The sequence below is a fragment of the Ursus americanus genome, chromosome 21, assembly GCF_024610735.1.
Source record: "Ursus americanus isolate L20-20 chromosome 21, mUrsAme1.1.p, whole genome shotgun sequence".
Classification (NCBI taxonomy): Eukaryota; Metazoa; Chordata; class Mammalia; order Carnivora; family Ursidae; genus Ursus; species Ursus americanus.
In genome coordinates, this window is record NC_142147.1 from 40,687,190 (window position 1) to 40,750,473 (window position 63,284).

The following is a 63,284-nucleotide window of genomic DNA, read 5'->3' on the forward strand; positions in this document are numbered from 1 at the left end:
CTGTGGACACGATGTTAATAAACCACATGGAGGGAAAGCGTTAACCAGAAACAAAGCACGCATCCCTGCCTTCCTCCCCAACCTGCAGCCGTTCCCAGGTTTTTCTGACTCTGGTTGAGGAACTGAGGGTTTTCAGGGGTGGCCCTGGGTCTACCTGCCCCTCCCTGCAGGTGTAGCATGTCCAGCCAACAGCTACTATGGCTTCTGGGCCCCCCCTGCCCCGACCCCTGTGCCCGAACTCCTCGCACCGTGCACCTGCCAGCGTGCAGCGGGGCTGCTTCTGCTCGGAGGGCTTCGCCTTGGAGGCGGGCACCTGAGTGCCACCTGCTGGCCGTGCCACCTGCAACCAGAAGGGTCTGCGCCACAGGCCTGGAGACCCGTTCGAGGGCCATCCTCATGCCTGCCGGCTCTGAGAGCTATGCTGGCTGTGCAGGGGTGTCTGGGGCTGCCACGTGGATCTCTGGAGGCCCCCACCAGCACAACTTCCGGGGGGACCCATCGGCAGTTCCAAGGCCCAGCCAGGAGGACGCCAGGACGCCCCCCCCTTCACCGCCTGGGTGGAGGTCAGGCAGCGGGAGCCCTGGGGGGCCACATGGGTCCACAGATGGACGTGGACATGGACATGGCAGGATGGCAGCTGTCACTGCTGGAGGGACAGTTTGGGGTGATCAGATAGGCATGACCTCACTCTAGTCCGGGATCTCAGAGACCCCTGACGACTAATGAACATAAGTGACAACAGGCTGCTGGAGTCCAGAGGCCTTCACTTTGGAGAGGGAGGTACTTAGAACTGGGCAGGGGGCCCCCACCCCAGCCTTGCACTGCAGAGTCTGCCCAACTCTGTGCTGCCACCCACAAGGGTACCCGTGGAGCCTGCTCTGGGAGCCCGAAATCCCTGCATAAAAGGCTCTGAGCTCAACCCAAGGCCCTCAGTGACCTCGTCCCTGCTTCGTCCTCGGAGGAGCAGACCTTGCAGCCGATGTGCACACACTGAGCCCCAGAGCCGGCTGTGGGGGACCAAAGTCGGCTGAGGAGTGCAGGGGGTGTCGTTTGAGTATGTGAGGCCTCCTGCAGGGCCGGGAAGGCAGGAGGTGGGCCTGGGCAGCCTCTCCTGGGCATCATGTCCTGCCCAGAAACTCTGAGGTATCAACAGTTCTAAATTCACACCTGGCCTCCAGGGCATTAGAAAGGTCTGTGTGTCCAGGCCGGAGGATAGAACCCAGCTCATTGAACACTTTGGCAGCTGGAAGACATGGCGTGTGGGCCTCCATTTATACTCTTGTTCTGGGCCCCACAAGTGTGGGGGGGTATGGATGTTGGGCCCCCACCACACAGGCTGTCAGTCGATGTTCTAACAAACAATGTGGGGAAGGAATGAAGCGGGTGGCTCCGGGCCTGGAGGCCTGGGTTCGAATCCCACTGTGCCATCTGCTAGCTAGTGACCTTGGCCAAGTGGCCTTGGTTTCCCCATCTGGGGCGTGGGAGGTAATGGTACTATGACTTCCCCGGGCACGATTCTCTGCTCACACAGAGCACACCAAGCAATTCTCCAATTCCCTGTGGACACCAGCCGGGCATCCTATCATTTGATTTAATTCTGACACTACCTACCTGAAGAGAGCATTAGACCACACAGGTGAAGGGCTGTCCCACAAGACTGCCCCCCCCCACTTCAGATGCCAACCGCAAGTGATAGTCACTAGGTTGCCCACAACTTCTGTCTGACTTGGCTATGAATTGGGGGTTCCCACAACCCCCTCCTTGGGTTTGATAATTTGCTCTAATGGCTCACAGAACTCAGGGAAACACTTCATTTTACTAGTTTATTATAAAGTCTATCACAAAGGGTACAGGTGAATGGCCAGATGGAGAAGTACACAGGGCCAGGGCCAGAGGGGTCCTGAACACTGGAGCTTCGGTCCCCGGGGAGTTGGGGTGGGTCACCCTCCTGGCACGTGGACGTGTTCACCAACCTGGAGACTCTGGGAACCCCATACTTTAGGGATTTCTATGGAGGCTTCCGCATGTAGGCATGATCGATCATTAACTCGCTTTCCGGCCCCTCTCCTTCTGCAGAGATGGGGGTGGGACTGAAAGGTCCAAGCTTCTGATCGTAATTTGGTCTTTCTGGTGACCAGAGCCATCCAGGCACCCACGAGCGTTGACTCATTAGAACAAAAAACACTCCTACCCTCCGCAGGAAATCCCAAGAGGTTTAGGAGCTCTGTGCCCAGGAACTGGGGTCAGGGACCAAACATCAGAAGAAAAGATAATCCCTAGCACACCCATCACTCAGGAAATGACAAGGGTTTTTAGGACCTGTGTGCCAGGAACAGGGCAGAGACAAAATATATATTTCTTAATATGTCACAGGTGCCAACCTGTATCTGAGGACTAAGAGATGCAAATTGCCTAGGACAAGGCATTTAGTCGGGGCATAAAAGGGCATGATAAGTAAATAATACATATAACTTCAAGGTCAAACCAGCCTTCTAGCAGTGCTCTGCTGTCCCACGGCAGGCAAAGATGCAATCTTTAAAAACCTGAAGTCAGGTCACATAGGTCCTATTTTAAAGCTCTCTCATGGCTCCATCTTACTCAGATTAAAACTGTGGCCTGTGTGACCCCACGAAACTGGCTTCTCTGCCCTCATGTCTCTTCCGTATCCCCTCCCTTGCTCTGTTCCAGCCACACTGACCTCTCTGTTGTTCCCCCAACACCCCAGGCAAGCTCCTACCTCAGGGCCTTTGCACTGGCTATACCCTCTGCCTGAAACAGTCTTCCTGGAGATGCTCACATAGCTGATGCTGACTCATCCTTCGTGTGTCAGCTCAAATGTCACTTCCTCTGGGAAGCCCTCCCTGACGACCCCCATGAAAGGAGTCCCCCTCAGTCTCTTTCTATTACAATCTCCTTTTTTTCCCCCTTCAAAGTATTTCTCAGTATCTTAAATCATCCTTTCTATTAATCGCTTCTTTGTTTCCTGTCTGTCTTCCTCTTGACAGCATAGGAGCTCTCCAAGGGTGGGGACTTTGTTTATTTCGGCAAAAAAAAAAAAAAAAAAAAGACAAAAATCCCTGGGAGAAAGACAATAAACCAATACCCAAGGCAGCCTTGAGTATGTCAGAGCTAATGCATGCAGTTCGTTCTGGAGAAAAATAAGGCAGGGAAGGAGGTTAGAGAGGGCAGTGGAGGCAGGGAGGCAAGTAAGCATTGAGACAGAGGACCGAAGGAAGTGAGAGAGGGAGTCGTGTAGACACATGAGGGAAGAGTGTCCAGGCAGAGGGAACAGCCACTGTAGAGGTCCAGAGGTTAGATCGGGGCCTGGTGTGTGGCTGGAGCAGAGTGAGCAAGGGGCTGAGTGGGTGAAAATGAGGACAGAGAGGTGACAGAGGCCAGTCTCCAAGGGCTGCCCAGGCCACAGTGAGGACTTTGGATGGTATCTGAGTGTACCGGGGAGCCATGGAAGGGTTTGAGCTAGGGAGGGACGAGATCTCATGGAGACTAGATCACGGGGGCAGAAGCCAGGGCCCCCAAGGGACTAGTGTCTGGGCACAGCAACCTGACGCACCTGGATGTCCGTTCTGTTCTGTTCCGGGTGAGCTGGTCCCAGATCGGCTTGCCCCTGCCTCTGGCTGGGATCATGCTCTGGGCCTTCACATCCTCAACCATCAAGGTCCAGGTGATATCATCTGGCCTCTCCGTGGCCTTTCACAAATCCTGCACCCTCTGTGTGACAGAGTCTGAGATCCACACTAGCTCCTCTGGGGCCTTGGTGGGGATTTTGGCATGGATATCTTGGATGATTTCACTGGCTCCAATGGCATACCCTTCTCTGATGCCCACGGCTCAATCCAGACTTGGCACCCACACCCTCCATGCCCACTGGACAAGGCAGCCCTATATTGGACCTTCTGGAGACCACTAGGCATCCACAACTGACCTTACAGGGCCTGCAGTGAGAACACGGAGCTCTCGTCCACACGGAGAACTGTCCATGACCTCTGTGCTTGCAAGAGCCTTTGTGTGCTATGCTGAGGAGCTGTGCCCACGAATGCCAGGGACGTGGCCTCCCTGCACAGCCCTGGTGGCATGCAGCGAGTGGTGTCCTTTATCAGCCCAATCGCACTGGCTGGCCCACTACCACCTCCAGGATGTCCTCCTAGGTCAGTGCCACCCAAGTTGAGTCACCGCATGCCCTGCTGGATAATGGTCCCCCTTAGGACTCTCCCTGCTTAAAATGCTTCAGTAATAATGACAGCCGGCACTGAGTACTACAAATCAGCCAGGATAGTCCAGGTCATGCTGCGGTAACAAACCAGCCTGACTTCTCCAATGGCCCAACATGGCCAAAGAAGATTCTCTCTTCTACAGATTCCACAGTACTCAGGGCATCGTTCAAGTTCATTTCCATCCTGTGATGCCACCCCCTGGTAACATGTGCACCCCACTCTTCAGTCCTTCACCGCAGAAGTCACACTCATGGCTCCTAGTTCTTTGGCCAGAACTTGTCACAGTCCCACCTATTTGCAAGGGGGGCTGGAACAAGGAAGCCCGTGGGCATTTAGTGGCTGTAAGTCACTCCCCCATAGGTGTTAGCTCATTCAAGCCCATAACCAGCTGCCAAGGGAAGTACTATTATGACTTTAATTTATGGGCGAGGAGACTGAAGCACAGGGACGTTAGGGAACTCCTCGTGCAAGGTCAGCCAGAGACTCGTGCAAGGTCAGCCAGAAGGCCAGCAGGATGTGTCCTGCTTCGATTCTTGCTGCCTTTAGGATGAAACGCAAGCCCCTGGCTGAGCACTCAGTGCTCGTGTGACCGGTGCCCACGCCTGGCCCCTGTCTGCTGCCCTGCATCTCTTTTTACACTGAAGGGTATGCAATTCCCACACTCTCCAGCCAGTTTCCTGCTGCTTGCCGCTCCTTCAAGGCTCAGAAACTCACGTGCCAGTGGGCCAGGTATGCAAATGGCTGATGTGGGCTGCGGGAGGCCAACGTGTGTCCTGCCTGCGGGGCGTGGCACTGCTCTCCAGGTAATTCTTGCCAAGTGGGAATGGGGACTTACTGGGGTCAAATAACTTTATTCCAAATCCCAACTCTGTCACTCAGTAGTTGTGTGACTTTGGGCAAGTTGCTGAATGTCTCTGGGCCTCAGTTTCCTTATCTGTAAAAGGAGTGATGAAAGCCTCTATCTCATGAGATCGTTGCAAGGTACAAACACGATGACGTGTGAATAGCACGCTCCTGGGAACTGCTCAATTATCAGTCGTTCTTTTCACTGATGAATGATAATGACCTTGCACAGTTTCTGGCTAACTCAGGTGTCTTCAGTGAATTCAAGAAGAAAATATTAAGTATTATAAGAAATAACACCAAGAAGGAGCATAGAGCAGGGCCTAGCATATAGTGAGCACTCAGGAAATGTTATCTAAGACAATCCTTATCACCATCATCACCACCATCACCTTGCCATCACCACTACCATCTCCACCATCATCACCATCACCATCATCACCACCATCATCACATCATCACCCTTACCACCACCACCATCACCACCACCACCACCATCACCACCACCATCATGACCACCATCATGACCACCATCACCACCATCATCACATCATTACCCTTACCACCATTACCACCACCACCATCATCACCATCACTGACATCACCACCATCATCACCATCACCATCATGACCACCATCACCACCATCACCACCACCATCATTGCCATTATCATCATAAGCATCACCACCATCATCATCACCACCATCACAATACCCCCTGATGATACCTCCACATTCCCTGCTTTGCCATTATGACCCGTCCTTGGCCTTCAGCCTGCCCTCTGTTAGCTCAGTCCTCTTCTGGTTGGAAACATTCCAGAATGGTAATGCTCGGCTAATTATTAATCCTCATCTGTGTTCCTCTAGAGCTGGCCTGCACTCCCTACAGCCGTTATGAGCTCTGCGGCTCCTCAAATGTCTGGGCTCCTGCCCTGAGACTGCCCTGCCTGACAGCTGTCTGACACCATGCCAGGAGAGCTGCCAGTGTGACAGGGACACTGACTGCTTGGCCCCTTATCTAGTGTGGCTGTTCCTTGGGTGTCAGGTACCACCTGGCCAGGGAGGCTTTTTGGGCTGGGGAGCACCGGGAGCAATTCTGCCACTGCCCAACCACACTGTGTGCTTGCTGCTTCCCCTCCTCCCGCAGGCCTAGGAAGAAGTGTGAGACCTTGAGAGGCAACTTCGGGTGTCACCACTCTCCCTTGGCACCTGCCAGGTATCTGGGCACTCATACTCACCACCTTCGATGGGAGAGCTGTTGAGCTCCCAGGTGCCTCTGCTTCTGTCTTTGCCAAGTCCTGTGGCTCCTCTGGCTCACTGCCCTTTTTCTAGGTGGAACTTGTGAAGGAGAACAGGTCCTTCTCAAAGATGTCTATCCAAGTGAACAGTCTGAGATTTGTCCACAGAGAAAGACTTGACCTGGCCAAGGTAAGCACTTACTGGCTTCTAGAGATACTTGGACAGATTAAAGCTAAGAGAAATGCTTTGGCTCAAACTAAGTCAAAATCATATGATATATCTCAGTGAAAGTGCAGTGATTCTGGGTCCACAGACTTTCTCTGTGTACTAGTTTGGCTGCTATGGTGTATAAATTACAGGAAACCTCATTAAAATTAACCTGAACAAGTCAAATTTTTAGATTCATAACTGAAAATTCCAGAGGGAGTTCAGGCACGATTTGATCAGGGCACAGCTTCTGTTTCTCAGCATTTCTCTTGGTTTGTGGTCCTGTATAGCGTTAACTTGGTCCTCAGGTTGGCTCTTCCTGCTGTGGCAAAATGACTGCAATTTCCAGGTCACAAATATGCATTTCCCACTATTCAAAGCAAAACCCAAATCTTTTCTTCCCTCAATTAACTAAGCAAAATTCTATGCCTCACTTTGATTGGACCTCAATGGACCAGTCGTTGTGGCCCAAAGATCATCTTAGCCTATTTGGTCCTACCCTCAGGAGCTGTAGGTGGAAGAGACCCCCCCCCCAAACCCTCTTGGATGCTCATTGCAGGGAGAAGGGTAAAATGGGAGCCCACCCCGGTGGACTCCCATTCCCAAACCAGTATTTCTTGTTGCAACAATCTTCAAAAAATGTAAGTGCCCTAGAAAACCTCCCTTCTGAGGCCTGAAAATTTTATCTGGAACCCATAGGGGTGGCTGTGTTTTCCATGCTTGAGGGCCCCTGCCTACAAGAGTTCCATTGTTGGCTGTTGGAAAACACACAGCCCTGCCCCTTCCACCCCACCCCCTTCCAGGAAGGGAACCAGCTTTCAGAGCTAGTCACGGGCCGCCAGCATCCCACACAACAACCCCATTGAATCGAAAGGGCAGCCCGGCAGGGTGAGTGCTATTCTTAGCCTAATTTATAGATGGGGAAACTGAGGCCTAGAGAGGGAGACTGGCTTGCCTGAAGTCACATAGTTAGAAGGGGTGGAGCTAAGATGTGAACTGAGGCCCTCTGGCTCCCAAGTTCCTTCCCTCTCCACCTGTGGGCCTACTGTGTGCCTCCAAAGTGTGATTTACTTAAGGAGAGTAGGATACTTGATTTATCTGTGATGAGGCCTGGGATATAGTAACTCTCAAGAATGGTTTTTTATTCAGTCACTCAACAAATATTTCTTGGGCACCTACTATGTGCCGGATCCTTGTGCTTGGCGCTGGGGACACCAAAGGAATGGAACAGCTAAGGTCCCTCCCTCCCGGAGCTGACATTCCAGAGGCGAAAGAGATAGTTAATATAACCAGTAAGTGTGTGATCATACAGCCTGTCAGGAGGTGGTAGGTGCTAACGCTGTGGGAAAGAGAGGGAGAAAATCAGGTGGGGTGGGGTTTCTAGGTGGAAGATGGAGTTTTGAATCCAATGGGCAAGGAAAGCCTCATCAGGAAGGTGATGTTGAGCAAGCCCTGAAGAAAGGGCGTGAGGGAGGGACCCATGTGCGCACCTGCGAGGAGAGCGGATCCGCTAGGGGGAACGGAAAGAGCCAATGTCTGGAGGCTGGAAAGCTGGAAGACCACAGGGAGGCCAGTGTGGCTGGAGTGAATGAGAGGCTTAGAGGGAGGAGAGGACAACATCAGAGAGGTGACAGGGGACCAGCCAGAGGAGTGACTTATGGGTCGTGGGTCATGGTGAGGACTTTGCTTCTGCCAGGACGGAGGTGCAGCCAGGGGAGGTTCTGAGCCAGCAGGGCCCTGCCCCGACTCCGGGGTTCATGGTCTCCCTCTGGCTGCAGGTGGGTAGGGAGCAGACCGAGGGCAGGCAGGGGAGCCAGGAGCCTGGCGATCGGCTGCTATGGGCTCCAGGATGGGGAAGACAGAGGCCGGGCCAGACTGGGAGCAGTGGGGGGAGAAGTGGTTAGTTCTGGAAATTTTCTTTGTGGTCTAATTCTCTTTTCCAGCCTGCTGTCTGTTCTCGGGACCCTCCGATTTATGTGCGGTCCTGTTGTCCTTTTGTCACCCCCCCCCCCACGCACGTATACATGGGTGTGCAGCCAGATGACCTAGCATGGCATCCCAACCTTGACCCTTACTTAACTGTGCGCTTTGAGACGAAGTGACAGCCCCTCTCTGCCACACTTGTCCCCGCTGGGCGAGTAATGCCTGCCTAGCAGGCACTGAGTCCTGCAGCCCACTAGAGGGTCAGTCACTGAAAACAGTGAGACAGTTCTCAGGAGTTGGTGAATGACTCAGGGACGCCCAGGGATGCGGAGCTGGTTCTGCCGGGCGTGTCACCGCCTTCTTAGACACCAAGGTGCAGGGGGAAGCAGAGTGGGAATGCTGGGATGTCGGGGGCCCCTGCTGCCAGCAGCCTGCTGGGTCAGTGCCTCCCCAGAGCCAGAGGCGCCAGCCAAGCTCTTGGAATTGCAGACTCATGTCTCTGCCTCTATAGCCAGGCTCCCGGGAGCCTGCCAGCTCCAGAGCCAGCCCCAGAGCCCCAGGACCCCCCAGCAGGCGGGGCTGGGCCACCAGGAGCGGGTGAGGCACCCACAGCTGGAAGGGGGCAGAGCTGGGCACCCAGGGGTCAGGGACGCCGCAAGCCATCCAAGCGAAGGAGGAGGGACACATTGTGGGAGGGAAAAAAAAAAAAAAGCACAAGCTTTTACCCATGAAGAAATAAATATATATAATATTTCGTATATCCCATGTGCCATAAACATAAATAGATAATTTTCTACATCCAATTAAATTCTGTTTACTTAACAATTTATCCAACTCTGAATGTACCTTTCCTCCATCCTTTTGCTATTTTTTAAAAAACCTTGCAGTGGATTATTTTGTGTTAACTTTAATTTGAAATTTTTTATTCCTTTCCTGCAACCTTTAGTTTAATTTTTTGGCACCACAGGAAAGTTAGGTAAAGAGTAACAAGGAACCTAAACACCCTTCACGGAGATCCACGGAGTCTTACTGTTCCGCCTCTCGTCTGCTTTGGCTCCATACGTCTGTAGCCTAGTTACTCTCTTCTTTTGCGTGTCTTGCCTCGCGGGCATCGTCTGCTGCCTGTCTCTGAGCAGGCGGGCCCCATGAAAGACTTGGTCTTCTCCACAGGTAGTTGCCCATCAACGCCTTTTTGAGAGGGAGTCACAACACACAACCACGCCTTTCCTTAATTGTGCCTTTTCCCCAGTCGTGGGCAGACTCGGGAGGACGGGCCTGGGGTCTTTACTGCATAAACCATGCCCGATCCGTCACGGGCTGCGGGCGTCCAGGGTCTGCGCTGTCACGGAGGGCACAAAGGCAGAAGCAGGTGTGAGACCCAAAGTGGGTCTCCCTGTCCCAGGTTCTCTCCCGTGACGCCTCAAACCAGGGGGAGATGGCCTTGCCCCTCTGGCCACTGCTGTCAAGTGGGAACGTGGGCCCAGTTAGGCCGTGTCGTCCTAATAAACTAGAAATGCTGCTTCGTATGTTGGAAACACCCCGATGCTTAAACGCTGGCCACTACTACTTTTTGTAACACACTGTGAACCCAAGGAAACCCATACGATAGCTGGGTTTGGGCCCTCCTGCACATCAGAAGCACATGGCAAACCCCAAATTAACAAGTCCGAGTCGGTGACTACATAACACCCTATGGCTTTGATTTCATACTTGAATTCGGCATTCCTGAGAACTTTGTGACGTTCAAGGGCTATCTGTAGGTTTGGTTTTTCTCATCTTGCAGGAATTCCTAGGATACTGAGACATCACAGCTAATCACAACGTCAGCCGATTCTTTAGGGCCAAATGATGTCAAAAGCAAAATGAAGGGCAAATATTTCAAATGACTTTATTACTTTATAATATAATATAATATAATATAATATAATATAATATAATATATATAACATATCACATACAATAGATTATGTATACATACATATAGATAGAGAAGGAGATTTCAGATATGATTGAAGTCAAATTGGCCTAGAAGACACCCCAAAAGAGATCTGACCCCCAACTGAATGCAAGCAGCTGCACCCACAACTCCCTGAAAACCTCCCCCAAGTGTCAGTGTGCACACCTTCTCCCATCCACGTGGGGGTCTCAAGTCCTGCCTCTCCGGGTCTGAAGTCCCATCCCCAGGGCAACACACTTGTGGATGACATTCTGGTCCAGCCCCAGGGGGAAGTTATGGTGGGCCTGGGTTGGGTAAAAGCCCCATAAATGTCTGTATATCTGAATGAAAAGCCACCGTAATTAAATAGTCAGGAAATGAAGTTGGTACAAGTTGGTCCCCCAGGCTGAAACCAGCCCTTAGATGTATTTTGTTGGATTGCATAATTTTTTAAACCTGCATATTTAAAAAAAAATCTAGCCAACTTTTTAAAAAAGTAATCTCTGCATCCAATGTGGGGCTCAAACCCACGACCCTGAGACCAAGAGTTGCACGCCCCACTGGCTCAGCCAGCCAGGCGCCCCTGAACCAGCTTTTAATATTGGGAATTCTGCATAAAGATTCAGGTTTCTGACATTGAAAATGTAGCAGCAATTGGCTGGGATGGTGTAGAGACTCTCCTTTAATTCTTTTAATTACACTTTTTTCAAAGTAGGACATCTTCAGAATATAAAATTCAAAAGATACAAGAGAGAGTCTGCCTTCACCCCGTCCCCCAGCCTCTCACCCCTCCTCCCCAGAAGCAGAGTATCCAAAGATACTTCATTCATGAACGAGTGTATGCTATACCTTCTCTCCCCCCCACCCCAGATGTGCTTCTATGCATCTTGCTTTTTCCCCCCGCAGCAAGACATCTGGGAGACACTTCTGTCTCTGTCCAGAGACACGAGCTTGCTACAGTCGTTTTGGTGGCTGCCTTTTAAACAGGACAATAGTTCTCCCATTTGCCCAGCTGCCAGCGAGCCTTAGGGTCTCATGCCTGTCCTGCTTCACTCATTCACAGTTCTTGCCTGGCCCCTTTGGCATTTCAGTTTGCAGACTGTGGCACAGGTGAAGGACCTCCTAGCCCCCTCTCGCTCTCTGAAGCCTGTAGTTCCTGAACTTCCCAGCAGAGGGAGACACCACTCAGCTTCCAAGAACACCAGAGGGGTCTTCCTAGGGACACTGTAATCTTGAAAATGTCTGGGCAAGAGATGCATGCTATCTTCCCAGAGACAAAGACCCCCCTTAGCTGGACTGGGACCCTCCCCTCCAGGCCTCCCTTAGCTCTGTCTCTGTCTCCCCTTCAACCTCCCACTGAGCCCCACCCTAAGTGACCCCTCCACTCCTTGTAGGGATTGGCCCCTTCCTAATGGGAGCAGGGTGGAGGGGAGGCCTTGTCCTAGTCTAGGGCCTGGGACTGAAAAATTGCCTGAGGGAGCCACATAAAGAAAGCATGTATTTGGGCGTGACTTCCTTGCTTCCCCATCCCTTCCTGCTAGGAAGTGGGGGGTCCTTTCTCCCTGTCCCCAGCAGGCAACCCCCAGCAGAGTCTTGACCTCAGAAACCCCCTTTCCCCATCCTGCACTCCACACTCTCCCTGGCCTGGCTCCCGCAGCCCTCCGCCCCACCCCCGAGATGGTGCTGGGGGTCGCCTGGAGTCCAGCTGGTGGCCAGTGCAGAGCCACCCCTTTCCTGGCCCTGCCCCTCCCCATGACCCCAATCCTCCGCCAGCCACTCAAAGGCGCCTTGTTCTCCATCCAGCCCCCAGACAAAAGTCCCTCTGTCTAAAACAGCAGAATTGGGGGGAGGGGGCACCCCAACGAGGACCATGTGGGGGCCTACACAGACCCCAGCCAGAAGGAATGCCATGAGGAGGAGGGGCAGGAGAGGGGGAGGGAGGGGAAGGGAGCTTCGCACAGTGCAATGGCCTTATCCGGAGTGGGAGGCGGCCTCCACCCCAACGCCCACTGCATAGACCCGGGCATCTGGCTCCCAGCACCCTTGGGAAGAGCCTGAGCTAGGAAGGTCTGCTTGATGTTCAGAAACCAGTTCCCAGTCTCTCCAGGGCAGGATGGGCACGTGGGAGAGAGGTCATGGTCTAAAGCCCAACAGCCCCCACCCCTCCACTCCTACCCCTTGTGCACCCCCACTCCCACCTCATGACCTTGGTCATATCAGCCTCTTCCGCTGACTCTCAAACTGTGAAAGGCAACAAGTGGTCTGGAAGGGGATCTTCGGTGTCTCACAATTGCCACCAAGCCCTCCTCCAAGCATAACGCACAATCTAAGTGGAAGAAATTAGATTATTACACCAATGCTTCACTTTCCCCCCACCATCCTGCCAGGCAGAAGGTTTGCTGTTAAAGACCCCAAACTTCTTCCATCCAGGTCCTTTTCACGGGGGCAAGAGATTGAAGAAAGCCCTCTCCCCTGATGTGAGGGGCAGAATTCCAGCCCATCCCATGCTCCCTCTGCCTACCTGAGGCTGCTGTGACCTTGGGGACCTCAGGGAGCTCCCTCCCATTAGTGGCTGGGAAGAAGGGGTGGTAGCTGTCTCTTTAAGAGCAGGAATGGGGTGAGAGAGCCCCTGAGCTTTAGGGAGTCTGACTTGTTCTCTACCTGCCCAGGTTTGCCTAGGGCGTGGCAACTGCGGATAAAGGCAGACTCAAGCTTAGCAGCGGCATTCTCTCCCCTCTCTCCCGGAACTTTCCAAAGAGCCTGGGGAGCCACACAGGTGAGCAGCTGGGGTCCCCTCCCTCCAACACCCTCTTGGCTCTGCCCCCAAACTATCACTGCCCCTCTCTCCACTGATCTCTGTTAAAGACACTAGAATTTCCTCTCTTCAAGGATTTTTTCTGGGGGGCAGGGGGCAGGAGATTAGAGAAAGCACCTTCCATTAACGTGATCATCCCCCCAATATTCTCCCTTCAGGGGGTTGGGTGAGCTAGTTGGGATGAGCCCAGAAGTGGGATCGGGGTGACTGGGTAGATCGGGGGTGACTGAGTGGACCAGAAACATCGGAATTGGGGGTATCTGGGTGGGTAGGGTTGGAGATGGGTGCCTGGGTGGATGGGGGTATCTAGGTGGATCAGGGCTGGATTGAGGGTATCAGAGTGGATGGGTGGGTGACTGGGTGGACTTGAGGTGTCTAGGGATTGAGGATGTGTGGGTCCTGGAGACCTCCTGGAAAAGGGGATGGTGGCTTCCTGAGGAAGCTGTAAAATGGGGAGTTGGGTAGGAAATTTCAGGGACATGGGCTTGATGGCTCTGGCCATTCCGCACAGGCTTGATGGGCCTGGCCACCATCATGGGGGAACAGAGGGGACATCAGAGGGCGGGCAGTGGAAACGGCCATCGCACTGGTGTCGGGACCTGCAGGGTGGGGAAGGAGCCCAGAGGGGTGGGCAGAGCCTCCATCTGCAGGCTGTCCTCCTCTCCAAGCCTTCACACCAACTGTGGTCAGTTTGGAAGCAGCTCAGGAGCCCCTTCCAACAACAGCCTGGGCAGGGAAGGTGAGGGCAGATGCCCAAACGCCAGCTGCCAGCGGCCTGCACTGCCGGAGAGCCTGGCCGGAACTGTTGCCCCGGGGCTGGGGCGCAGCTCAGATCACTCTTAGGTCTCCCCTGGGCCAGGGATGCTGGGAGATGCCCTGGGGATGGGGAGGAACAGAGCCCTCCTTGCAGCCAGGGGGGACTCCGTGAACTCCATGGAAAGAGGCTTCAGAGCTGGGCCTCTGGGTCCCCAGTGACCTTAAGCTGAGTTAGCAGGGGTTACGGGGCTGTGACAGCAATGTGGGGTGGCCACAGAGCCAGCTTCTTCAAGCTACGGGGATTCTATGAGTGACGAGTGCAAAGAGCTGAGGCCAGTGCCTGGCAGGCGGTAAATACTCATTGGATACCCACTCTTGTAACTGGGGTGTCATCTGGGGGTGACAAAGCCTCACGAGGTAGCTTTAGACAATAGGTGGTCCTTCCCTAGACCTGCGCCTGCAACCGCCAGGCTGTCCCGCCCACACACCCACTCCAGCTCTTCTCCCCAAATCTGTGCAGTCCTGAATGCCTTAATAATGCCCCCCAAAGCTCCAGGCCCCCTTCCTGCAAGACATGGGTGCATCTGAGCCTGCCGTAGGGGAGTAACGGCTGAGAGGACGCCCAGGACCTGAGCGGGCCCAGGAGAGGGAGCAGTGCGTGAGAATGTGCAAGAAACAGAAAGGAACACGGCGGGGTGTGTGTATGTGTGTGTGTGGGGTGACATGGAGGGTGTGGAGAGAGACAGGGTCACTCTCTTCAGCAGTGGAGAGGAGTCCGGGGACAGAGCAGGGAATGCCAAATGGCTTAGTGAGGGCATGTGCTGTGAGGGCTAGAACAGATCACCTCCAGGGTGGCTGGGGGGGGGGGAGGGGTGTGAAATGGGAGAGACACAGCAAAGTCATTGGGCAGCGCCCAGCAGGGGGTGGGGAGGAGGGCGTGCTCCTCGTGCTAGCAATGTTTCGATGGTGTGTGCTGGAGGCGGTGGGGCAGGTACTGGGGGAGGACTGCGGGCGGGGGGGGGGGGGACACAGAGACGGGGGCTTACAGACCAGGAAGGGGATGGAGGGGGTTTTTCTTGCTGGACAGGCCTATCTGGGGAAAGAGGAAATAATGGCTGCCAGGAGGAGCTTGGCAGGAGCCGGGGCAGGCGCAGGGGCTGGGGCAGGGGCAGGGGTAGGGGTAGGGGCCGGGGTAGGAGCAGGGGCAGGGGCTGGGCCTGGGGCACAGGTAGGGGTAGGGGCTGGGGTAGGAGCAGGGGCAGGGGCAGAGGCAGGGCAGAAAAGAGGGGTTGTGGGGACAGAAGACGGGCCTGGGGCTGCAGCCGGTGACTCCTCTTGCTCTGGCCCCCACCCCTGCCCCAGCCTCTAGTTCTCTCCTCCCCATACCCTGCTCCAAGCAGCCTGAGGAGCCAGCTGGGTCACTACCCTGGCCCAGCCTGAGGTCTGCAGAGTCTGGGCAGGGCGGGCAGGCTCTGAGCTGCCTTTGAGAGACACACCTGGGAACCCGGGCCTCCTGCCACCTGGCTCCCTACATCTCGTTTCCGCAAACACCCCCAGGCCCTGCGAGTCCTGAGTGATAGCCATTGCAGAGCCGGGCTGCTTTAAATCTCACTCCCTGGTCAGGTGACACTACGCACCGGTTTTCAGCTTTCGGAGCCTCAGTTTCCCCATCTGTAAGATGGTGATGACAGCAGGCAGCGCCTCCCTCATTTAGTCACCAGGGCCATTCATGTCAAGTCCAAGTCTGTGTCGAGTGAGTGATTCCTGAGGCTCCTGGCCAGATCTGCGTTGTCACCCACTCCCCTGCACTTGGCGGCTCCTTCTCTTCTCCCAGCCGGGTGGGGGCGGGGCTCGATGCCAGCCTCTCTGCCCCAGGGTGAGCTGTGTACCCTGGGCAGAAGCGGAGTCGGAGAGGATGGGGGCCAGGGGCACCAGTCTGGCACCGGCCGGCCCCGCTAAAGCTGGACCCTCCCCCCCACCCCTCCCCCTTCAGGCAGCTGGCTGACATGTGGGAGGTGACCCTGAGCCTGCTCATCCTCCTGGCAGGTGAGTGCCCCCCTGGACCCTCCACTGAGCGGTGGCCCAGCCCCACATGTGTGTGTCTTTCCCGTGCTTCCCCTCTGGGGCGGTGACCACCCAGACGCCATCTCCTTGAGGGTCAGAAGTGGCGCACTGGTGGTTTCAAGGTGCACGCAGAACGGGACCCCTTGCGGCAGCGGCTCGCACAGCTAGTCACCCCCTTGAGGTCTTCTTGGTGAGAAGGCTCAGCCCCGGGTGCTGTGTCTTCAACACCTCCCTAGCACTTTATTATGAGACGTAACTGGGAGCTTTGCCGATGCAGCAGTTACGTAAGTCCTTTGGGCCTCAGTTTCCCCAGCTGTAAAAATACGGACAGTACTGGTAAGTGCTTAGTAGTCACTGTGAGGATTACACAAGTTAGTATTTGAAAAGCGGTGAGAATGGGGCCTGGTACAGAGTAAGCACTCTGTGTTTGTGCTTTAAATATGATTAAAACTTATGAATCGCCCTTTAACCAACAACAGAGCTTAGGCCCAGAGCTCAGGTGGCCCACTGCTTCTGACCAGAATGTAATCCTAGTCCTTTGCTTTTATTGTATTTTTTGATCCCTTACATCAGGCAAGCCTGGCATTCCATTCAGGGTAGTGAGACAGAGCTGCGTTTTCAAAGAAAGTGTATTAAGTTTATAATTAGTAATTTGCTCTAAAAGGAAGCGGCGAGCAAACACCAGAACGGGTGGGGTGTGGACGGGGCTCTGCGAATGACTGGGAACTGGACCATCTGTCATCTTGACGAGAATGTTGCTTGGTTTCTGCAGGAGGGAGGATTAGCTTGGTGTCTGGAAACATCAGGCCAAAGGGTGGCCCCCAGCCACCCAGATTAAAACCTGTTCCGGGAGGCAAAATGAGGGCCTATGGGGCTCACAGGTGTGGGGCGGCGGGGGTGGGGGGGAGTCCACACCTCCAGGCTTGGCACCGGACGGATCCCTGTGCCCTCAGGAGGCGGGGACCTGTCCATCGGGGCCCCTAAGGGTCTGTGGCCCTGTCCGCCAGCTTTGCCGAGGCCAGCACGCCAACCCCTCTCCTTCTCGCTTCTCCCAGCAGGCCTGCCTGCCTTGGACGCCAACGACCCAGAAGGTGAGTCAGTCTCCTCCACCAGGCTCACCCCCAAATTCTCCCCCAGAACCCTTGCCTCCTGGCTGTTGTCCTGGATTCACGTTCTTTTTTTTCTTTCCTTGCAGATAAAAACAGCCCTTTCTACTATGGTGAGAGCTTGTGCCCCTCTCATGGCCGTCCCCCACCTACACCCCCTCCCACCATTTTGTGTCAGGGGTCCCACACAGCTTGGGTGGGGGTCCGATGTGCGCGAAACAGGGGCCAGGATAGGAAGGGGCAAGGAGGGGGAGACACTGAACAGTCATCACAGCCGAATGAAGGAACGAGCCACGCCGGTCTGGTTCCTGGGAAGGTTCTCTTCCGGCAGGACAGGCGCACACGGGAAGCCAGGACAGTTCACAAAAAGCCGTTGTTACGGTTCAAATCAACTGCTGGGAGGAGGCTCACTTTGCAAAAACTGCTTGGAGGAGGGGAGCTATTGGGTGGCCTCCCTGCTGTTGCTCACACACAGCAGACACACTCCAACCCCCGGACCTTTGTACCTTCCGATCCCTCTGCCACGGCCCTTGCACCCACTCGGGGCTCTGCTCAGAGAGGCCCTCCCTGACCAGTCTCCCTAAAAGAGCTGCCCTCTGACTTTTTGTTCCCTGGCTCTGCTTATTTGTCTTGCATGCTTATCTCCACCTGACCTTTCATTAAATCTCTTATCGCTTGTGTGTGAAGGAGAATGTGAGCACAGGAGGCCTGGGGGCTGTCTGTTCTCTCCGTTCTGTAGCCCCAGCTCCCCGCCCGTCGTAAGGTGCCCCGGTACCTACCTGTTGAATAGATGGGGGTTTGGACGGGGAGGACGCAGGCAGGCATTGATGGCCTTGTCTGGCTTTCTCCTAGACTGGCACAGACTCCGGATCGGCGGGCTCATCTGCGCCGCCGTTCTGTGCACCGTCGGCATCATCGTCCTCATGAGTGAGTGGGGATACTGGTGGCTGAGCTGGCAGCGCAGGGCTGTGGGTCCCTCCCCCAACCATCCTTTCTCCCCCAACAGGTGGGAAATGCAAATGCAAGTTCAGCCAGAAGCCCAGGTAAGATGGGTTCCGAGTGTGCTCCACACTGAGCAGACACCTTCCACGGTGAAAGAGCTAAATCTCGCAGAAAGAGGCCTCCCCGCTCTGCCCTGGAGAATTCCTGCCACTGAGATTTCCCAGGTTTCTTCTTTAGAGCCGATAATCTTCAGAGGGCCTCAAATCCTGAAGAGCTTTGGTCCCATTCCAGGAAAAATGGCCGGGAAGCTATGTCAGGGCAAGCTGAGAATCTCCTAGCCTTGAGGGAGAGGACAAGGAGGTTGGATACACAACTCACCACTTTTCTTTCCCTAGCCACCATCCAGGGGATGCCCCACCTCTCATCACTCCAGGTAAGCCAGGAATAGAATGGGGAGGCAGGGAACACGAGACATGAGGGCTGGGTGCGTGTGAGTGTGTATGCCTGTGTGTGCACGTGCCTTGGGGAGAAAACTCCATCTGCTCTCACACGCTGACCCATCATCTCTCCCAGGCTCCGCCCAGAACTGTTGAGGATGGATCAGCCGAAAGAATACAGAGGTCCCTTCTCTCCCTCCAAGTCCCGGCTCTGCACAGGAGCCTGGACTCAAGGATGGAATTCTCCCTCCTCTTCTCAGACCACCTTGCCACGGCCTCGCCTTACCTCTCACCGGAGGAGTCTTTTTTATTCAATTTTTATTCTAAAAATTGATCTTGCCTCCTTATTCTTATTCTAAAAATTGATTAGCCCAAGTAGCCTCAGGACTCCCTCTGTGGACACTGGGGTGGGCTTTGAGGACAAGAAGGCAGATACACTCTGGCAGCTGGGACAGAACCTGGCAGCTGAATCTCTTCGTTGGGAAAGCCCAAGGCCTGCTGGGTGGCATGAGGTCTGCCCTCCGCCTCCAAGGCTAGGGGAACCACCACAAGTGCAATTTAAAATTTTCTAGTAGCCAAATGCCTGACACTTTGGGGAGTGAAAGAGAGCTCTAACCAGACACTGAGACCATCCCAGGAAAACAAGGAGGTGGATCTTCCTACCATAATATGAGTAGTCAGATAGGTTACGATTTTAATAGTAAGACCCCATGACCCTCCCACTCACCCGAGACTCCACTTTATTATAAGAAACCCTTCCTAATACCCAACTGTCCCTGTGAGACCTTTAAATCATTCCCCACAACCCTCCTAATAATATATAGTGGCCACACGGTGTGAGAACCTCCAAGGAAACTCAAACTCCCTTGAGACTTCCCAATACCCAGTAAGATCTCCAAAATGCCCCCAAGGGCCACCCCATAAAATGCCTAATACTCTTTAGAACACCCAAAACTATTTCCTACAATGCCCTGAGACATGATCCCAAGAAGAGACCCACAATAAACCAGTGACTTGTCCCCTAATAATGCCTTATATCCCTCAAACATCCCATGAGCCCCCCCCCATGAGCCCACACTCACAGGGCAAGCGAAAGCGTACCAGGGCAGCCAAAATGCACCCCCAGGACACCCCCCCCCCATAATACTGCTCCTGGGACACCACTCCTCCCCCCATGTCACTCACAAAACACCCTCTCCCAAATATCCCACAACAAGGAGCGGGGCAGGTGCACAGCGCGTTTATTGAGCTCATACACTTTCTGTCCTCGCCCCTGCCCCTCATGCGAGACGGGTAGCCGGACCTCCCCGCAACAACTCCTGCTTTCCCTCCTATTTCCCGCGCATGCGCAAGAGGGCCAAAACGCTGGGCTTCCGCCTGGGCATCAGGCATGCGCACATGCAGCAGATGAAGTTAGCAAGCCCGGCAGGGAAACCGGCCCAGAGACTGATGATGTCATGAGGCGGGCCCTAAAAGCGATTGGCCGGACTGAGTTTAGAGGGAAAGAAAAGCTATCTCTTCCTCAGGAGTTTCAGAGGGAGCGGAAGGGGTGGGAGTGGGTTGATGGGGGCCCTTCCAGACCTCATGGAGCTCTGCACGTTACCCCCACCATGACTTCTGTATCCCGGCTCCTTGCAGTGCCCAGCCCGAGCCCCCAAGTCATCCTTAGTCGGGGCATGTGTCCCCAGCCGAGATGTTGCTTAAGGCTGCAAGGACAGCTCTTGCCTTGAACTTGGCCTGTGGTCAGTACCTCACAGGTACCATCAGCCCCAGTAGGGCCAGGAGACCAGTCAAGTGGGTGTCCAGAAGGCTGGGACTCCCCGTGCCAATGCCCCTTTCCCTCCAAGCCACGGCCAAGGTCCCGTGGGGTCTCAGGCACTGAGGTCTAACTCGTGATGCTGGTAGATCTGTGTGGGGCCCTTGAAGCAAGCAGCAAAGAGGAAGCGTCTGCCGGCCATGATGATGTGAGCAAAGGCGCGAGGGGCCACCAAGGCTGGGGGCCCCAATTCCTGCAGTGGCTCCAGGAGCCCCTTGTCAGGCTCAAGGCGGAAGACCTGGCTGAAGGCGAAGTCGCTGCCCAGGATGGCCAGCTGGTCCCTGGCGATGAGCAGTGGCTGGAAGACGTGGGCACCACGTGAGGGAAGTTGCTGCAGCAGGCGGAACATGGAGCCGTCCCAGCGCATGACCTGTGAAGTGTGGTGACTAGTTAGGGCCTGGGGTCCAGGAGGGCCAGGCCTGCCAGCAGTCTTCTAGGCTTCAGAGCACCTGGAACAGCTTGGAGACAGGCCTGTAGGCCCCCAAACTCCTGCAGCTTTCTTACCATCATACCTGTCACTGCCCAGCTGCTCAGGCCACAGACTTGAAGTCATTCTTGGCCTCTCTCTCTCCCTCAGACCCCACATAGAATCAGTTTTACCTGCGATGGTATCTGTTTCTCCCATGTCCTCTGGCCATACTCTGCCCAGCCACAGTCACCTCTCTCCGTGACGGCAGACTCTTCCCTGGGCTCCCCACTCCCATCCCTGCACCCACAGTCTGTTCCCCACACACATGTCCCGCGAACACCTGAGTCAGACCACTGCTTTCTAGGCTCAGAGTGCCCCTCTTGGCCATTCCTCACCCCAGAATGAGAATGCTGGAGGGGGTGGGCCGTCTGCCTTGGGGGTCCAGAGTGTGGTGGCTGTGGTCAAATGTAAGTCTTAGAGTGTGTCAGAGTTACAGAGCCAGAGTGTGGGGCCAGTGTCAGTGTTGGGGGATAGGAAATGGCATATGGTCAGCTAGCCTTGAGGAGTCACAGTGGTCTTGGAGCCAGTGTGGGGGTGGCCAGAGTTCAAAGATCAGTACGTTAGGCAGGGTCAAAGTTCAAAGGTCAACCTGTGAGGTCAGGTCAGAGTTTAGAGGCCCGCGTGCAAGTTGGGGTCAGCTCCCTGAGGGCGAGTCCACTGAAGGTCAGGTCTGGCTTGTGGCCTCTGCCGCCTGCCCCACCTGACTGGTCCCAGCCTCACCATGGAGTCCCCGATGTAGCGTGTCAGGCACAGGAACACATCCCCACCAGCCTGGAAGTGGCGTGTGGCGTAGACGTCCTCGGCCTCGGGGATGTCTGTGCGCCTCTCGAAGCGGCCCCCGAGCCAGTGGAAGAGCACAGGCCGCTGGGAGGCGGAGGCCAGCAGCAGGTGGGGCCGGCCGTCCAGCTCCAGGGCCTCGGCGTCCGTGTCCCGGTGCCAGGCGTGCAGGCTCTGGCGAGGGTAAAAGCCGGGCCCGTCCTGGCACAGCAGCGTGGTGCTGCCCGCCTTGGAGGCGTCAGCCACCACGAAGCAGGGCTGCCCGTCCAGCCACAGGAGCTCAGCGTCATTGGGCCGCAGCAGCCGCCGCGGGGCCAGGGCCTGCATGGGGGCCAGGCGCAGGCCGGGGCTGGGCCGGGCCCACAGCTGCGAGCCCCCCCACAGGCGGGCGGCCAGCACGAAGAGGCGCAGGCCCAGCACCAGCGGCTTGCAGGACACCACCGACGGCGCTGCGGGGGGCGGGGAGCGGGACGGCGGGTCAGGCCTGGCACGCGGGCTCTTGGGCGGGCAGGAGGATGGAAAGTGGGGGGGGGCGGGGGGCTCACCCGACAGCTCTTCCTCAGGCCGGAAGCGCTGCAGGCTGTAGTCCCAGGTGAGAATCAGGCAGCGGCCCGCGAAGGGCTGCGCCAGGACAATGTGCGGCTCCCCCTGGTAGGAGAAAGACTCCACGCCCAGCGCCGACTCCCCGACCGTCTGGAACCAGGACAGCTCTGGGGGTGGCAGGAGAGAGTCAGGCGGGCACGGGCGTCCCCACGGGCCCTCATCGCTGAGCCTCGGTTTGCACAGCTCCGAAATGAGGACCATCGTGGTGTGCACCTCAGAGGGACAGAGTGGCATCTTTTCATCTACATGTGAAGTAAGTCACAACAACGCGGGAATACTCGATTTTCTAAGCTGCACAACATCATCAAATCATTGCTCAGAAACAAGCTCTTTCTTAAATTCATTTAAGTCCCCACAAGATCCCTGTGAGGAACGTTCCATTCTATCCATTCTGTGGATGGGGAGGCTAAGGCCGAGAGGCACAGGCAGCAGCTGTCCAGCACCATCCATCCTTCCCACCTTCCGTGAAAGAAGATGAGCACGGAGCTGCCCAGCCACGTGATCCCAGCGCTCCCCCAACACGTCCCTCCTGAAATTAGGTGTGGCCTTGGCCAGGCCAAGTTCCCCGTGGAGAAAGAGCGAAGTGCTGGGGTAGTGCTTGCCTCGCTTATTTGACAACCGCTCGTCCTGCACCTGGTCTCCTTTCCCTCCTCCCCCTGACCTGGCAGATGGCTGTGCCACGACTCTGTTTCAACCGTGAAACCAGGACAACACCCAGGGGCGGCCCCACCGCCTGCTCACCTCAGACCCTTCTGTCTTCTCTAATTCCTGGTATTTTGAGCCTCTTGGTTACAGCAACCTAGCTTTTATGGGAACGATGCATCAAGGTTGCCCAGCGTGCAGGTAGAGGCCGGGTGTAGACTCCAGGTTATAATACTTCACTCTACGTGCCAGGCCCTGTTTCCAGGCACCAAGGTTGAAGCAACGAACCGAGCCACCAAGGATGCCCACCCAAAGGTGGATCTTTGAAAAATGGCCATCATGTCATCACCCTGTGCTCAAAACCCTCCATGGCTTCCCAAAGCCCTTGGGGTAAAATCCACTCTGCTCCCTGTGGCTTTCAAAGTCCTACACAGTGAGGCCCCTGCTGCCTTCGACCTCACCTGTGTCCTTCCCTTCACTTACTCCCTCAAGATGCCACCTGCCTTTGACCCACAAGCAGGACAGACTCTCTGCTGCCTCAGGACCCTTGCACATGCTGTCCCCTCTCTCCAGAGAGCTCTTCCCTCCGTACCTCACGGAGCTATATCTGGGCATAAAGGCACCTCTTCAGAGAAGCTTTCTCCAATGCCCCATGGGAGGTAGGCCTGCCCACAACCTTAATCTCCCTCATCGCTCCCTGTGTTTAAACATGTAGCATATGTTTGTTTCTGCAACATTTTATTTAAGGTTTACGGCCTCACCCACCAGGGCTCTGAGGGCAGGGCCCACGACTGTCTGGGTCACCACAGTGTGCCCACTGCCTCTCATGGGGCCGGACACAGAGTGGCCCTCAGTGACTCTTTGTGGGATAGCTGAATAAAGAGTGACCCTTAAGTTAAATTCTCTGGTTCTATGAGTCCCACAAACCAAAACACGACTTACACTTAGATGCTGGTAAGAATTGATTATTACGTTAATAGCCTTCAGATTTGAACTCAAATACCCAGTCCTTCAGGAAGCCCTCCCTGGCCCTTCCGCTGCGCCTGGCCCTCGCTCTGGCTCATGGCGCCTGCAGCTCGGTGGGCTTCCCCCACCCCAGGCCTGACCACTCCGGGCTCTCACCCTCCACTTTCCCCTGTGCCATGGGCTCTGGGAGGGCAAGAGCCAGGGCCGTCCTTGTCACCGCTGTGCCCCTTGCACTGCTCAGGACCCATAAAGGTACCAAAGCGTATTTATGGAAAAGCAATGTGATCATAGCAAGTATTTTTAAATGGTCATTTTTATATTAGTAACAACCACCAGAGCGCACACTGATGAGGGCCTCCCACCCAAGGCTCTGCACCAGATGCCAGCGTGGATGGATCACTGAATTCTCGCTGCAATCCTACGGCACGGTTTATTACCTCCATTTTACAGATGAGGAAACTGAGGCTCAGGGAGCTGACGCTCATGCTCAGGGACTCACAAGCTGGGAAACAGCAGAGCAGGGAGCGAGGTGAGCCCTTCAGCCCTGAGAGCCATTCCCCTGATCTCCCACCTTCTTCTGGAACCCCTGCTGCCCTTCCCACCCTGCCGGGAAAGCCCCCACCTATGGCTCTGCACTTGAACGTCTTGGGGTCGAGGTGGTGGAGCTGCATGTGGGCCAGAGCGGCGGGGCCGGCACAGGCCCCGGTCCCCACGCTGGCATTCACGGTGGCCATCCACTGCAGCAGCCAGAGGACGCGGCAGTCGCACTGGAACGGGTTCCCGCGCAGGTCCCTGGGGCAAGAGGCCGGGGAGGGGCTGCGACCTGGCTTCCACCCCCCTGGAGGCCGTGTTCCCGCCCCCTCCCCAGGCAAGGGCTCGGGGTGGGGCCCCCGAAGGTGGTGTGAAAAATACGGAGGAACCACTACAACCCTGCTTCTCTGTGTCAAACAGAAGTGGGCACAGCACTCCCCTTCCCTCTCAAACACCCCCCAACTCCCCTGACCCACCCAGCCCCCTTGAGCCTCACACATGAGTTAGGGTCTCCAGGCCTCGGAACAGGAATCTGGGGAGAGTCTCAAGATGATTATTGGCCAGGCTCCTGGTAGAAGGAGAGAAGGAGGAAGAGTCGTCACCAGCGACCTGGATCCCCTGTGTCCCTGGGTGGTGGGATTTGGGGTGGGGGCGGGCTGATGGGCTGGAAGGGAGGGGTGAGGCACGCACAGGTGTGTGAGTGAGCGGAGTCCTCTGAGAGCGTTCTTGGAGATGGAGCCAATCTCATTGTCCTCAATGAAGCTGTGGAGGGAAGGTGGGGTGAGGGGGAGGCCCTCGGTTCCCTGCTGTGGTCCTGGAGGGTTTGGGAAGCTCACCCCATTTAAGCCATAGGCCTCTCGAAAGTGCTGAAGCCTCCCCAGAAACCTCTCCTCCCCAAGGTTCCAGACCATCATCCCAGGAGCCAAGAACCTCACCCTGCTGCCCGGCTAACCGTGAACACCGCCGCCACAGGCTCACCGACAGCAGCCCTAGCTCCAATATCACCACCGAGACCTGCACCGTCATCCGCCACGACCGACACCCGTGCCTCCATCACCATCACCAAGCCCAGTGCCCATAACATGGCTGCGACTATCAACACCGTGCTGTGCCACCACCGCCACCGACCCCGTCATCGCCACCCACACCCATCCTCCACGCCAACGCCATCGCCACCAAGCCTCACCCCGCCATACTGAGAAACTTCATCAACAGCACAGCCTTCATGGCAACACCAACAGGACCGCCACCATCGTCACCAACACTGCCACCATCGTCAAAAGCATCAGCACTCGTACCAGCATTGGCAAAACCATCATCGCCAGGATCCCCCGCACTCCCTTCCTCACCCACCACCAGCACCACCGCTGCCACAGCTCCCATTCACCCCGACACCTCCATCATCACCACCAGACCCAGTACCAGCCGCCTTGCCCTGCCACCCACACCAGCATCCTACCCACAGCCACTGCCAACAGCAACACCAACACCCACAACAGTGCCAACACCAACACCAGCCCCTCGGACTTCACCATCAGTATCACCCCAGCACCGGCGCCATTGGGGCTGCCATTTTTATCAACGTCACCCCCACGTCATCATCCTCAATAATGCCACCGCTTCCCTGTGAGCCGCAGTGACAGGATCCCTATCAACACCGTGGTCACCGACCCTGGCACTACCATCCCCATCACCACCTCAGAGTTGTTTCCTGTTCATATGAAATATTTTCTTTTCTCTGGCTTCATTGTCCTCTCCCTGGGCTCCCCTAAGTCAGGTAGGGCCGGAAACAGTCTTGGGTTATCCAGGCCCTTTGTGGATCTTGAGGCACAGAGAGGGGAGATGAGCAGGCTGAGGTCACAGAGCTGAGCAGGAGCTCTGACCCCACGCAGGACACCAGGCCTCTTGCCCCTCTAGGAGGGACCGTTGTCCAGACACTCCCCACCTGCCCGTGCCAATAAGCCCCTACCTCCCTCTACTCTTGGAGCCACAGATGGGTCCCTGCTTCCTCTCCCAGGCCCCCAGCCCCGCCACCATCCCCTGGCCTCACTCACAGGTACTGCAGGTGGGACAGGCCCGCAAATGCATCGTCCTCAATCACAGAGAAGGAGTTGGATGTGAAGAGGCTGGCAAGGGAGCAAGAAGGACGTTTTTCCAGAGTTGCTGCCTGCTCTCTGACATGTTAACATTGGCCCCCGCCCTCAACCCTCATGGGCGTATTTTCACACACACAGGTACATGCGATGCTTTCACAGACATGCGCAGACACTCATGGGTGCACGCACCCCCCACACACCTGTGCGAACACCCACCCACTCCCTCGAGCTAGTTGTCGGCTCAGCTGGGCCCCACTCACAGCAGGTGCAGTGTGGGCACCCTCAGGAAGCTGCCGGCCTTCAGCTGGGTGACTCCAGTCCTAACGAGTGAGCTGGGGACGTGGGCAATGGTGGGTGAGGAGAAAATCACCCCAATGCTCCGGTCCCGCCCCAGAGCTGTCTCCTGTCTGGGGGACACTGGCATGCCACCCCAACCCTGGATGTCTTTCCTTTCCATCCTAGGGAAACAGGCATTTGCCCTGCTTCCTCGGCAAGGATCCTGGCAACATTCAGCTTCCTCCCCCACCCAAGGCCGTCGTCCTTCCCCCCCTCCCCCTGGGCCCCAAATGCTGCCCTGGCTTTGGAGTCTCCCTTCGGCTCTTGTCCAAATCCCAGCAGCCCCCTTTGAGGCATCCCAACATCCTTTGCTGCCCACCTCCCAAGATCCTGAAGGGTCTCTGCTTCCTCGGGGACCCCAGCATCCTGCCCCCAGCCCCTGGGGTCCCAGGACTCCCATCCTCACCCGCAGGCGCCCGGAGGGCCTGACACTCACAGCGACAGCAGGGTCGGGGAGAAGCTCTCGGGCAGGTCGGGAGAGCCCTCACACAGGGCGCTATCCTTGGAGCAGGAGCAGCTCAGCGGACACTTTCCCTTTGGTGGTCTCCAGGCCACCCCCACGCCGGCTCCAGCCAGCAGCAGCAGCAGCACGCCCGCCCCTCCCATGCCCCCTCACCCCCGCCGAGGCTCCGGCTTCTCTCTGCCCACCCAGCTCAGTGGGCTGGGGCCACTACATCTGCCCCGCCAGGCGACCCTCCATTCCGCCAGCTGGCACACTCTGTCCCGGCTTCTCTCCTTTCTCGGTCCCTCAGCCTGTCTTTCTTCCTGTATCCCTTTGATGCCTGATTTTCTGTCTATTTCTCTTTCCTTTTCTGTCTCTCTCTCTCTTTTTGTATCTCTGACTCAGTGAGTTAGTCTGTTTCCTACTCTGTCTTTATTTCCGTCTGTCTCTCTATCTCTGTTTCTCTCTCTCTGTGTTTCTGTCTCTCAATCTCTGTCTGTCTGTTGGCCTCTGTGTGTGTGTGTGTGTGTGTGTGTGTGTGTGTGTCCCTCTGTCTGGTGTCTTTATTTCTCACCACCCTTTCCAGTTCCCTGTTCTTCCCCTCCTCCCACGCCCCTTCTCCTTGGAGGTTTGGGAAAGGGACTCACTGGGCACTGGGTGCGCCCGGCAATGCAGCCTAAGAAGGAGGAGGGGGTCAGAGGCCATAGGAAGAGCAGCCCTAAGGAAGGGACTGGATGGCCCCATGGGAGGGGAGGGGCCACGAAGGGCTGGAGCTGCCCTGACCACTCTCAGCCAGCCCCCTCCCCAGATTCCCCACTCCACCCCACTCGGAGTGTGAGGAGGATGTCACCAGGGTGGGGACTGGATGGCTCTGCAGGCGGAGCGGGTGGGAGGAGAGACCACTGGGTGTCTGGAGCCATCCTGGCGGCGCCCAGCCAGCCCCCCTCCCCTGGCTCCCAGGAGGGTTATGATGTGCCGGGTCACCAAAGCTTAAAGGGGTCCAGCTGCTCCCTCTGGTGGCCACACTCGGCAGGGCAGCTGCCCGGCCCCAAACCCACAGCCTTTCTTGCCAGCCTGAAATTAACCCCTTGAGTGCCCACCACCCACTGAGAAAAATGATGGTGAGGATGCCACCCCCGTCCTCAGCGTGGGCTCTGCACTAAACCCTGTCCTAAAACTTTGTCTATTAGCTCACGCCGACCTCATCACAACCCTCTGAGGTTGATCCGACTATATGGCTATTTTACAGATGGAAACACTGAGGAGAGAGGTCAAGTTAATTTGAGATTTGGGTTACCAAATGGGGCACAGCCAGCACTCAAGCCCAGGCAGCTGGCTCCAGGGCCTCTCCGCGTGACTTTGTGTTCTTTCTTGGGAGATCCGAACTCATGGATATTGGTTGTTTTCATTTGAAATAAGCTTTTAGTAATTTGGGTAGATTCTGTCTGCTAAATAAGAAAAATAAATAAGTGACACGTGTTTCCCAACCTGAAATAGCAGTAATAATGATCACTGAGCACTTCCTGTACGCTTGACTTAACACGAATTTATTCAGTTCTCACAACAACCCCACGACGTGGGTCATACTACTGATCCCCACTTTGCAGATGGGAACACTGAGGCACTAGGAGGTTAAATGATTCACTCCATGGCCCTGGACAGATCTAAACCTAACCACTCTCCTCCCAGCCCCGAGGAGAACACACAGCCTCTCTGGCTACGGCTGCACACACCCAGAAGACTTACCGGCGCCAGCTCAGCAGGGATCGCGGACTCAGTTTGGCATGGCTCAGGCAAGTCATCTGGCTTCCTGATCCTCAGTGTTCCCATCCGTCAAGTGGGGCGATCGGCGGCACACTTCCCAGGTGTGTAGAGCACTCCACGCGAAGACGGGGGCAGTGCAGGGTGGGCACCCCCCCATGGTAGGCAGGCTTGAGGGTGGATTCTGGACCCAAGTGCTTGTCCTGCACCCGAATGGCTCTGTGATTTGAGCAAGGCCTTTGGTCTTGGTTACTTCAGCTATAAGCGGAGGTGATAAACTTCTTCACAAAGCCTTTGAAAAGATAAAGAACTTAGTGCCAGGGACACAGAGGGGACCCAGACAGGCGTAAATCCATACTCACAGAGTGCCCAGCCAGCACAGTTCTCACTCAGGTTGACAAGGAAAATGACAATGATGACAGTGATGATAGCTAACCTTTTTTTTTTTTTTGTCACTTACTGTTTGCCAGGTTTTGTTCTAAATGCTTTCCACGGATCGTTTCAGGTAATCATCCCAGCTTCCCTCTGAGGTGACTATGAGTTTATCCCCATTTTACAGAAGGAGAAACTGAGCCTCATGCGTTTCTGTCATGAGCCCAACATCACCCAGGTAGCAAGTGGCTGAGCTGCGCCGCTCTGGAGTAGTGGGCCCTATGAGGGGGAGAAGCCAAGGATGGGCTGGAGCTGGCCAGGTGCCCCCAGCCCTGCGTGCCTTCCCCGCACCTCTGTCAGCCTTCCCCAGGGCTGCATAAACATCAGGGTTATCATTAACCAGAGACTGCTGGTGACCCTGGGGTGAAGGGCCGGGAGGCGCAGAGGCTCAGACGTACAGGGATGAGGGTGCATTTCGAAGCCCCTTGGGTCCTTTGGCGGGCCCTCTGTGTGTGTGTGTCAAGGCTATCTGTGCCCGTGCGTGAGTGGGAGCATGCCCACCTGCTCCTGACTCTGTCCTACAGAGTCTGAGCCCTTGTCTGACCCTTTCAGGGTGGGGCCGGTTTCTGTCCTTAACCCCCCGGGACCTCAGGAGAATGAGCTCCACCTTGCTAAACCTCGGTTTGCTCATCTCTGAAATGGAGTTAATAATAAGGCACTGTTGGGTTCAGAGACCTCTGAGCCTAGCCCAGTGTTATACGTATGATCTCAGTGATTTCTCCATTTTATGGGACAGAAAGCTGAGGCACAGAGAGGTCACATGGGCTGTTCAAGGTCGCACAGCCAGGCGCGGCAGAGCTCAGACCGGAAGCCAGCTTTCTCTGTCACTAGAGCCTGTGAGTCGGGGCTGCGTGTGAGGACACCGTGTGTGGTGTTGTCCACAGAGTCCTACGGCCACGTGAGATCAGGAACGGGGAGGTTTGGGGTTAAACACATCAACACACATTTGGTGGTTCTCACAAGTGTGTAGGCCTCTCTGCCTGTGACTGAGTGGCCAGCTGTGAGCTGTCAGCCCGCGCATGAGGGTATGAACGCAGTTTGTGTGTGTCTGTTTTCGTGCTTATGCGTAAGAGTGGCGGGTCTACGGCCATGTCCTTGACAGAATTTCTGCCTCTCTTTGAGCCCACGTTGGTGTGTGTAGGCACCTGTGTGCGATGCACACGGCGTGTGGGCCTTCCCACCCCTGAAGCTGTGGAGGAGGGCTGGCGGCGCCCGGGCTTTAAGTGTATTTAAGTGTGGCGTGTGTACCGGGGTGTTTCTGTGCCACGTGTGTATGTCTTCACGAAGGTGTGACCATTTGTAAGGGTGGACGCGTGTGTGGCTAGGTCTTTGTGTCCCTGTACGGCATCCATCTGAATGAGCTTGTGTGTGTATGTTGTGTGCGTGCACAAACGTGTCTGCTGGTGTTTTGTGACTGGTGTAAGGAGGATGGGCTGTGCGGGTGTGCGTGTGTCTTTGGGTTTCCCCGTGGGTGTGCTGTTCTCCGTGTATCTGCCTCTGGGTTTGTATGTAGGAGCACAAATGTGTCTGTTCGGTTCTGTGCCTAGATAAACGGGGTCTTCAGGTTTCTGTGTGTGTCCGCGTGTGTGCCTGTGTGTGCGCGCGTGTGTGCAGTGTGCACTCCTGGGGGACCTCACAGTCAGCAGCAGACAACATACACACACACAGAAAGGCCCCCACAATAGCCCTGTGGTGCCGCCCAGGTCCCCGCAGAACACTGGGGTCAGGGGTCAGTGGGCTCCTAAGCACTCGGACGGGGTGCCCTTAGGCCCCGACTGGGCCCAATTCCCAGGGAGTCTCACAGGAAACCACGACACCCACCCTCCCACCGCAGGGCAGAAGCTCTCTGAGGTGGGCCCGAGGCACGAGCGTGGGTGCGTGCCTGCGTGGGTACGTGCGTGCAAGCATGTGTGTGTCCGCGGTGCCGTCCTCCCTGCCAAGGCGTCCCTTCTCCAGCCATCCCGAAGCTGGCTGCCTCCTGTTCCTCCAGCTGAGCTGAGAGAGTTAACCTAGCGGGCCAGGGCGGTCTGGGCTGGGGGCCGCCCCCTGGCCCCCCTCCAGCCCCGGCTCCAGTTACAGCTGCTGGTTGGGGAGGGTGAGGGTGGGGTGGGGCTGGGAGGGGAGACCGCTGAGGGCGGCGCAGTCCAGCTCTGGGCCAGGGGGTCCAAAGTGCTCACCCCCGGCACGGCCGGACGTTTGGGGGCCTTCTTTCAGCAGGGGACAGCCTGATTGGGGTGAGCGTCCCCTGCCCTCCCCTCCAGGCCTCACCCCTTGTCTGGCTGGGCCACCTATTTTGGGAGCAGGAGTGGCCAGCCCGTGGCTTCCCAGGCAGGCCAGACCCAAGAGGAAGGGAGTGTGGGTGGGACGGTGGGGTTCCCCAGGAGTGGGCGTGTGGGTGCAACGCCTCCCTCCCCTGCTGCTGCGTGTGCACCCTGGCTGGGGTGGGTTCCGGACACTCGTGTGTAGGTTGGGTTGTGTCACAATTTGGGGGCACTGGAGGCTCAGATGAAGAGTATCGTTTTAGTGACTGTCTCCACCCCACGTCATGCTCCCACCAGGAGTCTGGGGAATGGGTGTTGTCTCCATTCCAGCCCCACTGCCTGTGTTTGAGTGTGTGCGTCTGTGTGTGTGTGTGTGTGTGTGTGTCCCTGCCCCTGGCATCTGTCTTCTGTCTCTCAGCCCCACTGCTCTGGGCCTCATGCCACTCGCCTGTGGTGTCTGCCTGTAAAAGATGTCACCCAGAGGCTGGCGGAGGGGATGTTTTTCCCCCGTTCTCATCATTTCCAGAAGACTAGAAGGGGTGGCCTTTCCCACAGGGGCAGCCTGGACGATGTGGCAGCCGGGCCTCACCCTGGCAGGGTTGTGCGTGACCCCCGAGTGGGGGAAGGAAGACTGTTGCCATGGTGGCCTGTGTGAGGCAAATTCCTCCAGGGTGAAGTGGGAGATATTTATACCCAGGGTCAGGCAGAGAGCCGGCCAGCGGCCGAGGGCAGGAGAGCTGGGATATTACACGGACCCAGCAAGGCCGTGGTGTGCGGACAGGTGGGCCCTTGGGTGGGTCCTGGCTGCATCGGCCCTCATCCTTCACCCCTCACCCCTCATCTCGTGTATCTGTCTCTTTATCTGGGTGGGGCGAGCCATCCTGCTCTTCCCATAGGGTAGGTGTGGGGCACCTGGGGCCTGCTGTGGGGAGGCCCAGGCCTGTGGGAGACCCCTGTGGACTGTGTGTGTCTCACCCCTGCCCTTGCTGTGTGTCGTATGACCCCCACTGTGACTTGTTGTGGTGACAGTGTGTCCGCATGAAGCAGGGGGTGCCCCTGTTTCTCCCAGTGGCCAAGCTGGATGATGGATACTTTTGGAATCAAACCCCTGGACTCTGATTTAACCCCTTGGGTTCAAGCCGGAATGGTGGGGGGAACGAGGGAACACATTTCTTGACCCTTGGTATCCCCCAGGACAATGGCGCCTCTCTACCACATCTTGGTTCTCTGTGTGGGTTTTCTCACCATGGCCAACGCAGGTGAGTCTAGGGTACATAGCCCACCTCAGCCCCAAGGGAGGCAAGGGGTGAGGGAAGCCCTTCAAGAGAACCAAGTTGGAGACTCCAACTTAAATGAGTCAGTTGGGGTACCAGGAAATTGGGGGTTTCACATGGGGCCCACTCACAAGCTAGTATTTGGGGTAGAGGAGCAGATGCAAGGTCAGGCGAAGGTGGACGGTGGGATGGAGGCCCACTTCCCTCAGATGACAGAATCATTGACAACACGGGGTAAGACAGGATTTGGGGGCAGTTAGGTGCCCCCTGCCCCACCCAGGACAGTGCAGGTGAGGCAGCTAAGACCCAGACAGGGTGGGGAGTCTGCTCAGGGCCCAACAGTCGCCAGACTCTCAGCCCAGGGGAGTAAAGCCCCCAGAAGTTCTCTTTATGCCCTTCCCTGTCCAGAGTCCCAGGAAGCATCCAACCCCTGACTTCTTTCTCTTTCCAGAAGCTCCACAGGAACACGACCCATTCACCTATGGTGAGGCAGGAAGAGGTGTCTATCCGTGGGAGGTGGGAGGGCGCCTGGCCTGGGTTTGCCCATCCTGTCCTCATTACTCCTCTTCTCTTTCTCCATCTCTCTTTCTGACTCAGTGTTTCTCTCTCTCTCTCTCTCTCTCTCTCTCTCTCTCTCTCTCTCTCTCGTCTCTCAGATCGCTGACTCCTTGTTTTGATCTCCCCTTGTCTGTCTCTCTGTGCGTCTGTCTACTTGATCCCTCTGTGTCTCTCTGAGTCTCCTTCTCCTTTAACCTCTCAGTATCTTATGGCTCATTCTCTGCTCTGCCTCCCTTTCTCCCCTCTCTGTTCCCCTCATCCTCTCCACCATCCTTCACTACTTCCTTGTTTCCTCTCTCCTCCCTGCCCTGCCCACCTCCTCCCTTTCCTTCCCACCCTCTTCTCTCCCTGATCCCTCTCCTCCTTCCTCCCTTATCTTCTTCTTCCCCTGACTGATCTCCTCTACCCCCTCCTCCTCCCTGGTCCTCCTTGCCCCCTCCTCCCCATTCTGCCCCTCTCCTATCCTCCCCCCTCCCCTCCCTGCCCTCACTCTCCTCCCTGCCGCCCACAGACTACCAGTCCCTGCGGATCGGAGGCCTCATCATCGCAGGGATCCTCTTCATCCTGGGTATTCTCATCGTCCTGAGTGAGTACCCCCACCCCGCTACCTCCAGCCCCCGCCCCGCGCCGTCTCCGCCCCCCGCCCCGCCCCTAGCCTGCCCCGGCCCGCCCTGTCGACGCCCCTAGCCTGCCCCACCCCCGCCCCGCCCCTGTCCCCCACGGCTCCGCCCCTCGCGAGCAAGAGCCGGCGCACGAGCGCCACTCGGTGCCCGCCTAGAGCTGAATCTCAGCCTCGTCCTCCTCCTACCCCCACCCACAGGCAGAAGGTGCCGGTGCAAATTCAACCAGCAGCAGAGGTAAGACGCCCCTCTGGGCTCTCACTCACCTACTTTCGCTCTAGAGGGGCGCAGGGGGTGAGGCGGGGAGTCCACCCGCCCCGCAGCCAGAGACCCTTCAGCAACTATGTATTAAGCACCTACTACGTTCCAAGCCCCAAGCCAGGCCCTGGGGACCAAATGGTGAATAGATAAACTGCCCTCCCTGCCTGGCTGAGCTCCCAGCCCCGTGGGGGCGGCGGCCGTGGGTTCCAACAGCCCCACAAATATAAAATCACAAAGCGTGATAAGTGCTGTGAGAGAAAGAGCCACGGCGAAATGAGATCACCGCACTTGGCGGCCCAGTTTAGCTCAGCGTCCTGTTCCTAGCTCTTTGATTCATCTTTAAATAAAAATTTAAAGCAGTGTATGAATACCTTCTCCATGTTAAAACAATTATAGACATGCTTTTAAATAATAGCTAATATTTAGTCCCAAGTGCCAGATACTGTTTTATTGTGTATTATCTTATTTACTCCTCACACCCCTTGTATGAGGTCGGTGCTGTTGTTAACCTCATTTTACTGATGAGGAAACCGAGGCACAGGGAGGTGAAGTCACTTGCCCAACATCACTCAACTACGAGATGAGGGTTCTGGGTTTCTAGCCTAGGCTGTCTCCAGGCCGGCTGCCCTCAAGTCCTTCGGCCACCCCTCCCCCACCAGCTTCCAGGCTCTTCCCCAACCCTCCGGGAGGCACTTGGAGCACCTCCTGCCACAAGCTTAAACCGCTCCTGGGTGCGCCCGATTTTCTGGCGGACCCCGCGCCTGCTCCTCGCCCATCTCTGGCCCTCAGTACAGGGGGTCTGTGAAATGAGGGCTGCACAGGGGCATTCATGGGGGCGGCTGCCTCTCTCCTTTTTCATCCCTAATTCTTTCTGCCAGGACTGGGGAACCTGATGAAGAGGAGGGAACTTTCCGCAGCTCCATCCGCCGTGAGTTTGGGGAGACTTCGGGTGTTTGGGGGTGAGGGCAGGTTCCAAGAACCCCTTTCCTGGCCCGGACAGGGGCGCGGAGTGAGGGGCTTGATCTGAAACCTGAGGTCCGGGAGTTCCCCTGCTGCTCCCCGCTCCTCAGGAGCTGGGGTGCCCCTCCTGACACCCGAACTCTCTGTGTTCCCCCTCAGGTCTGTCCACCCGCAGGCGGTAGAGACACCTGGTGTGATGGAACCCAGCCAGGTCCTGCAGCTCGGGCTAGGCTGGGGGATGGGGGGAGGAGAAGGGGGCAAAGGGTGGGGTGGGATGGCTGGGGGGCTCTCTGGCCTCTCACCTCTTTCACCCCCACAGGATTCTCCTGGCTCCTGATGCCTCCCACCCACCACTGAGCGCCCACCGCCACCTGGACTGCCCTTTCCCCCAGCCCTGCCCCCACAGACTCCTCTCTGCCGCCCAGACTCCAATAAAACGTGCTTTTCTCTCCTGACAGCGCTTTGTGGATCTGTCAGTCCCTCTGCGCGAAAGCCAGGGCGCCCCCTTGGCCCCGGCAGGGGGCGCCCCCACCCTTGGGGAAGGGGCGGGGACGTCGGCAGTGGGCGGGGGCGGGGGCGGGGGTGGCCGGGACGGGGGCGGGCTCTCCGGGCCCCCATTGGCTACGGCCCCCCCCACACGAGGGCTCCCCCCATCTCCCCCCGACATCAGTCCGTCCCGCTTCCAGCTGCTGCAGCCGCGCCTTCACCGCCTCGGCATCCAGCCGCCCCCTGCTCCGGCCCGGCATGGCGACCCCGACCCAGGCCCCCACAAAGGGTGAGCGTCGCCTGGGGAGAGGGCGCGCGGGTGGGGAGGGAGGCTCCGGGATCTTAGAGCTTCGGGGAGAGGATCTAGGGAGATTCCAGTATTGAAAAGGAAGGGGAATGGGGAAGGGGATGTCTGTTCCTTCCATGGGCGGAGGCCCCTGCAGTGCACCCCTTGGCGCCCCTCCAGGCCTCTTGGACACCCCCTCCCGGTGGTGTCGTTCCTGTGCGGGACCCGCGGTTGGAGAGCGGCAGTCCCGGGAGAAAGGATGCGCGGACCGGTAGCTATGGCAACCGGGCGGCTGGTCCTGCACAGCGGCCGTAGTGGACACGAAGAGATGGGCTTCGAGGGTGGGAACGGGTGGATCTGCGACCACAGGGGCTCTCTCAAATTTCAGGGTCTCCGAGGTGGGCAAAGGGAGGGGGGTGATATCCCTCTCTTTTCCAGCGCTGGCTCCTATGGTGGGTGTCTTCAGAAATCCCTGACAGGCAGTTTCCCTGGGAAGGAGGGAGAAGGACGGAAAGACGGGGGGAGAGAGCTGGAGGAAGTGAGAGAGAGATGGAAAGAGGCAGAAAAGAGAGGGAGATGGAAAGGAATGTGAAAAATTGACTGAGAGCCTGAAAGAGAGAGAGACAGAGAGCAAGAGAGACAGGAGACCCAGAATCAGAGACACAGAGGGAGACCCGGGGAGAAGACAGATATGAGGCTGAAAGAGATTGAGAGTCAAGGGGAAGGTGGAGAGCAACAGGAAGAGATGCAGAGAAAGAGAAAATCAGAGACAAAGAGACAGAGAGGCATAGAGAAAGACATAGAGGAGGAGGAGAGAGAGAGAGACCCACAGCGGGGGAGAGAGAGAGCAGGAGGAGCAGCATGGGGTGGGGCCGAGCCACTGCAGTGAGCCCCCCTTGGGCAGGAATGGATGGCAGTACCCTCCTTCCCAGCCCACATGCAGGGGTGTTGTCTGGTCCAAGAGGTGCACTCAGGTGTGCACACAGATGTCCCTCCTTCACCCCCATTGAGCCACACGGCAATTTACATTTCACACCCCTTAACCCAGTTATGCACCCACTTAAACTCTCACTGCCCCCTAACAGCCCCTTTCTCGAGCCTGCCTCTGCAGAGGAACAAGGGGAAGAATGCTCTAATGGGGGTGGGTGTGGGGTTTCCAACACAGAGAGCAGGGCCAGAGGGGATAGGCCGGCGGTGCTGAGGAGCCCCTGGTGGTGAAGGGAACCCCAGTTCCACTCCAATCTCTCCTTCCCTGCCCCCTTTCCTGGCAGGCAGGGGCTGCTGCACTGAGCCATATCTGCAGAATTTGAAGCAGGGCGGAGGGGGGGGCTGCAGAGGCTGGAAGCCACCCTAGGGAGAGGGGGCAGGGCTGAGCCAGCGGGCCTGGCGGGAGCCCAGGGCTTCTTTTCGCAGAGATGGTGGTTAACAGGATCGATGGCAGCAGACGGGCAGAGGTGGGAGGACAGACGCCTCAGCCCCACCTCATCCCCCTTTTCCCCAGTCACAGCAGAAGAGGGGACCGCAGGTCTTGGGAAACCCCGGGGCGGGGGGGGGGGGGAGGAAGAGCATGCTGTGTGTTGCACCACTTAAACTGATTAATGGATTGTTGGGGGGGGAGCACGAGGGGGGGCACGGGGGAGGGAGACGAGGGCTCTCCCACCTTGTCGGAAAGCAGGAGGGAGAGATGGGGCCAACAGAAAGAGGATGCAGGAGCACAACCGGGCCTGGGTCCCTATCCTTGAGAAGGACCCTTGGCTTGGCCAGAAGCCAGCCCTGTGGGGGCAACAATGGGAGGTACAAAGGGAGCAGAGGGAGCCAAGATTGGCCTCAGAATTAGACACCTAACCCCCAGGACCCCGCCCAGCCTAGGGTGCCCAGACCCATTACCTCTCTTCACCTCTTAAGATGCCCCAGTTGCCATAGCAACCACCTCCTTCCTGATGTCTCCCTGGCAACTGGCCAGGAGTGGTGCACATTTCTTCTCTTGCCTCCTGGCTCCACCCTTAGCCCAGACTCGCCCTGAGGAACCAGATTCCTGGGGCAGCAGGGACCAGAAGAGGGACTTCTGCATAGAGCCCGGGGCACCCAGGGTGGAACCAAAGAGGATTCTGGAGTAGGTGCTCACCCAGTGGGCTCCTGATGGTTTGGGAAGGCAGGCTGTTTGGATACACAGGAGACAAAGTAGGATAATCCGACCACTCCACCTCTGATGCAGCCTACTGGGGGCTCTCATTCATTCACTCACTCACTCACTCACTCACTCACTCATTTATTCATTTTTTCTTTCATTCATTCTAGAAAACTTCTTCGAAAGACTTTTATAAATGTCAGGATTAATGGCAGAGGAGTCAAACAAATTTCCTCCCCATCTGGTGGGGGAGCTAGGACAGCACATATGACTCTAAAATAATGTTTCCCCATCTTGACGCTTTCGAGTATGATTTTTGCCCTATCCAGATGTTCCCCACACTCAACTTTAGTATTTTTCCTTTAAAGGATTAGCTTTTTAAAAAACTTAATTAGCTTCATTTTATATCACCATCACAAATGGAAAATCCGGACTTCTTTTTTTGCCTTAAAGGCAAGTATAAACATGATCTTAAACAGGTGACTCCACATTTCTGGGGCTCAGTGTCCTTTGCGGAAGGAGGATGAAGACAGCACCTGTATCAGGGAGCGGCTGTGTAGATGAAGTGTGTTAACACCTGTGAAGGGCTTAGAACAGAACCCGCATGGAGTCAGTATTACCAAATGCTGGTTAGAGAAATAAATAAAGGAGAAAACCAAATAATGCCAGAAAATTCTACAGAGATATCTGCCTGCTGAAGGCTGTGAGTCCAAGGACTGTGATCTCGCAGGAAAAGAGGGAGCTTAGCAAGGTGGAAGGTGTTAAAGACACCTCCCCACCTACCTAAGACTTTCCTCCTTGAAGAGTGGACAGGGAACTGAGAAGCTCGAACTTATCCATTGTGAGAAACGGTGCTATTCCAAGTCTCGCTTAGGTGCCACCTGTATCAGTCAGTTTAGGCTAGAGTGTGCCGCGGTAACAAATTGTATCAAAAATCTCAGTGGCTTCTGACAACCCAGCTTGAATTCTCACTCACATGATCCGCCATCACAGGTCAACTGGGGGTCTCTGCTCACCAAAGAAAACGTCATGTCATCAGGCCAACGGCAAAAGGGAGGTGTTGTAAGAACACTTAAATGCCCCACTCATAGTTCATTGGCCAGAATTAGTCACATGGTCTCCCCCAACTTCAAGGCAGCTGCCATCCTTCCCTGAGCCTGGAGAACACTAATGACAGTGCCTGGCATTGCCCTGACATTCCTGGTTCCCCTCAGCTAGTGGTGCACACTGCAGAATTTGGCTGTAGACAAGACAGAATGTACTGAGAGCTGTCAGGAATGAGGGAGCCCTCGGGATGGGCTTCTTGAATGGGAAGCATGGTCTGAGCTCTCCTGAAGGGGAATACGGTTTGGGACAAGGAGGTGGGGAATGGGGAAAAGTAAACACACACACACACACACACACACACACACACACACACACACAAACACACACATCTTATCCACACATCAACATTTCTGAAATTGGGGTGAGTCTTCTAATGGATGGGTAGGTTTTGTATGGTAGAGTTCCATACCTATTCATGCATATATAGACACACTGAGAAAGCTATTATGAAATCAATTTTGAATCTTAAAATTGATGATGTCTTGGAAATAAGTCATGAAGTATATATTATATGCAACATAGGGTATATTATAGGACAACTCCTCTGCATTGGATTCAGTGGCAGGAGCGAATGGATGAGAATAATAGCCACAGTGCCCTACTTTTTTGGGAGCTGTCAGATGACTGAGAAGTTTTAGGGAGTATTCAGGGGAAGCTGATACACTCAACAGTTTACCAGTGGGATTGGAGTCTGTTAACCCCAGCATCATATGCAAATGGGAGTGTGTATGTGTTTTTCAGGAAATGAGTCCATAGCTTGCCTCAGACTTCCACAGGAGGCTAGTTCCAAAACTGCCGTGTACAGTTCAGTAGGTTGTGCACTGAACAAGGGAAGGTACTGACTAATGGTGTGAGTGGGGGCTGGAATCCAGCCTATGCTCCACTCTTCAAGCCTTGTGTCCTGCCATGCATGAGGCTGTATCATTCAGATCAAGGAGCGTCTTTATCTGATTTCTCCCCAGAAAGCATTGGGCCAGTGGCCCCATCTGGAGTCTCAAAAATGTTAAGAAACCCAATGTTGAAATTTTTTTTCCCTCTCTCTCTTTTCCTGCCTTCCTTGCCACAGTTCCTCAGGAACCTGACCCATTTTACTATGGTGAGTGGCAGATTCTGATGAGGGTACCCTGGGGCTGGATAGAGGGGTGGTGGCAGGTCCCCACAGGTTATTGTTGAAGCAGCTTCAGCCCTGGCAACATGATACCTGCTGGGCCACTGGCCGTGAGACCATGCAGATTCAGTTTACATCAGCTGGGCTCGTAGAGGGCAGAATTGGATTTGGGGGTGGGGGTATCGTCTTTGAACCTCCTTCAGGCTTCACCAGGACTCTGGGCTGGTACACCGTGGTCATCAGAGAAGCATACAACTCTGAGGCCAGGCTGCCTGGACTTGATTCCTGACTTATCCACTCACTAACTGTGTGGCCTTGAGCAAGCAACTTTTCCTCTCTGGGCTCTTCTGTAGATAAGGGATAGTATTAGTTTCTGCCTATTAGGCTTGTGGGAAAGATTTAGTTGGGTGATGCCATTAAATCATCCCCACAGCACTGAAGCTTAAAGAAATTACCCCCAGGTCTAGAAGACCTGGCCCGTGTTTCCTCTCTAAACACCCCCTGCCCTCCTCCTTTGCTCATTCATACTGTTCCTCCAATATGCCAAAGTCTTTCCCACCCCAGGGCATTTGCATGTGCCATTCCTTCTGCCAGGAATACTCCTCGTCTAGCTGTCCACACAGCTGACTAAGGCTCCTTTTCCTTCTTCAGGGCTCAGATCAAATATTGACTGCTCTGCTAGGAGAGGCCCTTGCTGACTTTCTGCCAACAGGGACCCCAGACACATCTAGTCATCGTCACATGGCCCAGATGTTTCATTTTATCTTGTTCCATGCTTTATCACAGTATGAAAGCCAATCCCCTGAGGCAGAGGCCTGGACACTGCTGGTACAGAGTGGGCGTTCCATAAATTCATATTTCAATAAATACAATTGGCCCTTGAACAACATGGGGATTAGGGGTGCTGACCCCCCCACACAGTTGAAAATCCACATATAACTTTTGACTCCCCCCAAACTCAACACTAATAGCCTACTGTTGACTGGATGCTTTACTGATGACATAGTCAATTAACACATGTTTTATTTTAATATTGTATATTATGTGTGTTATGTACTGTATTCTGGCAATGAAGGAAACTAGAGAAAAAAATGTTATTAAGAAAATAATAAGGAAGAGGGTCGTGCGACTCTTGATTTCAGGGTCGTGAGTTCAAGCCCCAGGTTGGGTGTAGATCTTACCAAAAAAATCATAAGGAAGAGAAACTACATTTACAGTGCTATACTATATTTATTGAAAAAAGCATCTGCATCTAAGGGGACTTGCGTGTTGTTCAAGGATCAACTGTATTTACTGTGGCATATTAGACAAGAATGCTTCTTATGAGGGAAAATACAGGAAAGAATGAGATTGTGAAGTGTTGAGGAAAGGATGGAAAATTCTAAGTAGACAAGGTTTCAGAGATGGTTTCACTGACATTTGAATAAAGCCCAGAAATTTGTAAGGAAAGAATATTGGCAGGGGGAGTTTTCAGGCAGAGGGCACAGCAAATGCAAAGGCCCTCAGGTAGGACCATACCTGATCTGCTCCAGGAATGGCAGAGAGACCAGTATGCCTGGGGTAGGGGACTGAGGAAGAAAGTGGAGTGGGGTGAGGTCTGAGAAGGAGCAGGGACCAGGTGATGCAGGGCTGGGTGGGCTGTGGTGAGGACTGAGGCTTTTCCTTGGAATGCAATGGAAGCCAGGGTGGGGTGGGGAGCTCCAAGCTTGGTGACCCTGATCTGATTTTGGCATTAGCAGGATCCCTGTCACTGGGGTGTGGGGAGACCACAGAGCAGGTTGCTTGCTGTGATAGTTCAGACAGGCGACAGTGGTGGGCAGGACCACGGGGGAGGCAGTAAAAGGAGGGGTGATGTGTATCTATGATGCGGAGGGTGGTTTTGTGTGGATACAAAGCATCTAGAGAAGGGGGGAGGGTAAAGAGGTCAAGGGAGCTCCCAAGCTCCTGCTCTCCATCCTCACCCTAGCCCCCTGGGGGAGCCCCCAGCACGGCCCGCAGCATCCCTGGACTCCGGGCCCCTGGCTGGGCAGCCTCGAAGCCAAGTCGAGGCTCCAGGGAGGGCTGAGGTGCTGCCCACGTTGATGTCCGCCATTGTCTCCCCCAGACTACGACACTGTGCAGACGGTGGGCATGACTCTGGCCACCATATTGTTCCTGTTGGGCATCCTCATCATCATCAGTAAGTGTGACCCTTTCCTGGGCTCCAAAGTCCCTCAAAGAGGGCCACATTGGGGTCCCTGGGCGCCTATAGTTTCCCTGCTGGCTTTTGTCCAGACCCTCATGTCCTGTCTCGTTGTGTCTGTCTGTCTCCTAACAGGCAAGAAGGTGAAGTGCAGGAAGGCGGACTCCAGGTCTGAGAGGTCTGGCAGCAGTGGGGAGAGAGGGGAGAGGGGTGGGAGCAGCCTGGGGTGCAGGGGTACTTCAATCACAGAAGGGCCCCAGGGGCCCCCCACATCTTTCCCAGAAAGCCTGTGGCTATTGGATTTCTTGACGCTTTTCTCTCTGGTCTTTGCTTCCACAGCCCAACATGCAAATCCTGTAAGTCGGAGCTTCCCTCCTCAGGTGAGGGTGAGGAGGGGTGTGGTTCTGGGAGGAGGAGAGATGGGGGCAGGAAGGGGAAGGGGAGCTGCACTGGATGTCCCCGAGAAGGAGAATGATGCCACCAGTGAATGGCCTGGGGAACTTCGGTAGGAGCTGAGACCCCGCAGATGGAAGAGGTTAACCCACGGACAGTCAGTGGCATGCGGGAAATGTCCCAAAGAGTCCACTGAAGCTTCCCAGGAAAGATGTGAGCAGCTCCGGGAAAGCAAGGCTGAACTAATTCCCCAGGGGAGAAAGCCACGAGTCTGTGAAGAGAAGGGGGCCACAGCCTGACTGGGCGCAGAGCTGAGCTCCAGCAGGCAGGAAGACGGGACGTTTTCCAGACCTTATTGCTCAGGTGGGAAGACTGAGGAGGAAATGATCAAGAAAAAGGAAGGAGAACAGGACGCCTGGCTGGCTCAGTCAGTGGAGCATGACTCTTGACCTCAGGGTTGTGAGTCTGAGCCCCACGTTGGGGGTAGAGATTACTCAAAAAAAAAAAAAAAAAAGAAAAGAAAAGAAAAGAAAAAAGAAAGAAAGAAAAAGGAAGGAGAGAAGGAAGAGGAGGGGGAAGGAAAGAAGGGGGAGGGAGGAAAGGAGGGAAGGGTTTTTGAATAATTGTATCAAAATAACAAAAGGAGAGGCGCATAGAATACAGATTTTAAAAACCGATTTTGGAGAAGAGAATACAGGGGTGTAAGGAGCATGAGGTTGGAAAGTACAAGAAAAAGATAAAGAGTGAAGAGGGTGGAGGGTGTGTGGGGGGGTGGAGGGTGGAGAGGGAGTATAGGAGATGAAGGGGGTGGAAGTGTTGGGGGGTTGGGGGGCCATGGAGGGGGGTGGCAGGTGTGGAGGGAGTAAGGGGTGAGAAGGAGGGGGTGGGGGGCCATGGAGGGGGTGGGAGGCATGGAGGGGTGAGGGGTATGAGGGGGTGGATGTGTGAGGGAGTAAGGGGTGTGGGAATGTGAGGGGGTGGGGAGAGAAGGGGTGCAGGTGGGTGGCAGGGGTGAAGGAAGATGGACAGAGATTAGGATGTAGGAGGGAATAAGTTATAGATGAAAGTTGTGACTCCTTGGGGGTGTTAATTCAAATCATGTAAAAATATCTTGACCTGTTTTTAATGGAACTGCGTCCTTTCCGGGGACTTCTAAAAATCAGAAATGGGAATCTCTCTGCCTCTCATATAAAGGTCTTAGAACTAAAAAGTGGGCCTTGGGGTACTCAATGCTTGGGGGGATTTGGTGTAGAATTTTATGTGTTTTGTTTCATGTTCTTTTCATGAGATTTAAAAACCCTAATGGGGGTTTATGGATGACTTTGTGGATGACTGGGGTCAGGCTAGCACCTGGGGCAAGGTCTCAGAATATGCCCCAGACTATGACCCACTCCAGTTGAGTGATGGTCCCCCGTGGGTAGGAAACAGGGGAATTTCGACTGTGTCCAAATATTGGGGAGACAGGGTGTGGGACTGGAATGGGGGTGTAGGAGGAGTTTGGGGACATAGGAGGGGATGGAGACTCCCTTTCTGGCAGGGGGCCAGGTGTCTCCAGGCTCCTCACAATCATGTTCCCCTCCATGACAGCGTTCTGCAAGGCAGGACAAAAGCCACACTGGTGTCCCTAAACAGATCAGGGTGTGGGGAGGCAAGACATTCCCCAGGGTTAGCTCAAGGGTGACAGTCCCTGGGGGTCTGGCTTACCTGGGAGGATGGGGGGAGGGGAGCACTGGCTAACCACAGCTCTCTGACGCTCTCTCTGTCTCTCTCTCTTTCTCTCCACCTGCCCCCTGGTCCGCAGCCCCTGGAGGTGGCGGCGTGTAAAACCAGCCCTGGGCACCTCCACTTCTGTCCCTGCCTGAGTGCAGAAGCCTGAGGACCGGGTGGAGGCGGTGGGGACCCCAGCCTTGCGCCGGGGAGCGCTCCCCCGAATGAGCCGCCCCACCCACCCGAGGCTGGTGCCGCTGCACCCCGCTGCCCCTCCCCAGGCCTTGGCAATGACGACCCCCCAAAGAGCCCGTCTACATCCCGGATCCAGGGACTCAGGCCTTCAGCTCCTGGGGTCCGGGAGTCCAGCCCCAGCCCCCCAGAATCCCCACGTACTGCTCCCCTGCACCTCCCTCTCTCCCCTCCGAAGATCGGTTTCCCTGCACCCTTGGAGTCTCTGTCTTCAGCTTAATAAATGTGCATTTGGTTTTTTCCCCTGTTCTGTCTGTGAGTTCTCATCTGTGGGGACAAAATGGGGGAGAGGGCAAAACTGAACCTTGGGGGAGCTCTCTCCCATCCCGACTTGCCCCCTCCTTTTTCCTCCCCTCCCCCAGCGCCCCAGTGGCCTCCCTCTGTCTCAGAGACCCGAGAGTTTCCCCTCCCCTGCTCAACGCCCCCTCCCCAGTTGCCCCTTCCCGTCTTTTCCCCGCCGCCCCCCTCCCCCGCGACCCCAGAGTAGACAGCCCGCTCCCACTCCCCTACCTCCGCCAAGGAGCCCCACCCACCAAGACCTGCAGGCGCTTCCCCCCTCCCTCCCCCAGCGGGTGGGTGGAGGCCACTGCCCGCCAGGCCTCTCACCCCTGCCCCCCATCGCCCTCAGCGTCTCCCCCTCCTGCTCCCACCGCGGGCTCTGAAGCCAGGAAACCCGAGAGGAAATGACTGAGCCCGTCTCGGTCCCCGCCCGCCAGCTCTCCCCTGGCCACACCCTCCGCCGGGACGCAGCCACTGCCGCTGCCCTCTGTCCACGAGGCTGCCGGCTTGGGACCCCTGGCTCTGACGTAAGTCTCTCCTCCGATCCGCCCGCGCCCGCCTGCCCTCTGCCCGGGGGCCGGGCTCAGGTGCCTGGAGGACTGCTCTTTTCGGTGCCTCTCTGCCCCCCGCTCATGCTCACGTCTCCGCGCCTGCTCTCCGGCACCACGGTGGGCTTCGGGCTCCTCTTCCTCCTGCCTCAGTCTCCCCAGCTCTCCGCCGACCCTCTCGGACCGGGTCTCCTAGAGGTGCCCGGCATCCTGCTCTATTGTCCCTGGGGCGGCGAGGCCCCTGACACCAGCTCACTTTTTCCTCTGAGATCGGGAGCACATTACTCATTCTTCCTCTTTCCCCTCCTTGCTGACTCCTCGCCTCTGGGGACAGCCCCGGAGGGAGGCACCAGGCCCCCTGATCCACTCCTGGGCCCTGTAGGGTCAGTGCTTTGGGGGTAAGTTCTTCTCTGCCCCAGGGGTGTCCCTGTGCAGTGGCTGCTGCTGGAAGCCCCGTTTGGTCTAATGCTTCTTGTTTTCTTTGGGGGCCTGCAGACGGAAGAAGGGGGTGGTTGCCAGGGCCTCCCTGCACTTCTAGAACCCTCCCTCTGCCCTGGAAACCAGCTGTCAGCCCTGGCAGGGGTCCTTGAAGCCAGAGGCGCTTGCTCTGGGTAAAGAAGGGGCTGCAGGATCCCCACCGGGGCTGGTGTGTGTGTGGGTGCTGCCGGGACCCGCCTCAGTGACATCATGGCTGACCCCAGCTCCGGCTCGCCCCATAGATGTCGCCGTCTGGTCGCCTGTGTCTCCTCACCATCATTGGCTTGATTCTCCCCACCAGAGGTAAGGCTGAGCCCTTGTCCCCACTCTGCCCCAGAGTGCCCCGCTTTGAGTGCTCTGGTGGGGTGGGTGGGCACCTGGTGAATTCGGATGCCCTGCCCGGTGTCTTCACCCTCCTCCTGAGCCAGCACCAGGAAGTGGGGTCTTGGTGACTGGGCCAGGGTTACACCCTCTTCGGACACCTCGCACCTGGGTGGCCGCCTCCAATGAGTCTGGCCAGAGCCAGTCCTGCTGAGCACCCTCCATTTCACCTCCAAGAAGAACTCACTGAGTTTGACTTGGCCGGAGATTGGTGTCAGTTTTCTACCGAGCAGCCAGGAACCCTAGGCTCCCAGCAAAGCAGCTCCGTGGATACCCGGGTGATACACGTTAGGAAAAGGGGGTGAGCTGGGGCCATTCCAGAGTTGGAGGTGTCCCCCTGCCTGGGAAGTGTTTCCTGAAGGCAGCAGGCATTTGCAGGTACTTTCTACATGGCAGGCGTTGCATATGTGAACTCATCTCGACTTCAGCTCTACTCGGTTATACAGACTGTCATGCCCATTTTATGGATGAGAATATTGAGGCTCAGCAAGGTTAAGTACCCTGTGCCAGAGGCTAGTGAGTGGTGAGGCTGGGATATGACCCTCTTTCTTGCCCCCAGAACCCGGAACATACCCTCCACTGAAGCTGACCCATTTGTCTTTGATAACATGGTTTTCATGTATTCTTTCAATCATTCACCAACTATTCACTGAGCAGCTGCGACGTGCCAGATCTGAATCGATGCACTGGGGGAACAGCAACGCATCAAACAGGAGCTCACATTCTAGTCGGGAAAGCCAGGCGATAAACAATCCATCAGTAAATTACATACTACGCGAAGGTGATGAGTGCTATGGAGAAAAACAGAGAAGAGTTAGAAGGATTGTTTAGACGGGGCGGCCAGAGAAGACCTCACTAGAAGGCAACATTAGGGCAGACACTCGAAGGAGATGAGGGAATGAGCCAAGCAGGCATCTGGGGGATAGGTGACAAGTCCAGCAAGTCCGGTGAGTGTGAAGAACAGCGGGCAGGCCAGGTCGCTGGCTGGCCTGGGGTGAACAAGGGCAGGGTGGGAAGAGGTAAGGTGAGAGGGGTGACAGGAGACCAGATGGAAGGGGCCTGAGGGCCCCACGAGTACTTTGATTTGTATTCGGAGCAAAGAGGGGGCTCTCCACCAGCAGGGCCTTGACCTGACTCAGGGGTTCACAGGCTCCCCCCCCACCCCAGCTACAGGTGGGGAGCAGACTGCAGGGAGCAGGGATGAAGGCAGGGAGCCCAGGGAGGGATGTCCAGGCCAGAGAGGATGAGGCTGGGCCAGGGCAGGAGCAGTGGCTGTATCAGGGAGTTGGGGGAGACCCTTTCCTCTGTCGTGTCCTACAGCCCTGAGAAGCAGATTCAGTTATTATCCCCACTTTGCAGATGAGACAGCTGAGGCTCAGACAGAGGACTTCACCCGCTCCAGGTCACATAGCGAGGAAGTCGTTGGAAGCAGAATGAGACCACAGCCCCAGCTGACTTTAGGACCTGGGTTCACTAGGCCAAATGGCCTCTCCCATCCCACAAGGATGGGCAGGGAGAGAGGCTGGAGGAAGAGTGCTGGGCAGCAGCGCTTCTTAAAACACTTCCGGGACCATGGACGGATACCCCCATTCAAATGTCTGTCTGTCTGTCACTCCACCAACATGTCCTGAGCTACCACCCACAGCTTCAGAGGGGAGGGCAAGGGGTGGTGATGAGAGAAGGGGGACCAGAGGCTCCTCTCTGACTCCTCGCCCTGAATTTCCCAGGACAGATATTGAAGGAGGCCACATTCACCTCTCCAGAAGACCCAGCCAGTGTGAACATTCATGCCCTGACGCCGGCCCCAGGTGAGGAAAGAGGGATGGATCTGTCAAGATCCTGTCACTGCAAATAACAACAGCCACAAAAATCTCAAGCTCAGACCACTCAGGAATTTTGGGTTTGTGCAATCGGAAAGTCTGGTGATAGGCCTTCAGGCATGGCTCGGTCTAGGTGCTCAAATGATGCTATCAGGAACCTGTCTCCATCTCTTGGTCCTATCTTTCCTGTGTTGGCTGGATTCTCCTTTTATGGGGCCAGGCTGGCCTCTAGAGACCTGAGGCTTCCATCCTTCCTGCTAAGAAGCCAGAGGAAAGCGGGTTTCCCCTTCCCCAGTCCAGTAAAAGTCGCAGGACTGAGCGTCCCTGACCAGGCTCAGGTGACAAGTCCAACAGTGAGCTGATCATTGTGGCCACCAGCCAAAGCGGATTGGCCAGACCCCGGTCTCAGGTTCAACCTCCCGCAAGGCTGGTGCCAGCCTCGCTGACAGAAGTGGCCCTGGACTCAGGGGAGGGTGGTTCATAAGGAAAGTTCCAGGGGCTCTTACCAGAGGTGGATGGGTTCTGAGTAGGGGGATGCACATCTGTGGGAGGGGAGGGAGGAGGCAGGGGAGGTGCAGGCGTGGCAGTTGGGTTGTTAGCAAATGGCTGGGTTAATTCATTTCAATTATATCAAAATTGAGTTGCTACGGAAATCCCCGTTCCTCCACCCATGGACCTTCTCCACATCGTCTCTCTCTTCTCTCCCTATTTCCGGACTCCAGACGCAGGCCACCTAGAGCCCCAGTCCACCCCTCAGACAACCCTGCAGACTGGTGGTGAGTGGGGCAGGGCAAGGGGGCGGGAGCGGGCGCCGGGGCCGGGGACAGACGCAGCTCCCTCTCTTCCTCCCACACTCCGGGTCCGGGTCCACGGTTACTCATTTCAGTCCCCCAGCTCTGAATCCTCTGGCTTACTTTGAGGTGGGGCAGTCAGCCACCCACCTCCACTTCTGTAGAAACGAATCTTTTGAAATCATGAAAAACAATACACATGTCGAAAAGTACAAAACCCATAAACGTAGAACTTAAGCAGATTACTCTCAATTGAACCCCTCCATGACCGGCACCCAGCTCAAGGAATAGAGCTTTGCAAACACCCCAGCTACTCCCCATGTGCCAAGGCCATTCCTTCCTTCCTTCAATCTCTGTACCTTTTGCCTTTTTTGAGTTCTCAAACCAGTTTTGAACTGTTTCTTGGAGTATAACATAATTCCAAAAGTGCACCCCGATATCTCCGTTAATATGTAATGATACAGTAGCACATGCCCACATTCTGCTTGGAAGTAATACAAGTATCATAGGCGAGATGAAATCCCTTGGTCCATCCCCCATGCTGGTCTCTCCCCCTGTCTCTGAGAGGCCCCCACTGCTGGCACTGGGTGGGGAGTAGCCCCCCAGTGATGCTGGGCCACGGGGGTATTGCCTGCAGAAAATATCCTGACTGGGAGGTGTGTGTCTGTGAGCAGATCATTTGTAAAATGATGGTTATTCTGCAGCTTGCTCCCCCCCCACCGCCATGCAACGGTGTTTGGAAGCTCTCCCCACAGTCCTATATAAACGCTTGTCTTGTTCTTTTGCGCTCTGCGCGGTGCTCCGCTGGGCGTCTGCGCGCGGTTAATGAAGCTTGTGCATCTTGTGAACATCTTCGTCTTTTCGCCTACACCCAGCACCACAATGAGCAACCTCGGTCCCTCCTGAAGCAAACGCCTTATTCTATATTGGTCGTGGTTCTAAATATCTGACCTGTGTTCACTCATTCAGCCCCCGCACAAACCCTCTGAGATAGAACAGCCTCACTTTACAGACAAGGAAACAGAGGCTCAGAACAACTCACTCAAGGCATCGCCACGAGTCAGGGACACACGTGGGACTGGGGTCCCGGAACCCGGCTTTTACCCATAACACTATGGGGCAAAAGAAACGAACAGTGAAATGTGTTTTCAAAGCCACTTGGGAAGTGGCTGCGCGGATTCCCCCTTTCCCGCCCACACAGCGACACCTAGAACATGACCGTCCTTGATGTTTGCCAACCTGAGGAGAGGGAGAGGGCCCCTTGCTGTTTTATGAATCTGCATGTCCCTGATTCACTCGTTGCTCACCTTTCCCTCGCTCATCCGACCTGATTAGGAACAACACAGGAGCGGGAAGAGGAGACCCAGTCCCCGCAAAGAGAGGGGACCCAGTCTCCGCAACCGACAGGAATGCACGGGCTTCTAGCAACAGGTCCGAGGACTGGCAAGAGCGGCCCAGAAGGTAGGGCCTGGGACTAGAAGGGCCACATACAAATTTTGTTTAATTCTCTATCTGGGTCAGCAGTTCCCCAAGTACATTTCTCGGAGCACCTGTTTGGGGAATTGTTCATACATTTTCAAAAACTCTGTTTTGATTTACAGTCAAGGGTATTTGGGAAATTCTGAGTTTAAGTTAAACACATTTCTTTTTGGCGGGACTTCTTGGAGTCTTAGTAATGATCGTTTGCAGCAAGCAACCCCTACGGGAGCTTCTCGTATACAGCATTTCCCAAACCTGAGGGACTCTTGCTCAGGTTCCTTTATAGGGCTGGTGCTTGGAAATGTGGATGTAGGCGTTTCCTTTGTAAACCTCTTCATGTTAGAGCTTTTCGTGTGAAATACCGCAAATGCAACTAAAAATAAAATAGATTTATTGGCTATATATGTTCTGTAAAGTCCAGATGCATGATTTCAGGAACAGCTGGATCAAGGTGTGCAGGCATTGTCGTCATAAGTGACTTGCTGTCTGTCTCTCAGCTCCGTTGTCTACCTTTGCAAGTTCTCAAGTTTCTTTTCCCCTCTTGGTGGCAAAGATAATCCCATAGCTCTATTTAGGTCACAAACCCAGCAGATAGAGCACATCTCTTTCTCATCTCTAGCCCAAGGCATAGAGTTAACTCTCATTGGGCCAGCTGGGGTCACGTGCCCATGTCTGGCCAAAGGGAGCCAGGGAAATGGATTGCTCTGACTGGTTAGGCCCGAGTCTTGTGCCCACTCTGGGGAAGAGAGCAGGGTCAACCCTGCCTGAACTGCATAGACCCACAGTCAGGGAAGAGGTAGTTCCCCTCAGGACCAGTGAGTAGTTAGTATTTCAGAAGAATGGGAAAGAAAGCTGAGTCAAGGTGAAGGCAGCAGGTGGCCTCCAATGCCTGTCTGACCCATATTTGAGGAACAACCCCAACTGGAAAGTACTGTAGCTTGGGCCATTCCCAGGCTGACATACTTGCACAGTTGTGCAGACTGGGCACTGCACAAGAGCATCACCTCTAAGGCCATGTCGTTTCCCTTGTGGATTTTTATAATCATTATAGTTTTCCAGTGATGGCACTAAAACATCTAATTCTGACTGAGCCTGTCTATTAAAACAATTTCACAACAGATGGAAATAAAGTGTCTTGGAGAAGAGAACTTTTCTATTTTCCACAAAAGTGGAGGTGGGGCGTATAGTGACTGTGTCCATACTTCCCGATTGAGAAAGCATTCTCACATCTCCAGATTCACTTGCTGTGAGTCCGTGTTGACCCGAGTTACTCTGTGTTATGAGATCATGATCCTGACTCTATGTGACAGAAATTCAGCTGGGCCGAGGGGGTCACAGAGCCAGGTGGTAAAAGGCACCTTAGAGCCTCCAGCTCGCCCGGAGCCTGAGCACAAATGCCCCCAGCGCCTCTCTCCCTCCCTCATCTTTGTTTCTCTTGTGCCGGACCTTGTCTTCCCGCTGGTGAGGAAATGGCTCCTGCCATCTGCAAGCTCAGAGCTCCCAAACTTCACCTCCCTGTCCCTCAGAATGCCTACTCGCAGTGTGGAAGGTCCCAGGGAAGGAGGAGCCTGGGTCACATGCTCCCCCTTGTGGCCTGCATTACAATAGACCCAGGTGGACTGGGAAAGCGGGAACAGTCCCCCCAAAGAAAGGGAAGCTGTTCCCAGGAAGGTGGCCTGAGAGCCGCTGCGCTGCGGGCTAACAGCCCCATTTGCGGAGAGTTTGCTCCCTGCCGAGCACTGTGCTAAGCTTTCCCGTGTTCACTCCTTCACGGCTCACAGCCACCCTGCGTGGTAGGAACTGTTGAAACCTCATTTCACAGGAAGGCAGCTGGGGCCCAGAGAGGTTACTCCACTGGCCCTGGGCCACATAGCCCAAAGTGGCAGAACCAGAATTCGAGCCCTGGCTCTCTAGCACCCCACAGCACCGCACAGCACTTTACGATCCCTGTGGTCGCTGTGTGTCTGTCCTTGCTTCTGGTCTGGCTTGAGCCTTCCTTTGGCCACGGCTTTCCCAAACATCTCGTGATCCTTGCCTGCTGGTTCATACTTAAGAAGTGAGGTGCTGGGGCGCCTGGGTGGCTCAGTCGGTTAAGCCACTGCCTTCGGCTCAGGTCACGATCCCAGGGTCCTGGAATCGAGCCCCATGTCAGGCTCCCGGCTTTTCCCTCTTCTTCTGCCCTGCCCGTGCTCTCACTCTCTCTTAATCCTGGTGCTGGGCCCATGTTCTGGAAGCCCCCCTGCCTGGCTCAGAAGGATGCTATCCTTTGCTTCCCTGATTATGAGGCAGCCCAGAAGGTCCTGGGGGAGGAGTCAGGGGGCTGGGACAGCTGGTCTTAACCAGGGGGTGCAGGCTTGTTCGGTATTTCCATACCTGCTATTCCTTGCTGTCCCGGGGGTACGAGTGGGGGGATACCGTGCCTGCCCACTGAATGTGTAGAAGTGGAGGAGAGGGTCTCCTGACTACAGACATTCAGCGACATCGTTCTCGTCCCTTGTCTGCTCCACGACTCACTTCTGCTCTCTGCTCCCTTCTAGCCACCCCCTCTGCCGAACCCACTAAAGGCACCACGCTCTCCAAGAGGCAGTCTCCGGGCAAAGGCGTCAGGCCGGACCCTGTCCTCGGGCCTACCGGTCAGTAACTCCCTTCCCAGACTGGAAACAGGCTAGTTCCTATCCACTGTGTATTTCTAGCCCCTGGAACCCTGCTCGGCATGAAATAGTCCTCTGTAAACATGTGTTGGGTGGATACGTGAGTTCGAGGCTGGAAGAGGGTGGCGGGGGGTGTAAGGTAGAGAGCCAATAAATGTCTGGGTAGACAAATGAATCCATGAATGATTGCAGCCTGCAAACCACCCTGATCCCCAGTGGCTTAAAACCACAACCACTGATTTAGCTCGCAGGGCTGCAATTTGGAAGTTTTGTCTGGGCTCTGTTGAGTGGTTCTTCTGGTCTCAGCAGGAATTACTCATGCATGTGAGATCAGTTTGGGGGTCAGGCAGGGAGCTCTGTTTGAGGGACACCTTGATTCGTCCCCTTGTGGTCTTATCTTCTACTTCCGGCCCAGCCAAACCCACTGAACAGATGGAAATGATACGTCCACAGGTCAGGTAGAGAGTTCATTCATTCATTCATTCATTCAAAACATATTCACGAGCACTTACTGCGTTCTTGGTGCCAGAGATGCAGCAGTGAACGAGGCGGACAAAAATCTCTTCCCTCATGGAGCAGACATTCCAAGTGGGGGGATAGAGACAAAAAATACTAAGAATTATGTATCGGGTGGTTTAAAGCTGCTATCAAGAGAAATAAAGCAGCATTAGGGTCAGAGGTGACTGGAGAGCATTTTCCATAAGGGCCAGGGAGACCTCTCTGAGAAGGAGTGAGGGGCAGTCATGTAGATGTCTGGGAAGGTGTTCAAGGCAGAGGCAGCAGCCGGTGCAAAGGCCCTGAGGTGAGAGGGGCCTGGCATGGCCACCATCAGGGTGGCTGGTGGAGCTGGAGCATCTGGGTGAGCAGGGATGTGAGGAGCGGAGCAGAGAGGAGGTGGGAGCCACGTGGTGTGTCATATGAGGCTTTGGTTCTAAGTGTCCTAAAGCAGAGACCCAAGTCCCCCTTCCCTGACTCTGCCATTCACTGCTTCGCTCCCCAATTTTTGCTGAACTCTGACTTGCTCCCTGTCTGTCCCCCCCAGGCTCCAGTGAGGATGACCCCTTCACCTATGGTAAGTTACCCATGGGAGGCTGTGGGAGGAGGGAGGGAGGAAGGCACCTCTTGCCATACTCCGTCATTTTTTCCCCCTGCAGACGAGGACACGCTCCGGAAGCGGGGGCTGCTGGTCGCAGCTGTGCTGTTCATCACGGGCATCGTCATCCTCACCAGTGAGACTCGGACCTGGGGGAGGCACCGAGCCTGGGAGGGAGGAGCTTTGGCTTGAACTTTGACTCAGGGTTTCAGTTCTTCAAGGCCCCCCCGGGGAAAGTGGTTTTAAATGAGGCATATCAGCTACGTGTCCATATAAACCACTCCAGAAGTCAACGGCTTGCAATGATCACCATGTACTTAGTGCTCAGCTGTGCCCTTTGGAAATGTAGGCTGGGCTCAGCTGGGTGGTTCTTCTGGTCGCAGCAGGATGGCACAGCAACAGGGAGCCCTGTCCCTGCAGCTGGGAGGGGTGACTGGAGGGAGTGGTGGCGCCAGGGGCTGGTGGGGACAGAACTGTAGGCGGGGCCACCGGCTTGAGAGGTTTCCAGCCCCTACCCCCTGTAAGGCCGCCAGGTGGGAGCAGGAGTGGAGGGTATCAGATACCGGAACCTCTCTCTCCGGCCATGGCCTCCCTGCCAGTGCTCGGCTAGAAGGCAAGGGGCAGGGGGCTGCTGTCTCATGAGGGCGGGGCAGCGTTGCACAGAGCCCAGCGTTGTACGGGGAATGGGGGCAAAGAGAGAATAACAAACAGAAAAAAGAATTTTTCAAACAGTTTTTTAAATGCTGCCAATGAACTAAAACACCCCATCAGGAAAACGCACACAGCCACGTCTTTTCTGTCTAAGGTGGGAGGCGGAACGCTAACAGTGGTGAGCAGAGATCTCTAGTGTCTGCCTGCCCCACACTGAATCCAGGGCTCGAGGAACACTGCCTCCGTTGTTTATTGATCCTGACCTTGTGCTGGGGCTCTGTCCACACCCCCCTCTCCCCCTGCCCCTACCGCCATGGGAAAAGTGAGGCTCAGAGAACTGAGGGGTGTGCCCAAGGTCAGACAGCACACCAAAATCAGGGAAGGACTGGACCCAGGTCTGTGTGAGGGCAGAGCCTGAAAGTCAGCTCTGGGGCCATCACTTGTTCTGGTGAAAGTCATTTGTGGGCACCTACTCTGGGCCCACCCCATGCCCTGGTCCCTGCCCTCAGGGAGCGCACATCCAGTGGAGGAATGACAGTAAACAGGTAAGTGCATTAATGAGCAGAGTGGACACTGAGAGAGGTAATTGCCAGAAGAAAAACAGAGCAGAATGACAAGCCAAGAGGGATGGGGAGAGACACTCCCTCTAAAGAGATAAGATCAGGACTGATTCTTGATGATGAGAAAGACGATTTAAAAAACAGGCAAAGGGAGCAGCAAGGACAAAGCCCCAGAGGCAGGAATGAGCTGAGTGTGTTGCAATAACCACAGGAAAAGGCCAGGGTGGCTGGGGCCGTGTGAGCCCGGCGGCGAGTAGAAAGAGGTGAGGAGGCAAGGGTGGCAGCCAGGAGACATGTCTTCTGAGATCCCACCCCCTCATTCATCTTGGTCCAGCCCCTGGTTGTCCATTAAGACTACCTGTCTCCTCCTACCTCAGGGCCTTTGCACCGGCCATTCCCTCTGCCTGGAACACCCTTCCTCTAGACGTCCATGTGGCTCCCCCCTCACCTCCTTCGATGTGTTCAAATGTCACCTGCTCAGTGAGGCCCCTCTAGTCATCGCTGTGAGGATACCCCTGGCCCCTGGGCCTCCCTGCCTCCCTCCTGGCTTTAGTTTTCTTCTGATATCACTGTCTGTACACTTGGCTTAGTCATTTTGTTTATTTTCAGTCTCCCCGACTAGACAATCAGTTTTACCAGGGCAGGGATTTTGTTCATTCCTATCCCCGGCTGTGCTCCCAGTTGGAAATCAGAGCCTGGCACATAGTAGGTGCTCAGTAAATATTTGCTGAACGAATGAATCACACACAAGTTCGGATGGGTTTTCAAAGGGCTCCTCTGTGTGTGTGGGAGGCTGCTCCCTTGGGGGCCCTTGAACTAGCTCTTCTCCTGGCTCAGGGTTGACCCAGAGCTTCCCGAGGGGCAGGGCTGGTGGGCCTTGTCCCCCAGCACCAGAGCACACGCAATAATCAATGTTGTTCCAACTCATGACTGATCCCTTTCCTTCACCCACAGGTGGCAAGTGTAGGCGGTTACCCCAATTATGCCGGAATCGTAACAGGTGAGACCATCGGAAGGAGGGGCCGGCAACCCAGTCGATGGGCAGCCCAAGACTGAGTCCCCACCAGCTCACTGTGCCCAGCCACCTCCCTCCCCTCGTGGAGCTTACAGAATAGTCAGTAAAGCCCAGCGTGCAAGGGAAGACCCGGATGGAGCCAGAGCCGGGGCTGATGGCCCAAGGCCCCTACCCTTACCACCCAACCCACCCAGAGGGCCGCCCAGGCTCCCTGGGGACTGTCCGCCAAGTTACCCATTCTGTTCAGACGAAAAGTAAAGCACAGTGGTCCTTGCCCATGGTCTCTGATCATTCATGACTGGGGAGTGGAAGAAAGCGGCTGGGACTGGGGACGGGCCCCCTGAGGAGTGAAGGGAGCGGGTCACAGACTCAAAAGCCAAGGCAGGGGGTACGGTGAACAGGGCCTGGCTGGTGTGAGGCAGGAGGGATGGGACAGCAGGCCACAGGGTCTCTGGCCGGCAAGAGTGTCCGCACTGGATTGGTGCTGGGCAGTGTGAGACCCTGGCCTGGTGTCCAACGCCAGCTCACCCCTCACCTTGGTAGGTAGTACCAGTAACTGGCCAAGCGCCAGTGGAGGTCCCGGACCCACAGCGGCCTGCTTTTCTTTACACTCCAGATCCTTCCATCACTGCGAGGGGCCTCACACACGAGTGTAGATGCCCCGGCCTGTGCATCCAAACTCCATCCACGCCCCCAGCCACAAACGACTGCCTCTGGGCCGCCTCTCGGCGGAGTGGGATGCCCACCAGGAAGGCCACGCAGGCCCTGGGGAGGAGGGCCCAGAGCCGTTGGGGCAGGGAGTTCCAGGGCCTCAGGGCCCCAGAGCAGGATCGAGAAGGGGCGCATGCTCTGGTGGGCACTTCCTGAAGGCCCTGGAGAGGGGCTCCGCCGGGTAAGGCCAGAGTAGGCCCTGTGAAGCCCGGGGCCGGGGGCAGAGGCCGCTCCCCCCAGTGTAAGGGCCATGATGACAAAGTGAAGAGACAAGGTCCCGTTCACAGGCGGTTGCATAACAGGAGTTCATAGACCTCGGGTCACAGCCTACTCATGGGTTATGAAATCAGTTTCACGGGCTGTGAGTGGCATAAAAAAAAAAAGAAAAAGAAAAAGAAGTAATAAAATAGAAAAGAAAAATATCAGAGTATATCCCAAATAATCTGACTCTTTATATACTCTTCTCTTTTGCCACATTTTCACCCCACGTGTATTATTTCATCCTACCTGTATTATTACTCGCTTTTTCAAGAGATCACCTCCCTTTTCAACTTAATACATGTATTTTCAAAGGAACAATTGTATATGGAAAACAGGTACTGCTTCATGTAAGCAGAAGGTAGCCATCAGGATAAATCCATTGAGGGGCGCCTGGGTGGCTCAGTCGGCTAAGTGTCCGGCTCTTGGTTTGGGCTCAGGTCATGATCTCAGGGTCCTGAGATCCAGCCCCGCATCGGGCTCTGCACTCAGCGCAGAGCCTGCTTGAGGTTCTTTCCTCCTCCCTCTCCCTCCCCCTCTGCTCCTTTTCCTGCTTGCGCTCACTCTCTCTCTCAAATAAAAAATAAATTGGACAAATCCATTGAAAACAAACACGTATTACATGTGATACATAGCATGTGTACATGCGTGATATATATGATGTATATGTGTAGAGATACTATGTATAATACTATTGTATATATTCCATAGGCATAGTATGTACATTATATGTGTGATGTATACAGTATGTAATATATGCATATGGGGGATTCTAAAAATATTTTTGATTGCCATCCACCAGCTGCTAACGAGATGCCTAACCCATCAGGAGGGAATGTCACTCATAGATATATTATATGCACACACACACACACACACACGCACGTGAGTGGATATGAACAGTGGCATATGTTGCGAAGGGTTACCACTCAACACTAAACAGGAGACATTACACAGCAACATGGAGGAAACACAAACGCATTAGCCTGAGTGAAAGGAGCCGGGTGCCAAAGCGCACGGACTGTATAATACCCCTTACATGAAGTTCTGGGGTGAGCAAGACGAAGTGGTGGTGAGATCAGTCAGAATAATAGTTGCCTTTCCTACTACTATGTTGCCCCTCCTGTGGGGGTGGGGCGCTGACTGAGGAGAGGCATGAGGGAATGTTCTTGAAAGACTGACATGTTCTGTCCGTGCTGGTGGCGCAGGTTACGTGAACGTCTTTGTCGGTCAGAACTGACTGAACCGTATGCTTCAGATTTGTGTGCTTTTTACGCGAAGTTATACCTCAACCCCAAGCACAACAAACGGGGAACAAAACAGGAGCTGTGTCTGCGTGGTGATGACTCCTGCGCCCTGGATCAGGGTTCTGAAGGTGCCATGGAAGGGGCGGGGAGCTCAGAACTGAGGTGGAAGGAGAAGCTCCCTAAGGGGGTTGGTTCAGGTATTGTGAAATCATAGGTAATACGTATATTGGGTTTTGCTCCCAGTGCCTGGCTCAGGGCTCCTACAACCCCAGGGATTTCCTGATAGGAGTATCTTTTGTTCTAATGAGGCAAGGGGTGGTAGGCTTCTAGATGGCTCTGATCACCAGAAAGACCAAGGTATGATCAGAAGCTTGAAATTTCCCATCCCACCCCCATCCTCTGGAGGAGGGAGAGGGGCTGGAAATTGAGTTAGCGGTCAATCATGCCTACGTGATGAAGCCTCCATAAAAATCCCAAAATTACAGGGTTTGGAGAGCAACCTGTTTGGTGGACATAGCCACGGGCTGGCGGGGTGGTGACACACTCAGCTGCACCGGGCACAGAAGCTCCCACACTCAGGATTCTCCCAGACCTCGCCCTGTGTATCTCTTCACCTGGTTTTCCATCTGTATCCTTCATCATAGCCTCCGTGATATGATAAACTGGTAAACATCAACATTTCCCTGAGTTCTAGGAGCCATTCTGGCAAATAAAAGTCCAAGGTGAGGGAATCAGGGGAACCCCCAAGTTGTAGTCACATTTGACAGAAGTTGTGGGTAACCTGGGACCTACCAGCCGTTGGCATCAGAAGTGGGGGGAGGGGCAGTCTCATGGGACTGAGCTCTTCACCTGCGGGCTCTGCGTTCACTCTGGTTCATGTCAGAATTGAGCTGAATGGTAGGACACCCAGCTGGGGTCACAGAGAATTGCTTGGCGTATTGATAGTGTGAGCGTAAACAAGCAAACACAGGAGTGGAGGCGAATTTTTCCTTAGAGTCAGGTTCTGGGAATCATTTGCAAAGTCTTAGCCTAGAGCTTGCTCCACCAGCCTTTCCAAAAAGCGTGTCAGCTCCTTATTCCCTATATCAGACCAACCCATTTTTGCTGGAAATTGACGGGAATGATCTCAAACTCTCCGTGGCTTACGATGGCAAAGGTGTGTTTGCACTCACAGCTCATGCTCATCATGGGTTGGCTGGGAGCGATGATGTGACCTAAGCTGATGGAGAAGCCCCTGTCGGAAACATCTCCGGTTATCAGTGAAAGAAAGAAGAGAGAAGAAGGTGAGACACACGCTGGTTTTTGTAGTCTGCCAGAAGGGACACACACATCATTTCTGCTCACATTTCACCAGCTAGAGCAAATCACACAGCCACGTCTGAGTTCAAGAGGGCAGGAACTACAATCTTCTTATAGCGAGGGAACTGGGTATTGTCACAAAGGAAGGTAATTATCTCACATATCAAGAATTCTGGACTCAGAAACCGTATTCCATGTTAAGAGACATAAGCCAGAAACAACAGTGGCTTCAACAAGGTGATTTATTTCTCCCTCGCATAACAGAACAATAAAGTGTGTAGTCCGAGGCTGGAGAAGGGGTTCCTTGGTGTCATAAGGGAGTAGGGTCCCACTGACTTACTGCTCTGCCATCCTTGGCATGTGGCTCTAATCCTCAAGATCACAAAATGGCTGCAGGAGCTTCCACCATCATGTCAATTCCAGAGGAAAAAAAAAAAGAAGAAAAGAAAAAGGTGTGGCGGGGAAGGCACCACTAGGTGAGTTTCGTCCTCTTAAAAAGGGGATCCCAGGATCCCCTCCCAAAGACTTTTAGTTACTTCCGATTGGCCACCTCTATCTACAACAAGAAATTGGGAAATGTAGCCTTTTAGCTGCGTCCATGACACCCTGAACACCATCATGGAAAACAAGAGCCCCAAGGAATGTGTTGGTATGGTGGGGAGGCTGCTGAGCGTCTCCTAAGTTAAGGATGGGGACTCAAGCTATTTCTATTCAAATATGAAAAAAGAAGGTAATTCTTAAGACTGGAGTCTGTGGAAACCTCCAGGGGACAGAACACTGAATCTCAGACTTGGAAAAGACATCCAGAAATCTCTCCCACAGTGCCCCCAGTGCTCTCCAAAGCAGTCAATCTGCTGCCCGAACCCCTTCTGTCACATGACCCCCTTTTCTGTTGTGGTGTCTTACTGCAGCCTCCTCCGCTCTTACATCAGGGGAGGGAAGCCTTGCCAAGACCTAATGGAATTGCTCTCGGAAAGCAGCCAGGCTCCCGAGCACAATACTGACAAGATTCTTGTTCTGGAAGAATTAAGGCCAAATCACACTAACTGGAAGGAATCTGCTTTCTTCACAGAAGGCTACCTCGTGCTTTTTCTTGGGCTGTTGGGAGGGGCTTCCAATGTCTGCTTCAGAGAGGTGTTGTTGATAGGGAGGTTGGTGAGTTGGTGAGCTCCTGCTGGCGGGGAGATTAAACAGCCTTTGAAACACCCCGCGAAGTGCCTCTGCGATGAGTCCACTCAGCCAGGTTAAATGACGTTTCCCAGCATTCCCCTCCCTGTACGCTTCTGGTTAGGGTGGGCCGCAAGAGACGTTCTCATGGAGGATTTCGGGGTCGGGGTTGAAGCAGCAGCCGTTTCGTGGCTCACACGAGCTGTCGCTCATCTGAGACTCATCTCATTGGTAGAAGGCAGCTGCCAGGCCTGCATCTGTCCCAACCTCCCCCTCTTTCAGCTCCTGCAACTCCCGCACCCGCTGTGTGCTTAGCCCTGTGATGGAAGCCCTGGCTTCCATGGGACATTGCACCACCAAGGTCACGGACAATTGGTTCTCCGATCTAATTAGATTTAAAGGCATTTACGACCCTGTTTCCAGTGGTCAAGGGGACACTGATCGTCCAGGGCACAAAATGGCAAAGTGGTTACTCAGATCAGTACCAGTAACTTTCTGTGTCACGAGGCAAGGACCTGGGTGACCAAGTATTTGCTTCCATAGGACATTTTAGTAAAAATAGGGCATGTAATGAGTTGGCTGTTGCCTCTAACAGTGCTGGAAAGCATGAGGAAGGAAAATGGTGAGCTTAGGGCTTTAGAGCCCCAGCTCAAGAGCTGTCCAAGGGACTTGAACGTATCCGTGACTGCAAGGAGAGAAACTCTTGAGAGTTTCTCACAGAGACAGGGCCAAGAGTTCTGAAAACCATGCTCGAAGTGAAATCCTGTGGGTGGCCGAATTACAATTCCCATCCAACTTCCAACCTCACACGGTCCTTTTGTTAACGCTAGGGCATTGAGTGGGGAGAAACGGGAGCCAAGAGAGTTGGGATTGGGATTAGGATGTATGGGCAGATTCTAACAAGGTTGTCAAGTCTCCTTCGCCCATCGAGTGAGCCTGCAGCGCTGCCTGGGTCTTCTCTTGCTTGAAGAAACTATAAAGGCCTTCCCTAACATCGCCACCTTGCAAGGACCCTCCTAAAACTGATCCTCCCAAAATCTTCTCTTGCCTTTAAGACCTGTACCCACACTCAAGTCCCAACAGAGGGTGAGGAGCAAAATAGGACCCATGAGGAGATCGCTAGAACGACTGCCAATTTCCATATGCCAATTTACGTCAACAGAAAACTGTAGAATGTGTATGGAAATGGGTCTTCATTGTGCTGAATCAAGGTGGTAGCAGAATATAAAATTGGATGGGGCCAAATGTATCGATTTGGCCCACTAAGCAGAGATTCTGGCTTCTCTGTTTGAACGTAAGGGTCTAAGAATATCTCTGATGGTTTGCTTGGTTGTTTGACACATGTACCCAAAGGTGGCCTGTACTAGGTTAAAATGTCAGAGGTTCCTTGGTGTACCCGCAGAGCATGAGTCAGCAAACCTTTTCTAGAAAAGGCCAGATAGTATATGTTTTAGGGTTTATAGGCCAGTGTCAGCTGGAGTTCTGGCATTAGAGTGGAAAAGCAGCCAAAGACAATTTGAAAAGGAACGAGCATGGCTGTGTCCCAATAAGAGTTTTTTTATGGACACTGAGATGTGAATTTCCTATCATTTGCATGTGTCACACCGTATTATTCTTCTTTTGATTTTATTTCAATTAAAAATGTGAAAATTGGGATGCCTGGGTGGCTCAGTGGGTTAAGTGCCTGCCTTTGGCTCAGGTCATGATCCCAGGGTCCTGGGATAGAGCCCTGTGTTGGGCTCTGCGCCTAGTGCCAAGTCTGCTTGTCCCTCTCCCTCTGCTCCTCCCCCTTCTCGTGCGCACTCTCTTTCTCTCTCTCTCTCCCTCTCTCTCTCAAATACATTTTTAAAAATGTGAGAACCATTTTTAGCCTGTAGGCCATACAAAACAGCCTGTATGCTAG

General features: G+C 55.1%; 5 protein-coding genes and 1 long non-coding RNA gene across 13 annotated transcripts in view; 5 read left to right on the forward strand and 1 right to left on the reverse strand.

The window, feature by feature from the left end:
- The window catches only part of LOC148108250 (uncharacterized), a 3,890-nt gene extending 3,803 nt beyond the window's left edge, over nt 1–87 (forward strand). The window contains exon 3 of the long non-coding RNA XR_015720855.1: nt 1–87. This exon is cut by the window's left edge and continues 1,277 nt beyond it. This is a non-coding gene — a long non-coding RNA (uncharacterized LOC148108250).
- Nucleotides 88–13,060: 12,973 nt separating this feature from the next.
- Nucleotides 13,061–18,847, forward strand: FXYD3 (FXYD domain containing ion transport regulator 3). Of its 4 annotated transcripts, none has more exons than XM_045796651.2 (8): nt 13,061–13,156; nt 15,945–15,997; nt 17,071–17,106; nt 17,211–17,234; nt 17,974–18,048; nt 18,128–18,164; nt 18,459–18,496; nt 18,637–18,847. In XM_045796651.2, exons 2-8 carry the CDS (start codon nt 15,958–15,960, stop codon nt 18,654–18,656), a joined length of 270 nt encoding a protein of 89 aa, XP_045652607.1. In that variant the 5' UTR covers nt 13,061–13,156; nt 15,945–15,957; the 3' UTR covers nt 18,657–18,847. The 4 variants fall into 4 exon arrangements, with proteins under 4 accessions (XP_045652607.1, XP_087726813.1, XP_087726812.1 ...); XM_087870687.1 differs by having other exon boundaries at nt 17,074–17,106; XM_087870686.1 differs by lacking the exon at nt 13,061–13,156 and adding an exon at nt 15,576–15,704.
- An 877-nt stretch (nt 18,848–19,724) lies between these two features.
- Nucleotides 19,725–31,460, reverse strand: LGI4 (leucine rich repeat LGI family member 4). Its single transcript, XM_087870685.1, has 10 exons — nt 28,925–31,460; nt 27,173–28,626; nt 26,661–26,732; nt 26,359–26,430; nt 24,995–25,066; nt 24,801–24,872; nt 24,396–24,565; nt 22,108–22,272; nt 21,506–22,011; nt 19,725–20,686 (listed from the first exon to the last, which is right to left on the reverse strand). Exons 2-10 carry the CDS (start codon nt 27,340–27,342, stop codon nt 20,372–20,374), a joined length of 1,614 nt encoding a protein of 537 aa, XP_087726811.1. The 5' UTR covers nt 27,343–28,626; nt 28,925–31,460; the 3' UTR covers nt 19,725–20,371.
- Nucleotides 31,461–31,465: 5 nt separating this feature from the next.
- FXYD1 (FXYD domain containing ion transport regulator 1) lies at nt 31,466–35,760 on the forward strand. 3 transcript variants are annotated; one of them, XM_045796671.1, is made up of 8 exons: nt 31,466–31,605; nt 32,827–32,891; nt 33,358–33,390; nt 33,976–34,050; nt 34,285–34,321; nt 35,224–35,273; nt 35,465–35,516; nt 35,625–35,760. In XM_045796671.1, the coding sequence occupies exons 2-7, from the start codon at nt 32,831–32,833 to the stop codon at nt 35,485–35,487; spliced, it is 279 nt and encodes a 92-aa protein (XP_045652627.1). In that variant the 5' UTR covers nt 31,466–31,605; nt 32,827–32,830; the 3' UTR covers nt 35,488–35,516; nt 35,625–35,760. The 3 variants fall into 3 exon arrangements, with proteins under 3 accessions (XP_045652627.1, XP_045652625.2, XP_045652626.2); XM_045796669.2 differs by lacking the exon at nt 31,466–31,605 and adding an exon at nt 32,338–32,413; XM_045796670.2 differs by lacking the exon at nt 31,466–31,605 and adding an exon at nt 32,395–32,529.
- A 141-nt stretch (nt 35,761–35,901) lies between these two features.
- FXYD7 (FXYD domain containing ion transport regulator 7) lies at nt 35,902–45,201 on the forward strand. Of its 2 annotated transcripts, none has more exons than XM_045796673.2 (6): nt 35,902–36,080; nt 40,379–40,408; nt 42,525–42,599; nt 42,738–42,771; nt 42,942–42,982; nt 44,797–45,201. In XM_045796673.2, exons 1-6 carry the CDS (start codon nt 36,050–36,052, stop codon nt 44,817–44,819), a joined length of 234 nt encoding a protein of 77 aa, XP_045652629.1. In that variant the 5' UTR covers nt 35,902–36,049; the 3' UTR covers nt 44,820–45,201. The 2 variants fall into 2 exon arrangements, with proteins under 2 accessions (XP_045652629.1, XP_045652628.1); XM_045796672.2 differs by having other exon boundaries at nt 35,904–36,080; nt 42,738–42,780.
- A 399-nt stretch (nt 45,202–45,600) lies between these two features.
- Nucleotides 45,601–56,975, forward strand: FXYD5 (FXYD domain containing ion transport regulator 5). 2 transcript variants are annotated; one of them, XM_045796674.2, is made up of 9 exons: nt 45,601–45,760; nt 46,501–46,561; nt 48,367–48,447; nt 49,182–49,235; nt 50,586–50,711; nt 53,267–53,362; nt 54,423–54,452; nt 54,535–54,609; nt 56,639–56,975. In XM_045796674.2, the coding sequence occupies exons 1-9, from the start codon at nt 45,638–45,640 to the stop codon at nt 56,686–56,688; spliced, it is 696 nt and encodes a 231-aa protein (XP_045652630.2). In that variant the 5' UTR covers nt 45,601–45,637; the 3' UTR covers nt 56,689–56,975. The 2 variants fall into 2 exon arrangements, with proteins under 2 accessions (XP_045652630.2, XP_045652631.2); XM_045796675.2 differs by lacking the exon at nt 45,601–45,760 and adding an exon at nt 45,818–46,179.
- Nucleotides 56,976–63,284: the final 6,309 nt, after the last annotated feature.

What these genes read in the sequence shown, in the direction of transcription:
- LGI4 (XM_087870685.1), bottom strand. Translation starts at nt 27,342, where the DNA reads ATGGGAGGGGCGGGCGTGCTGCTGCTGCTGCTGGCTGGAGCCGGCGTG. An exon ending in CTGTCCCACCTGCAGTACCT is followed by an intron (nt 25,067 to 26,358) that starts GTGAGTGAGGCC and finishes TTCCCTCCACAG; the next exon opens with CTTCATTGAGGACAATGAGA. An exon ending in GCCTGAGGAAGAGCTGTCGG is followed by an intron (nt 22,012 to 22,107) that starts GTGAGCCCCCCG and finishes CGCCCCCCGCAG; the next exon opens with CGCCGTCGGTGGTGTCCTGC.
- FXYD1 (XM_045796671.1), top strand. Translation starts at nt 32,831, where the DNA reads ATGGCGCCTCTCTACCACATCTTGGTTCTCTGTGTGGGTTTTCTCACC. An exon ending in AAATTCAACCAGCAGCAGAG is followed by an intron (nt 34,322 to 35,223) that starts GTAAGACGCCCC and finishes TCTTTCTGCCAG; the next exon opens with GACTGGGGAACCTGATGAAG. An exon ending in TTTCCGCAGCTCCATCCGCC is followed by an intron (nt 35,274 to 35,464) that starts GTGAGTTTGGGG and finishes GTTCCCCCTCAG; the next exon opens with GTCTGTCCACCCGCAGGCGG.
- FXYD3 (XM_045796651.2), top strand. Translation starts at nt 15,958, where the DNA reads ATGTGGGAGGTGACCCTGAGCCTGCTCATCCTCCTGGCAG. An exon ending in CGGCATCATCGTCCTCATGA is followed by an intron (nt 18,049 to 18,127) that starts GTGAGTGGGGAT and finishes CTCCCCCAACAG; the next exon opens with GTGGGAAATGCAAATGCAAG. An exon ending in AAGTTCAGCCAGAAGCCCAG is followed by an intron (nt 18,165 to 18,458) that starts GTAAGATGGGTT and finishes TTCTTTCCCTAG; the next exon opens with CCACCATCCAGGGGATGCCC.
- FXYD7 (XM_045796672.2), top strand. Translation starts at nt 36,050, where the DNA reads ATGGCGACCCCGACCCAGGCCCCCACAAAGG. An exon ending in GCGGACTCCAGGTCTGAGAG is followed by an intron (nt 42,781 to 42,941) that starts GTCTGGCAGCAG and finishes TTGCTTCCACAG; the next exon opens with CCCAACATGCAAATCCTGTA. An exon ending in GTCGGAGCTTCCCTCCTCAG is followed by an intron (nt 42,983 to 44,796) that starts GTGAGGGTGAGG and finishes CCTGGTCCGCAG; the next exon opens with CCCCTGGAGGTGGCGGCGTG.
- FXYD5 (XM_045796674.2), top strand. Translation starts at nt 45,638, where the DNA reads ATGACTGAGCCCGTCTCGGTCCCCGCCCGCCAGCTCTCCCCTGGCCAC. An exon ending in TGCCCTGACGCCGGCCCCAG is followed by an intron (nt 48,448 to 49,181) that starts GTGAGGAAAGAG and finishes TCCGGACTCCAG; the next exon opens with ACGCAGGCCACCTAGAGCCC. An exon ending in GGATGACCCCTTCACCTATG is followed by an intron (nt 54,453 to 54,534) that starts GTAAGTTACCCA and finishes TTCCCCCTGCAG; the next exon opens with ACGAGGACACGCTCCGGAAG.